Here is a 72,089-nt window from a genome sequence, read left to right on the forward strand (position 1 = left end):
AACATGTCATAAACACAATTCTACAGATTATTTTAAAACATTCCACAGTACATGAACTATGACAAACTATTGAATTAAGGTAACATGTTATTTTTATCCATCAGCACAGCCAAGTCAGTCTGCAGACATCATCCATCAACCTAACAGATACCAATACATAGAGAGGAGTTGGAGTGAGGGGATGAATAGGAGGAGACATGAAGATACACAAGCAAATTAAAGGCCATTTTTTGGCCAGTTGTCATTATTACCATTACATGACATGTACCATAAAGTAAGTGACATAAGGATAGAGAAGGCTTAGGAGATGGACAACAGTCTTATGACAAGCAGAACATACGTTGATAAATATGTGATAGCAGTGGGGATGGATTTCACTAGACATACTAATTTGGGGGCAGAAATCAATATATCTCTATGAAAAATCATAACTTTTGCCAATTTTTATATGTGGGTTATTAAATATACTATACACATATATCATCGCAATAAGCAACGATGAGAGATGCATCGGGAATTGAAACCTTGAAGATATTGTCAACAAAAATCTTCAGCAAAGTAATTTATGTTAAAACACCACAGAGAAATTTGCATTTTGTTTAATTCATAGGATCATAGTATCACAGGAGGCTACCAGACAAACAGCCCCAGGACCCATACAAGCCTAGCTAAGTTCAACATGTGCTCCAAAGGGTATCTTGTTCAAGCAGACCCCAAATTCAGCATCTATTGCCCCTGTCCAACAGGGATGTAGGTGGAACACCCAGGGTGAATTTCTGGTTACCCATCCAGTTGTTCTAATTACGCTTAAATAAGGCCAATGAGGGGCTTTATTTAACATGAATAGGAAGCTTGTTCCAAAGGTAGGGCAACTTCTGTGAGACAAATATGTCTCTCCAGCAAGTGCTGTTGATGTCACATACCAGGTTAAGGTTCTTTAAGCGAGTGATCCGTGTGCCATGTGACTTGAGAATATGCAGCATTTCCATTAAAGTTGGGTCAGAGATTGCTCTATATGCAAGGCACAGGTTGCCTCTGAGTAGTCTATATGACAGAGAGTAAAGTGACAATGATTTCAGTCTGTCCGTATAAGACAGACCTTGAAGACTTGATTTTTTTTTTTGTATGAAACCTTTGTGGTCTCTCTAATTGCTGCAGGTGTTTGGAAAGAACATACCAAAGGAAGCATTGTACTCTATTATTGGACTTATGAGGGAAGAGTAAAGGTGGTAATAATGTCTTTTTTTCTGGAGGTAATGCCCTTACTTATGAGATGAGCAATATAAAATGCCCTTCTTACCGCTATTGGGACATGGTGATTGAAGTTACGGTTGCTGTTCATCTGTGCATCCGGATCTCTCACCACTGACTGTGTGCTTAGGGTATTGCTATTGATGTGGTAGTTTACAGGAACATCACCCTTGCTGAATGGGATGATAATGTATTTCTTTGCATTAAGTTTAAGACCATGGCTTTGGCACCAGTCATTAGTCTGCGTTAAGATCTTCTTGCAGGATGATAACATTGCTAGGGGTTTCAATGATCGGTCTCATCAGTAAATTTTGTCAGCCACAGTCCTTTAGTTTCAGCCTGTACTTTGTAGAAGTAAATTCTGAACAGTAAGGGTCCCAGAACCGATCTCTGTGGAACACCACTGGTTACATGCCTTTTGGAGGAGGTGGAGTCCCCTAAACAGCTCTCTAAGGAACTGTCATAGTAAATGTTTGAAAGTACTGCTTTTACTCTGCTTTAACTATGTGTTCCTTCAGTGCAGCTAATTTAAGAAACATTATTTGGAGATAACTGGACTAATGTGGATGATAGCAAAAACTCACCAGGTTTTGCCACAGGACATGCCACTTGGCATTGGTGTGTGATGCCAAACTCCATGCAAATGCAGAGGGGAAAAAAGTGAAGGCTTTATAATGGGCCATGTCTGACTATATGTGTTTGGTGTATGTGATTCCATTTTTTGACCTGGTTAAAGGTGTGAAAATGGGGTAGACAGGAATTTGGCAAAATGGGGGTGGGTGCAAGCAGGGGGAAGAACAAAGGGGAAGAAATAAAGGAATTTGCAGAAGAGAATTAGATAAGAGCCATAGGCATATACTTCTCTAGTACTGTATTGTTAACATGGATAGAAAATTGGATGAATTTGGACTGTCACCACAACACAGATGTGTGACAACAATGCTATTATGTTGTATAGCCAATTGGACCAACTCAAGTATATCAAGATGACACATATCTGAAGTGGAGAGCAATGTATGGGACAATTTTTTTTTTGTAGGATAGGGGCTCCTTTTTATTTCAAAAGATGGGTATTTTGGGGAAGGAACATAGGAATATTAGGATCAGGCAGGTAGGGTAGGTGAGGATGCAGACGCAAAGATACTGGACAAACAAGACAGACACAGGGATGATGTTGGACACAAAAGTTTGGGGGGTAACCATGATTGGGGATAGGTAGGGGGTATCAGATTTACATGCTTTTGAAGCATAGGAACAGTGGGAATCTAGTCCTTTCCTTCACCTGTCACATAACTGTTCCCTTTCAGGGCTCCCTGTCAGGTTGCTTGACATGGGGGTCTTTTTTACATTCTAAGGAGCAACTTCTTCAGATAGCTAAAGAGGGCAACAGTGCCAGTTTCGAAAACATCATGCACCATTCCTAGCAGCTCCTGGTGGGTGATGTAATCCCTACCTCCACCAATACTCCTGGAGGGTACCAATGCACCAGCAGTTGAGGCAATGCTACCTGAAGTGGATGAGTCAGGTACTAAAGGGGCTGTGGAGGCAGTACTGCCAGGTTGTGTCCAAGACTTCATGGATGCTGGTGCAACAGCCAGTGGAGGGTTGTTACATTGAGCTGTTTGCCTGCCTCCCTGTGCTGAAAATCATTTTTTGTTGGCAGAAAAGTGTGACATCAAAACAGTGTGTTCACATATGTAAAAAAAAGAGAGATAGAGAGAGAAGGGATACTCGGTCAAGCTAACCAAAACAGGAACACAGTGCCTCCCTGTTCAGTGAAATTTCCTGAGCAGCTGTAAAATAAAGGAGAGAAAAAGAGGCATGAAAACATTATGCATACAAGTCTTGGTTATGTACAGTTTTCCATAACATTTAAAGTTGCTTTATCTATATACTTACACAACTGTGGGATGTCAGCAGTCCTAAACTTATCCACCCATTGGTTGACTTGAGCCTGCTTGTGCTGTTTCAGGTCATTATAATAGTGCCTGCATTGCTCACCAGTGTGTGGTATGCTAGTGGATGCTGCCTTGGCTAGACTGTTCCAAGCCTCAGCCTTATACTGAGACCCGGTATAGTCCCCCTGCAGTAACCAACAGCTATAGCACTTTACTAGGAGTGTAATAAATATTTTTTACTTCTCCACACACAACCCTTCAGGCCTGAATTGGGCACAGTCCTTCCCAGCTCCTGCCATATCTGCACAGATCCTCCTGCAGTAGTAAAAGTGTCTCTCATCAGTTTGGGATATTGCATTTTATAGCCAGTTAAATAGAGCAAAACGTTGTCAAACATAGAGGAAGGAAGTTTATGAAATAGGAAGAATGATGTAACATTTGGCATTAATTTATGGCTTGTGTGCTGTTGTTACACCTGATAACAGTTTGTTCAATGGTCAACAGTGAAATGTTAAATGCCTTTGCTTTTAAATGCATGAATTTTGGGGAAACTATTTTATTACTTGACATGCATTGTGGGGGGCCTTACACACTGATTAATGAAATTTGTACAATGTGGGATTCAAACCTAAGTAAAAAAGAGAGTACATATATTTCCACAGAGCTATTTTTTCCTCATTGCCACAGAAGAAATGCTTGTTAAACATGGTTATTACTAATATACACCATAGAGAATGAGTGGTGCTATACTTCAATTACCCACGTATATGTGTGACATGACAAGGTCCTGGCTTATGCATTCTCAGGTGTGATGCAGGAGAAAAGTATGACAGTATACTGAAAATGCATATACTTGTATTACTTTCAGAGTACCTTTTTGAGTTCTAGGTCTGAACACACAATACATTCTGTTTTACATTAATACTTGTGTTATGGAAGGTGTGTAGATGACTGTCAGTAAACTATGAAGTCCACACCAGGTCTGGAAATACATTTATAATATCAGAATCATAACTGTCTTGCTACACCACTTACACATATAATAGCCCACTCAACCTGCTGTACATAGTTATTATTATGTATAATCATCTTTTATATTATAATTTTTACAAAACAATTGCAGTGGGGCACAGGAGTGTGCTGGATAAGAACCTTGGCTCACCTGGGTTTTGGCCATGAACTTACACCTGGTACCACAGAAAGAACTAGGCAGCAGATCTATTTTTACACTCAGTACTCTCCAAAGTGCTGACAACTGTGCATGTCTCTTAGCCAGTTTGTGTGAAAGAAGGAAAAGCAAGTAACATTGTTTAATTTTTTTCTTAAGCAGTGAACCGTGTTTGTGCACAAATGAGCAATGCACAGATGTCACAGATAATAACAAATATACATTCCTTCTGTTAATAATCCTTATTATACCATGATACTAATGGAAAAATGTCTTTTCCATTAGTATAACTCTACGGGTTTAACACAACGGAGATCTCTGTTGCTTATTTTGTTAAATGGGTTTAACATCGCCATGTTAAACTCATTTAACATGCCAGACATCTGCGGAAGGGCAGTAATTTGTTTGGTAACCACTTGCTATATTAACCTTCATTAGTAAAAATAACTACTGTGGAACTTGAACCACGGTCTAGCTATTGCACATATTGTGTACTTCAACATATTTACACCTTGTGCTACACATACATTTGGGTCACAGGTGTACTTTCTGCTGTCAGTATCATCCAAGATGCTGACCTTTGCACAATGCCACTAAGTGTGTTTGTGCTTCCTAAGGTACTTGACATTCATTTTTAAAATGTTATACATTTAACTGTGTTTGCCCTAGATCACATGCTGTGCAAATGTTAAAGACACACACACACACAAAAAAAAAATTAACAAATGTTAAGTGATTACACAGTTTTGAATTTCAATTATCAGAGTAATGAAATTACAAAACACAGTTGAACCATGTTATCTCATTTTGCCACAGACAAAGCTTTGCAACAGCAATCAAATCAAGTGCATACAAGGAATTCACTTTTCTTCTACAGTATTAACATGACATACACTTGTACATTCTCAGTTGGTTGTACATGTATAGCTAACATATTCAGTGCAATGAATGATCACACAGCCATTTATGAATATGTTTGCACAAACACAGCTCTATCTTCTCTTTGTATTGTGTTCATTCTTCCCTTATCTTTGCTATAATCACAGACTTGCAGTCTGTAATACATTTTGTATCATTTTCTTTTAAATGTGTGCTAAAAAATACATCTAAGTGAACAACAGTTTTCAGCAAAGGCAGGAGAGTTTTGCTATTAATGAACTAAAATTATAAATGAGTGGCATTTTTTTTAATTTAAAAGTTCACAGAAGTTAGTTCCACCCTCTGTAAGTGTATCCTCACTGACACACCAAATGCATTAAAGGTTGTCTGAATTGTTATTTTCCTTCTCTCTCACACTAATCATTCACAGTTGCAAGTCATTAGCAACTAACAATGGTGAAGAATCAACACTATATTTAAATCTGTTATACAAAGTCAGGCGTTTGGTATTCAGCAATTCTAATGAGTTCACAATTCATTTGCATCGTCACAGTCCTCAGAGGGTTGAATCTACACTATAAAAATGTAACTGTGTTGCTAGGGAGCTTGAAGGTGAGGGGAACTGTGTATTTTGGCAAAACAGATGATTGGTATTCTTTTGAAGGTGATTTAATCTGCAGAGAAGGCTTATAATTTTGCTAAGGTTTGTTTGTTTCTTGATTGGCAGTAGATTTTTACGTACTGGCTTGCTGGGACTAACGCACAACCTTCAATGAAGGAACGCCCATTCAGGCATGTCGCCACACAGAAGACGCTCTAACTGAGAATCAAACTGGCAACGTCTAAATGTGAGGGAACAACGCTACTGCAGCACCACCACCATGGGTATAATTTTGCTAAGGTATGCTTGTATTATTCAATTACATCCTAGATTTTGTAAAATGCTACAAATGTATTTATATATCCAGGAGAAAATGAAACTTTCATTTGTATGCACATCTTATACGTTAGTGTTGCCATAGGCATTTTTGGCAAGCATTTACATTTCTGAGATAGACAAGTTATATTGTCAGCATAACTATTGTTTTTAAAAATTGATTTTTCAGTTTTCAGTGTTATTGGAGAGAAATGTAATGCACATGCTGCTGACATTGGTGTTATTCTTCTGAGATGGTGCAGGGCAAGCTTCACAGGAGAGGTGAGCACAATGAAAAGTGACTTGCATTCATAAATTAACCTTTCTGATAAAAATGTGTATACTTCCTGATAACTGTGTGGAAAGTATATACACATTACTTCAGTGGTATTTCTCGGTTTGTATCTGCAACAACTGGAGAGGCCTCAAAGGTTCCTCACAAAGAAAATTCAGGATCTTCAGCACATGTCTTACATGGCCAGACTGAAATCACTACCACTATACCCTGTATCAAATTAACTACTCAGTGGCAACCTATACCTTGCATGCAGAGCAACCTCAGGTCCTGCATTAATGGAAATGCACATCTGTAAGTCAAATGGTACACAATTCACTTACTCTAGGGACCTTAACCTAGCATGTGACATCAACAGGACTTGCTGGAGAGACAGATATGTCTTTCAGAATGTGCCAATATTTTGGGATAAACCTCCAATGCAGGTTAAACAGAGACCCTTGTTAACACTTTTAAGAATAACTTGGACAATTAGATGGAAAACTGCAAATTCACCACAGGGGTTTCACCTATGTCCCTCTTGGATAGGGGCAATTGGTGCTAATTTATATCTGCTTATAACATAAACCATATCTCCAGACCCTTAAGGGAACAAAGGTTGACCTTGGCTAGACTCGTAAGGGCCCTAGGGCAATTAGCCTATTAACCTCCTATGAACCTATGATTCCACATTTTACCTCTGACGTGTGGCATATTATGAAATACTGTTGATCTTTCAACTACTATAAAATTTGCCAAATAAATACACTGGAGTGAATCCAGAAGATGGTCACTAGGCAAATGAGAGGACTGAAAGACCTCAGTTATAAGAAGAGAGATTGGAAATTCTTACCTTGTACTCAGTTGACTATAGACTTTTAAGAGATAACTTGATTCTTGTGTGCAAATTACTAAGAAATGAGGCATTAGCAACCTCTGTTGGTATTATATTTTGAGGCATAGCATCAATGCCAGGAATAACAATCTATATTTGAGATTGCCAGATGCTAAAACATCACTTAAAAGCAGGTACATTTAGCATAGAGCAGGAACATTATTGAACTCCCTCCCTAAATATATAAATGAAGTTTGCAGTGTCAAACTTTTCAAGTTCATGATGAATAAATGGTCTTGATATTTTGTTTATATTTCTGGTTTAAATTTTGCAAAACTTATAAATGTCTTCTAGGAGCCCATAGTTTGAATTTCTTCTGCACTGAACATTGAACATTCCCAGGTCCCTATCTACTGGATCACTTTTCAGGGGTGTTTTGCTAATTGTTGTGATAGTGACAAGGAACATCTTGCTTGATGAAGGATGCTGTTGTACATTTCCTGGCACTTGATTTTAGTCCATGATTTTAACAAAAGCTATTAGTTTGGTAAAGCCCCACTTTTAGGCTTTTAGTGTCCTCTGGGGAAATTATGATGGCACTAAGTGTACAGGAATCTGCAAACGTGTTCATCTGTAAATCACTAACAGTAACTTTAACCCCATAGGAGTAAGTGCCAATATAACTTGCTCAAGGAAAGAACCTTGTGGTACACTGCTAGTGCCAGTTCATTCGGAAGAGGTACAACAACCCATCTTAACTTCCTGGGATTTATTTGTGAGCTATCTTGGTATTCAAAGAATTTCATGGAGATTGACAGTTAGTCGGGAGAGTTTAACTCTGATACCTGAGTGTGGCATGTTGTTGAATGCCTTTGAAAGGTCTAAATATTAGATATTTGTTGATTTGCTTTCACCCATTGCTTTAGTAACGCCCTCAACAAATTCAACCAGCATAGGTAGGCAAGATCTGTCTTTGAGAAGTCCGAACTGGCTTGGATCAAGAGTTTGTTGGTTACCCATGTCCTTATTTATTAATTCTATAAGGGTCCTTTTCATAACTTTACAGATGAGATTGGTCAGTCAGAGGCGTGGTTCTATTATTTCCCATGTGCATCAACACCACAACTTTGTGTAAGGGAATTACCGCTACTGTATTCCTCTTGTCCAGTACAAAGCTAGTTTGGAGGCTTGAATTGAATAGCTTTGCAGGGGTCTTACAGGTCTTGTTTCAGGCTGGCCAGTAAGAAGCTTGATATGGTATCTGGCCACAGAAGCAATATTCTTGGCCTCGGATTGTGCCTTAAGGACTTGTTCATGAGAGATTTGAGGTGGATGTATAGAATCAAGAACGAGATCTGGGAATATAAGGGGTAAAGCGGGTGAAATTACAGCTAAGTTCATCTTTTAGTAGATTGGCTATGTCCTCTGGATCCAAAATCTTTGCAGTGCTGGGTGTTGTTTCTAAGGTTTCTAACATAGTTAAAGAAGGCTTTATTGTTCTCCTTACCTGGGTGACTATTTCAATCTCATATCTTACTTTGATTGATTTGATCAGATTCTGGTGTTCTCCTGTTAAGTTAAGCAAGAGCTTTTTTGCATCTTTAGAAATACATTTATTTTGCATGCAATAAGTTTTTTCTTTTATTATTGAGCCTATTTATTTTGGGGTTCCACAACAGGGGGCTGTTTTTGGATTTGGCATTGTATTTACTTCAGAAGGGACCAAGTGCATCAATAAAACTATTCACATTTGCATAGAATTTGGTGGTAAAGGATTCCACATAAGCAGTATGGTCATCAACTTGTAAGGGGATGTTGAATTTATCCAGGTCATCATACAATTTCAGTAGACTAGCCTGGTCATAATTTTTGAATAGAGAAATATTGGAGGATACGTCTGGCTTTAATCTGGGGGCCATTTGCAGCCTATCCAGTTTCCCTTTTTATGCTCAAAATAACCTATTCCATTTGACAATAGATGAAATTTACCCATGCCATGGTCAATAATCATATATTATCCCAAATGAGAATAACTGGGAATCATACCATAGATACTCCCATGCATGGGTTAAAGCATTTAGGAACAGGATCTGTCCATTAGTAGTACAGAGGCAATCCTGGGGTATATTTTCTGTTTCCCTTCCATAGATCTAAAGTTATACTTGAAAATGGGCAGGGATGAACTTTGTTTTATGTGGATAGGGAGTCTGTTCCATACAAGTGGTATTCTGTACAAAATATATCTGTCCTTCCAAACTTTTTTGCTGATGTTGGAAAAGATGTTTAGATCCCCAAATCGAGTATTTCTGATGCCATTTGACATGCTGATGCGCAGTAAATCCATCAGGAATGTATCAGTGCATGCCTTGCATGCCAGGCACAGGTCACCTCTTAAAAGTCTGTAGGATACCAAGTATAGTGACAAGGCTTTGGGTCAGTCCATGTAGGAATGTTGCTTAGGCTTTGTTTCCTTTAAGCAAGGTATCACTGTTGGCATTCCAATTGTTGTATGTGGCTGGACAGATACATCTCAAAGGGGGTATTATATCCAATGATTGGCCTAATAAGAGCCGAGTAAATCGGAACAATGTCTTCCTTAGACCTAGACACAATCCCTTTGTTTATAAGCTGTGCAATATAGAAGGACTTCCTTACGACAATAGACACATGTTAGTCAAAAGATAGGTCACTGTTCACATAAGTTCCTAAATCCTAAACAACTGGGTCAACTCTTAGGGGCATATTGTCCCTGTGTAATTTAATGGAGTTGATTACTACTCAAAGGATACAGTAATGCATTTTTTTGTCATTTAGTTTCAGCCCATGATTTTGACACCAGTGATTTTTTTGTGACAAACCTTCCTGCAGGATTGCTAAGTCATTTGCAGATTCAATGACTGCTCCTTGCTTGCAGTCATCTGCAAACTTAGTCAGCCAGATCCGGTATTGGCTTTTACTTCAGAAAAGTAGTTGCGAAACAGGAGAGGTTCCAGCAAAAAAACATGGGAGACTCCACTTGTGACTGTTCTCTTTGTGGAGGTAACTTCCCCTGTTTTGATTATCTGCATCCTGTGAGCCTGTTGACAATCCAATGGGTAACATAGGGGTTTATTCCCAGTTTATTTGGCTTTTCTACTGTACCTGAGTCGGGAAATGTGTCAAAAGTTTTGCCCAGGTCGATGTATGCACTGTGTACATTTTGCCTTCATCCATTGTTTTGGTGACCTTCTCAAAAAATCCAGCAGGTTGAGTAAGCATGACTTCCACTTGATGAATCCAAAGGTCTAGTGTTTAGAGATTCACTATGTTCTGATTGATTAATTCCTAGATAAGTCTATTCATGGCCATAACTGGTGTTTGTCACCCACTGAACCCATGGCTGTGGGGAGCCCCCAGTTATCTCCCCTCATGCTAGGGGCCCCCACCTGAAACAGCTGCGGATTTCTCCACCTCCTCCACTCCTTGTTCAGTGTTTCCTAGATGTTTGCACAGCTGTGCAGTGTCACCATGCAATTCCATTTTTGTTTAAACTGTTGCCTGTAAGCTGCACTCAATCAGGTCTGCTTCAGTAAAGCAATGGGCCTAAGGGAAGTAAGTTGAATTTTTTATTTTATTTTATTTTATCTTATTTTATTTTATTTTACTTTTGTTTATCAGGATAAGCTGACTGGGGAAGAACCCATTTTCATTTGAGACCAAGGAGAAAAGCTCCAGAGTTACTTACAAAAATTTTATAAAAAATGCAACATACACACACAATAAATGAACATTGAGTCACAGTGATTAGATAATTACAGATTATTATTGGATGAACTTTAAATATCGTATAGGACCCTATCCTTAAATTAGTGTGCAGAGTTTAACTAAATAAACAACTGCAGTATGGATTCATTGTTTCACTGTTGGCTACATAACTAGAGAAGTTCTGAATACTGGGGCATTATCAGAAGAGTACAGAGGGAAAGGGGATGGGTAATGTAGAAGAGGGAAGAGGATAAAGGATGAGAATCATTTGTGAGGAAGAGAAATTTATGAATTTGGGGTAAATAGGTAAGGGGAATAGTTGGAGATAATATAAACTAGAGATAAGTGTAAGGAATTTTGAAGGACAGATGTGAAGAAAAGGGGGGATTAGGAGGTAAAGTATAAAATAATTTTGTTAGAAATACATATGATGGAAAAGGAATGGGAGAAGAGTTGGTAGATTAGTTTGGCGGTGGAAAGGCTTCTTCCTAGTTGACTGAAAGACAAATTGTATTTTGACATTCTCAGAAAACTGCTGATCAGCTCACTCAGTACATGCGCACACACTGCTTGCCCACTTAGACCCTACCAGCCAAATCCCCAAACAATCCCCAAATAATCGCAGTCACTCTCTCATACACTTACATATGTAGATACATACTCAAACTGGAAGCACCTAAAGACATATCACATGCAGCCACAGCACAACCCTCAACCATATTCCTAAGCATGAGCATGCATGCAGACAAATACTCTAGACTACACCTACCAGACTTATGTACTTACAGACATGCCTGCATGTGCATATCAGTCACCAACAGAAATAAATAACACTTGATGTCCTACAATTTTTAATGAGGCATGCATGTTCACAAACAGACAAGCACACACGCACGTGCACACACACACACACACACACACACACACACACACACACACACACACACACACACACACACACACTGAACTTTCACCACAGATGCAGCATGGTTTTGACTCCTACATTACAAACACACACTGCAGGCACTGCTTGATACTTTGCCTCTTGACTACATACACACCCTCTTGTTACCTAAGCACTGATGGATACCACACCTGTTGAACACCCAGCAAACCCACCCTTACAGAAAACAGTCCTCTATACCCTTAAACACTTATTCAAACTGTCTCACAAGCAGACAGAGAGAGAGAGAGAGAGGGGTGTTGTGCTCTCTCATGCAAACACCTGAAACATGTTTTACATAACAAAATAATTGTTTCATCAGTTGGGGATTTGGCTGAACAGTTAACTTGCCTACAAAAATATCCATGCTCATTCATGCAGTATTGACAAACATGAATACTTTATTGTGCCCTTGTTTGACAAGAGGGGAGGTGACCTGAAGGGAATGTGACAAGGAGGACAGCAGCCTGCTTGTAGAATTAATCTGGTTTTGAGGATCTTTAAAGATTGTGCCTTCATCTTGTGGGGGTCTCTGTTCAGTCTTGCTGTAGTTTTGTTCTGATCTTGTGTGTCTCTGTCCTGTGTGAGGTACTCTGTGTGGGTGTTTCTATTCATTCTTGCTGTAGTGCTATCTTTGTCTTGTGTTGTCTGTCTATGTCCTCTGTGTAGGAGTCAGTATGGGTGTCTTTGGGTACTTCTGTCAGACTGGCTACCTTGATGCTGTACAGAGGCTTGTTGTATTGCAACAACATTTCTACTAAATTCCAGTCAGTGTGTGTGTGTGTGTGTGTGTGTGTGTGTGTGTGTGTGTGTGTGTGTGTGTGTGTGTGTGTGTGTGTGTGTGTGTGTGTGTGTGTGTGTGTGTGTGTGTGTGTGTGTGTGTGTGTGTGTGTGTGTGTGTGTGTGTGTGTGTGTGTGTGTGTGTGTGCGCGCCTCTGTGAGTGGCTACCTTGCTGTAGTACAGGGGTTTGTCATAATGTAACATTTGTACTAAATGTCAGTCAGTATGTGTGCATCAGCGCTTCCAAGTCAGTATTTTTAATGGTCTGAATGTAGTAACACTATATAGTGATGGTGAAATGATGCTGTATGAGCTTGATAGGGAAGGGGGCATGACAGCAATGTAGCCGCACTTTATATTCTCCTGGGTAGGGCCCCAACTTGAAACTTACTCTGGCCCCCAAAATGCTAGCACTGGCCCTGTCCATGGTTTGCATATGAGGCTGATGAGACATACAGGTCTGTAATTGCCTGGGTCTGTGGAAGCTTCTCCCTTATGCATGACAATGACTGTAGCTGTTCTCCATTCAATTGCTCTAAAACCTGTATGGAGTCTGAGACTAAACAGTGTTGTTAGGAGTGTAGCTAAAACATGCTTCATGCTATTTAAGATGCATCCAGGGATATCGTCAGGACCCATTGATGCAGTATGTTTTGCTTTTGATAGTGCTTTTAGGACTTGGTCTTATGTGACAGCTGGAGATGGTTTCAAGTCTATCTTGAGGGACAGACAGAAGAGAAAGAGAGAGAGGTAAAGGTAGAGATCAATTTATCTGCTAGTAGGTTAGCTATATCTTCAGTCTCACTGTAGGTAACATCATTCAGAATCCACTCAATGCATTGCTGTGTTGTGCTTTTGAGATTATGAACATAACTAAAAATGCCTTGTGATTGTCTTTGGCTTGGGTAGCTATTTTAGCCTCACATTTGCTTTGGTGGATTTTATTAAGCTCATGAGTTATTTGTTTATTTCAGTGACAAGTCCTCTAACTCTCTCTGAATTGCTCTTCTTACTTCTGGTCAAAATTATTTTCCTTTTGTTGTAAAACTTGTCCTTTAGTCTTAAGGTAAATGTGACTGATTTGTGGTCCAACTTGACTAATGAGGCAGTTACAATTGGTAAGGCTGTCTCATATTTATGAGGACAACATCCAGGATTGAATCATCTTTGGTTGGTTTGCAGACTAACTGGTCCAGAGAGTTTGTACTGATGATATCCAGAAATCTCTGACATACATGTTAGAGGATGTATATATCTCTCAGTTAATGAAGGGGAAAGTTGAAGTTATTTAGGAGACTAATGCTTGGCTTAATGCATATGGACTCCATACTAGTAAGGTAGGAGTTACAGGCTGGAGGGGGTGGGAATAGAGGGAGGCCTATACTTAGCTGTGATGTGATAAAGGTTCCTGCTAATGTTAATTTGGTTGTGGATGAATTCCAATTTATCTTGTCTAACTAGCCTGGAAGTGTAGTTTTTATTTTTATTTTTTTTCAAATATGGAGACAGCCCAGCCTTCAGTGCCTTCATCTAGTATAGGCAGGCCTAAAAGTGTGGTAGGCATTGAAACTCTGCACTGATGGGATGCTGCCAATGGTCTTGTACCAGGTCTCCATGACAGTGCATATATTGAGATTCTCCAGGCTGTGGAGTGTTTATACGAGTGGATTTTTTTTTTGTTAAGGTTCCATGTTTTCAGCAGCAATACATTTAAGTTATCTGGATTTTGTTTTATTATATTCAAAGCCTTTGAAGACTAAAATTGCCTAACAAAGTCACTATGGGGATGGACAAGGCTTTAGCCATTATATAAGAACCTTTGGGGAGGGGGGAGGTGCAGGACATCATTGGCACAGCAGTTAGGACTGTATACCACATCCTCCCAGATTGATATATAATGGATCCACTTTGAGGGACACCAGAAGCTAAGCCAATTGCTGAAGTCAATAATCTTTGTTTGCATTGCTGCATCATTCTTGGTGATGGTAAAAGGATATTCAGGGCTAGGCTCTCACCTGCCACGGGCACATTTTCAAAGTAATCTATCATGCCTCTCTCTTCATATAGTCCAGGGGTGTATGTCTCAAGTCATTTGCACTCATGGGTACTATGATTATGTTATATGTGTAATTATGTGACCATCGTACTATGAACGCCTGTTGGCTCTCTCCTTTCATCCACAGAATACTAACCAAAACAGATAGCCACTTGTGGTAATCACCAGCAATGTGTGGTTAACAAAAGGGGAATAATTAATAGCTATAGTACTGTGTTTCAATTTGCAGCTACAGGCACCCTATACTGACACTGCTCTCTCTAAGAATAAAAAAGAGATTATGTTGTCAGCCATGGATATATGTGTATTCCATCCAGAAATTGTAAAAAATTAGATCTGAAAGATACTTTGCTATTGTCAGTAATATCTAGCTGAATCACTAGTGATTTTCAGGAAAACAAACAGCAACTGATCCTAGTACCATAGAATGCATGATACTACCATACTGAGAGAAGATGAGAATCCATGCTAATGAATAGCATTACAGGGGTGATGAGATAACTTGGAACAAAATATTAAGATGATAAGGAGTAGACATCATGTGATTCCATTACTCAGAGCACCTCAAGTAAATGTATTGAAATTAAAATGATTTTGTCTATCATATGCCTTCATTCTAGGTCATTATTAATTACTTTAATATTAGTATCACATACTGCGCAATACTCACCACTCAAAATGTTCATTTATATTCTTTTAATTTAAGTGCATTCCTTGCATTTGAAGTCATGCAAACATTTAGTATTCTTTCTGCATTCTGATTTCTGTATCATGATCTCAGATTATTTAAGCTTTTGGCTTATGACAGAAAACCCTGTTTTCTTGATCTTACCCCACCACCAATCTGAGGTGATCTAGTGTCATTCTTCAAATATCAGATGATCTCCAATCTAAATGAAGTAATTGATCCTCCAGTATGCAGATCTATATTTAAATCCTGTTTAATATTTAATGTAACATGCCATCAATTTATGGTAACCCCATCTCCCTATTGTAATTTTCAGACACATAATTGTGAGTCCTAGGAAACCACAAAAAGAAAAAACAGTGAAAGTAATGCAGAACAATAAATATCGACAATATTGCACTGCAACAAATATGCATGAGTAGTCTCCAGAAGAATATAGCAAGGCAACAGAACTGTCTGTTGTCCATACTGACCTCCTGAATGTGAAGACGTTTAATGTTTGATTTTAAACTCATGTTTTCCTCTATTACTAAGCATTCTACTTATACAAATAGCAATCAACATTAGTCATTCATGCCCTTCCTATCTCTAATCACCTTTAACATAACATTAAAAAATAAGTTATGGATTATAGCCTTGACCTCTAGACAGGCAAGCTGTTGTGAATCACAAAATTACTCTTGATAGGGAATACAGAATGAGTGTTTACAAGATACCTGATATTTCAGATGTTGAGATTCACAAGAATATTGTGGTCATGACCAGTGCACAACACTTTCAATAGACACAAATGTGTATGAGTGACTAAAATCTCCTGTTCCTCTTTCAATGTACTCAGATGCAATACTGGAACCAACATTTTTTGAATTTTGTAGATATTGAATGAAGAAATATTTTGGTGTACACAGGGCAAGGAACCTCACAACACTCATATCAATACCACAGTCCATCTACATCTGTATGGTACTACACCTTGTGCATGTAGTCCTTGGCATGTCTGCTAAAGATCAATATAATTTTATATATTTTGGTCTGTGACAGCCTTCAGAGTAAAGTGCTACATTTCAAAGCACTGGCTCTCCTGCTTTTTGACTATGTAGATTGGTGGTCAAACTATTTTATTTTAATCCATTTAGTTTGGAAAAGTAATTAGTAGTACAAATGTCTGCTGTTATATAATAAAGAGATCTAGCCCTATGCCCATTTTGGCTGTCTTTAAGGCTTCCACATCTTAATGGTGGACAGAAACTGGATGATTATAAGTTGGAACTTGGTTGCAACAGATGCCTGTTTAGGACCATTGTCATGTGCACATGTTGCATTTAAGTGTGGCCCACACTCTTAGAAGTCAGCAAGAGAAACAAGTTCCCACTGTATTTGAAGACTTGAGAAAATCCTACAGAAGACTGACAGTTCTTTTTTCACTGCCATCCATCTTCATCAGGAATTATTGTGTCTGTCTAATTAAAAAGCCATTCAATTCTTTAATTCTACCACTAAGGCATCAGATCACTTGTTTCAGTTTCACAATTTCCTATCACACTTAAAATATCTTTTACTTCTTGAGACTGAATAAACGTACGTGCCTTAAATTCCAAAAACACTATCATACTGGCTGCATTTCCTAGCTGCTTCAACATCTCAGCAGTAATAAAACCCATCATTTTTGGCAAGGAAAATCTAACAGCCAGTCAATGTTTCAAAATCCTTTTAAAACGTTGTTTCCCCCTACTAGCAGCTCATTGGACTGTTTAAATAGACAGACCAGAATGACATGACAGATAAATGCATTATAACTGCTACTGGGTTTAGCAAACAGGACACTTTTCTGGTTGGAAGTTCATTGTCGCTCACATCCTTAGCTTGTTGTAGTCACCAGAACTCATTATTGTGTTAGTTTATGACATCTAGCATCTGTTGTCAATTTATGTTACAACATAGACAGCAGTCTTTATTCAATGGCACTAGCAACAGGAAATATTAAATATGTATATATGCCTGTCAGTTAATAACTGGGCAAGAAGAAAAGTGTTATGTTATATTACAAATATATATACAAGCTGTTCAGCATATGATGTCCACAAAAATAAATGCTAGCCATTCTTAGACACAATCTGTACTTTTTTTATTTGCGGATTGGAAAATTATGAAAAAAGAAATAAAGTTCCGATATTTTGTACTTGTTATTTTTAAACATATTCCAATACTGTTAGGAAAAAATATTAAGAATTTGCATTTATGTCTGGGGGCCAGTTTTTAGATATATATGCCATATTTTCAGCTATAAACAGGTCACTCAAATTGAATCTGTGGGGTCTGATGTTAAATATGCATAGCATTATGTTCTGTAGAACATTTTACGAGTCTTTGCTTTATCATTTGTCACAAATTCTCTACCCATTTGTTATAAAATCTTTGAATATATTTAAAAAAAAATCAGGGCAGAACAGTGGAGCCATTCCCAAGATGGAATATTACCTTAAAGTTTCCTCATACCCTGCATATAATGAGAAAGAAATTGTGAGAAGGCAGGCCACTGCTGCATAGAACACACCTCATGGACACTGCTCTACACTGTCTTATATCACCAAAGAAAAATTATGCCACAGAAAAATATTCAATTTTTTTTCAAATATATTTTTATTGCATTTTTATTATTATTTTAATACACAAAAAGAATAACACAGAAAAATATAAGAACAGGTACTAGCAATAAAGTTGCAGTAATCCTAATAAAGTATATATAACATGAACCATCGGTGTTAAACTACCAATATGCAAAATTAACTAACAGTCAAGCTGTTCATATTGAGCTATAATAGAGAAAACTATACTGAGATAATATACACCATATTGAAATCTGACATTAAAACACTTGCATCAAGATATTCTAGCCTACCTCACTTACATTATATCTTGTACTGACTATGTACACTATATACATTGATGTCACCTTAAATGTTCATCTTATATGTATTACCGTGCTGTGGTCGCGTTGTCGCCTCACAGCAAGACGTTGTCCCGTTTGATTCTCAGCTAGAGCGTCTTCTGTGTGGAGGCATGCGTGAATGAGTGTGCCTTCATTGAAGGTTGTGCGTCAGGGCTGGTAACTCAGCACATAAAAATCCACTACCAAACATTAGCGGATCGGAGTTCCGCTGTGGCAACCCCTAACCGGGATAAGCCGAAAGACACAACAACAACAACAACAACCGTGACCTGCCCATTGTTGTTGTGGGTAAACATTTTACAATACTAAATATCTTTAGTTTTCCTTATTTACATAGAATAATACTAATGTTTTAGTCCATTGTTCATAAATCAGTTTTGACTATCAGAAACATTGGAGAACGCTTATAGAAATATTCCATTTTAAGGAATTGCATTATGCATTGATAGAGGTATCCAAAAATATAAGGGACATTTTTTCATAGATAACTACAGTGACTCAGATGGTACCTGAGGAAATCAATAGGGGAAAGCTAACCTAGTGAGGCAGAGGAAGCATGTGCATTATTTTTAAGGGTTAAAGGGGAACCTGTGTATGCCACTAGTAATGTATAGTGAAAACAAAAAAACACCCTGCTGTTTTCTAAAATGTCCACTTTAAACAGGTTTGATGCAGCTAGGAGGAAAAGATGTTCTCTGTGCTGCAAATATGTTAATACACTGTGTGGAAGAAAGGGAGCAGGGGACAAACAGTGACTGGCACATCAGACAAGACAAGACACTTTCCAATGGCAAATGACTCATTATAGCTATAGTTTCTTTCTCGGAAGGTGCAGTTTGTTGTGAAATGTAAATCTTGCATTAGGAAGCATGAAAGCCTTCCCTCTGAATCACATATATTTTTAGAGGTAGTATTGGTGTCATGGGCAGTAATTTGCACCAAGGTGAGAAGAATTTACCCCCTTATACTTTATACTTTACTAACAAAAGACCCTATGTAAGCCAGTGGCAACTTAGCTCGATGTGGAGCTGTACTTAATTGAGGTTATGTTTACAATAGGAAAACTATAACTTTTACTGCTCATCTTATCCTGCAAACATTAAGACAAATGATAGCGTTGCTGTGCAAGAAATATATATATATATATATATATATATATATATATATATATATATATATATATATATATATATATATATATATATATATATATATGTATACACATGCATACATAGAAATAAATTGTGCCATGTCCCTTTAAATGTGATAACCTAGAAGATTTGAATAGCATAGTGGTATATGACCACCTTAAGGTGATTAATCCAGTAACAATCAAGCATGTTAGAACTAATGAAGTACAACTGCATAGGGGATGGGTATTTAAAACACATATTTATCACCTTTTGGGTCAGAGAAGGGTCCAAACAGGGCTCTGATTAGGGTTACATAGTCCAGAAGGAAGAAGAAAGGCAGTCTAGAGGGTATTCCTATGAAAGAAGGGAACTGACTCTCAAGAGAATTCAGCTAGTTTATTTCAGTCTTGCTATAGAGTTCATTTGTTGTTCCCTGCCTTTGAAACTGAGAAGAGAGCAACAGTGCTACCTAGATATTTTTTGCCACCTACACAGAGATGTTCAGAAAAAGGACACTGCATTAAGTGTAAACATTTGTTATTCTATGAAAATACCTTCATGAAGGGTGAATTTATTTATGGTGGACTACAGACTTAGTTATAATAATAACTTGATATTTTCTGAATAGCTGTTTGTCATTAAATATGATCTTTATGTCATGAAATTGTTATGATGTTGATTACTGTGAATGTTTTGTCTGAAACCTCTCTACATACTCCATTTGGCACTTTCAGCTAGGAAAATCTGCATTTTTATATACTGTGCATTTTCACAAGAGCTGCGTGCTTCCATGAGCTATATTCCACTCAAGAAGCAGTCTGGAGAATACCAGAAAGAGGTATGGCAGCTGAGGCAGTCTTCAGCACAGAAGTGGAAGTTACAACTGACTAATGCATGGTCACCTTTCAGAAAGAAGTGACACAGTCCTGGCACAGCCACATTAAGAATGTGCTGTAACTGATCAATATCTGGTGAGTTTACAAGTGAAATGTGCTGCCACAGATCAAAGCTGTCTTACTCTCCAACTGTACATTTCTTCCCTGCTTAACCAGTAGTTCACCTCCAAGTAAACCCAGCGTTCCTATACAATCCTGAAGAATTTGGACCTTGACATGATGTGGAAACTTGCTTACTGTGCTGCTAGAGAAAGATAGTGATAGACAGATAGACAGACTAGGTCAGAATGATGTCATCCCACTAACAAAGAGGCTCTGAAAACTTAACATTGATTTGGAAGACTCTGTTGTGCTAGATTACTTGAAATTATTAAAAGAAAGCTCAAAGCAGACTTGCTACATATCTATAAACTGTGGCTAGAATCTCACTTAAGTGATATGTGACATTTTGAAAATGCTGTATAAAGATAAATTTAAAAGGGCAAGAACGTGGGTAACCCAGAGTGACCCTCTGGCTTCTGAACAGCTAGTTGAAGAAATAGACACTTGTTCCTAAGTGAAGTTATAAAGCATGCATTAGATTTGCTGCACAAGGGACTCGTAATAATCCTTGAGCTGAGTGTGCTTCTGTACATGTAACTAAGAATGATATATTGGCATTTCTATCAATTTGCTTTAAATGCCTTACAAAATGACATATAGCTGGATTCTGCATAGTTAATGACAGTAGCACTATACCTATAAAAACTGTTTCCCCCAGATTCACGAAGCTATTCTTGCATGGAAGGGTCCACGTCCATTTAGATCTGTAGAGCATCTTGAATATTAATGAAGGCACGCTGCTCAGCTCTTACACGGATACGGATTTGTGTATGAGCGCAGGGGGGGTGCCTGAGAGCAGTGCTCTCACTATACACACACCCCCTGCACTCCATAATTGCCATACAGCAATGTAATGGTGGTGAGAGTGTCCACAAAAAAACTCTCAACCTCTTAGAGTGTAAGAAATCTGGATAAAGGTAATAAAAGTCTGGTTCACAGACTTAAGTTGATAGAATAACAGGTTATGCATTAGCATGAATGTGCTGAAGGATATGAAATGTAAAATGCAAATGTCTGTCAATATTTTCTAACTGCAATCTTTACTGATTAGCCACTAATCCAACAGAAAGCCACAATCCTATGTAAAATGGACCAAAAATATAAGGCAAATATCTGGGCAGTCTGTGACAATCTGTATAGTTGAGAAGCAAGGCAGACACTGTCCGTGGAGTGTACCTCAAATGCAAAGCCTGCCATGTCATCACCATTGTAAAAGCACATCCCTCACAGATAATGTTGCAGAAATCAATGTGTATACCCTTACAGTACAAAAATAAAACATAACAGTTTAATTTTTTTTCTTCAGTCTGCAATAACGTTTAAGCATAGTTGAGTGGGTGAGTACATCGTGCAGCTCTGTTTACCCTAACTCACACATGACAAGGAGCTAAATAGGTATATACTCCAAAACATAGCAATGCAGAAATAACAAAGTGGTTAGAGCACTAACCTTACAAATTGTCATTCCTGGTTTGATCCCCCAAAGAAGCCCATTAATGCTTTACATGTGAAAGAAGTACATTATTTATTTTTTTAATAATTAGGTAGTAAAGAACACATATTTGTTAACCAGAGTAGTGTAGTAGGTCCAGATGTGAGGTGTGAGTGTAATGAAGTTGTGAAACCCTCATATAAACACAAGTGCCCTATACAGTATAGTCACACAAGAATAAATGTAATGAAAGCAGATTGGGGGATGTCAGGGAAGGTAAACAAATTTATAATGTGTCAGGAATGTTGATTCAATCCCATACAGGTGGTAGTCCATAAAATAAAACATAAGCAATGCTAAGCATTGCACAGATATGCTGACCAGGTGTAAGCATGGTATAAATATGAATGCTAAGCAATGAGTAGCCCAGCTAAGCAGATTTGCCCATTGGTAATCAGTGCTGAACCTGCCTCTGTAAGCACTGCCAACCTTAGCTAAGCAGGTTTGCCTGTAGCTTAGCTTAGCTCAGCATATTCAAAACCGTCCAATCACGGCAAAGGGTGGGAAGTCGGCCGTATTTAAACCTCACAGGCAGGAATATAGCTCATAACTAGTTGTAGCGCCCCACTGTAGGCAGTATGGCAGGTGCTGGAGAGGGCATGCATTTTTGGGTGCAGCGCTGGGGCATACAGGAGTCCAGGGTCATGGTAGGAATCCTTGTAAAAAAACATGATGTGAGACTGCTGCAGGACCAGTAACAGGGCTCTCAATACAAAGCAGATGCCTGGGAAAGTCTCAACCATGATATCACTAGTGCCACTGGTATCCCTTGGACTGCTGAGCAGGTCCGGCACCACTATGCTGACTTGAAGCGGAGGAAGGGGAGCTTTTGGACCAGTGGGTCCAAGAAGCACAACAGAGGGGTGATGTCCCAGCAGTGTGTAAGTATTCATAGCAATAACTGTTTACCAAAGTCCAGCCTGTGTATGTGATGGATAGGTATGCATAAATGTTTCTCAATCTTCATTACAGCTCTAGCTGAGTGGGCTGCAAACCAGGAAGCCCATGCCAGCAGGTTGCAAAAGCTGCATCGCAAGACTGGTGACTAACAATCTAGCTTGTAGTATTCATACCAAATAAATATAAAGGAGTAGAATGTCACCTGGCAGTATTAAAAATGGGTATGGTTTGTACTGAATTAACCGGACAATATTATATTAATAGTCTGATATAGGTCATATATAAATAAAACTGTAACTGCCTGTCAATAAAATTCAAAACACTGGACTGGTTGTGTTTACTTTGGTATGGTATGATTTGAAATGTGTACAGGTTATACATAGCAACTGTAGCTCTGAAAGCATTAAAGAATCAAGTCTCATCTCACAAAGTTAGTGCCTCTATAAGACATGAGATTAACTGATATTAAAAATGTCACAGACCAATATCTGATATCTGAATAGTAATGTTGTGTTAACCACTGTTTTCCATACTGTGCTATGTCAAAAGGTATGTATAGGAATGTATGTATAAGAATGTTGTAATTACAAGCCCAGATAGTGCAACAAAGAGAGAATGAGTAAGAAATTGTTTGAAGAAAATACAGCAGTTTCTCAATAACTCCTTCTGAAACACGCACTTGTTATATTTTTAGCAGAAACAGCCACAGTTCAAATCCCGGAAGTGGTAGTAAGCTATATGCATAATTTCAACTAGGATTTTATGAAAATACGTAGAAACAGTCAGGTAGTGTTAACAAACATCCCCTCCACAGGTTTGCTAAGAGAAGGTATAAAGTAGCTATAAGAAGGATGTAGTTATACTTTGTCCAACACCCATGGTCCAGCCCCAAGGCTGCAAATAATAGCAAGATATTCAAAAGTGTCATGCTGTCACAGCTTCTGGTCCCTGCTAACAACAACCAGGGTGACCAATAGAAATTAAGGCAGAGTGTGTCATTAGCACTCACACATACAGTATGAGTGCACAAATGTAGCCCTGACTATGTGAATATGGGTAGAAACAGTCATGTAGTATTAACAAACATTCTCTTCACAGGTCTTCCAGGTAAGAGAAAGTATAAAGTAGCTATAAGAAGGCTGTAATCATATTATGTGCAGACATAACACTGCCCAATCTAACGCCATAGTTGTAATAATACCTGTAGACTAATGACTAGAGCAATGATCATTAAAGCTGTGACCACTGCAGATAGCTACATTTGCTAACTGATATCTGTCTCTCTCTCCCCCCACCTTATTTTCACCAATAATCTAAACACATAAATGAATGGGTATGCTTTCCACCAAACCTGCTGTTGGGACATGTGTTCTGTTGTTCTACAAATGTTGAAATGTATTCCAATTAATGTTCCCTGTTCATATACTATCATTGCTGTCCAGTTGCTATCAATGTATCCTGCATGCAGGTGTAATGCCCACTGTGGTTCCATATATGCATGTGTTCGGTTTGCTATGTAAATGTTTCATATATGTCATTTTGGGATAATGGGAATATTCATGCATGCTGTTATAACTAATCCTGGAATGTGTTTACCATTGCTAACCAACATATGCTCTAAAACTGCAACACCATAGCACATCAGGGAAGGTCGATCCCAGTGGATCCACCTCTCCTGTCTCAACTGGCCATGGCACTGGGCAACAGCAAATCTGGGACCCACACAGGGACATCCTTGTCTGCTGGTCCTGCACCACCATTTGGGGGCTCATGGACTTCCAATTACCAAACACCCCTCCCTGTCCAAGGTGATTACCCCCAACATGTGTCATATACCACCCCTGTATGCTGTCTTATCTGTCTTCCTACCCAACTTACCTCCCCAAATATACCTACTATCCTTCACCAGCATCCCACTCTCACCTTAAAAAAAAAAAAGGGAAACCCCCCCCACACACAAATTTTACCCCATACATAGCTGTCCATTTCACATGTGTCCACTGGATATATGTAATCTTGTCTAATTGGCTTCACAACACAATATTGTTGTCTTCACCCCTCTCTCTCAGGGGTTGGAGTGTCCAAATGTACCTCCAAATTCAGTATATATGCACAGCTGTTGCTGTAGAAAAAATGCAAAGCTATGGACCTTCCCTGCATCCACCCTGCACATCCCTAGCTATCTTTCATATTCCTTTACCCTCTTTGTGCCCACGTTTTCACCACTTTCCTATCACCCCTTTTTTCTTTTCTTTTAAAGAAATCAGCATGGAGGTAAGCGGGTGTAATCCTGTCTGTGAGGTGCTAAGTGATGCCTACACAGATTAAGCGCTTTTTAAGGCTGTGTGTAGACATAGTTAACCAGAAGTTGGCATTGCTTACCTCTGCGCAAACCAGCTTACAACTGCTTAAAAGTTCCTTACTCACTCTGTATCCAAAAGCCCTTGTTCTGCTCAGCAACAAAGTGAGCAGCCCTGCCAACTCTCGCACCCAGGACCCTCGACATTAGAGTGAGTGAACATACAACTGCACTATCTGAGCTTTAAGAATTATGCTTGCTTTCTCAAACTTATCATACAGTCTGGTCATGTAACACTAATGAAAAAGCTTTCCCAGGTCTCAAACCCAGGACCCTGTACTATTAGTTTGAAAAAGCAAGAACAATTCTTAGAGCTCAGATGGTGCAGTGGTATGTTTACTGACTGTAGTGCCTTAATCACTCCGTATCCAACAACCCTTGTTCTGCTCAAAAACAAAGTAAACAGCACAGTAATGTCTTGAATCCAGGACCTTCTACACCGCAGTCAGTGAATGTACCCGTGCACTATTTGAGCTCTAAGCATTGCTTTTGCTTTCTTAAACTTATCATACAGTATGGCCATGTAACACTAATGAAAAAGCTATCCCTGGTTTCAAATTCAGTACCCTGTACATTAAGTTTGAGAAAGCAAGAGGAATTCTTAGAGCTCAGATGGTGCAGTGGTATGTTTAGTGACGTAGTCACTCTGTATCCAACAGCCCTTGTTCTGCAGCAAGGTAAACAGCCCTATAAAGGCTTGAACCCAGAACCCTCTACCCTACAGTCAGTGGACATACCACTGCACCATCTAAACTGAAAGAATTGCTCTTGCTTTCTCAGTCTTATCATACAGTCTGGTCATGTAACACTAGTGAAAAAGGTATCCCAGGTCTCAAACCCAGGACCCTGCACACAGGAGTCAGAGACAATATCACTATGGCACTGAAGCTGTATTAATAGCACTTGTTTTTTCAAACATATCATTCAGTCAGCTCATTTAAAAATTAATGAAAAAGCTAGCAGTCTCAGGTTTTGGTCTCAAGACCCTGTACACAGCAGTCAGAGAACATACCACTATTCCACCTGAGCTGTATAAAATAAATTTGTCATTAGTGTGATATCTACTAAAAAGGAAAAGTTAGCCATGGTCAGCAATGCACACCTGTGGTTAGCTGGTGTATGGCGTTCTTAAATATAGATGCTAAGTGTGTTTGTGCACTGGTAAGCATTGCTAAGTAAAGCGTACACAGTGCAAGTGCCTATATGTTTAACCATGTTTTAGCTCCATTTATCATCACACAAAACCCACACAAACATGCTTAAAGCCACTTTAAAGTGCCTTAGTCACTCTACCTTCTTCTGCCCAGCAACAAATTAAACAGCCTTCACCAGTTTTGAATCCAGGACCCTATACACCACACTCACAGCAGTTAACCACTAAGCCACAAGATGTGGGGATAATTTCTCTAACATGTCATGCAGAACAGGCAGTTTACCATAGGGAATGCACAATGTGCATACACACACACACACACACACACACACATATATATATATATATATATATATATATATATATATATATATATATATATATATATATATATATATATATATAAAGAGAGTATATATAGGGAGTGCACAGAAAATCAAACAGCCAGTAATCCTAGAGTTGCCACCTTTTCAAATGGCTAGAGTCTGATTCTTTTCTGGAAATGAGAATTATTGCATTAAAACATATACCCACACTCAATGCAAAGGACATACCATCACACTTTCTGCATACATATAAATGTTTATTTGTGTACTATTTAAGTTATGTAATTTCTTATAGCATTTTGTTGTTTGAAATACAAAATAACTGATTTATGCAACTCTCATAGAAAACGTATGATACATTCTTGATCCAACCATCTCAGGACATTTGCCATTTGTCAGTTTTTATCAGCAGGACACAACTGCACAAAGAGGGTTTGTCCCTCAGAAAGAGGGACATATGGTAAACCAAAGTAATCAACAAAAAATAAGATACTCTGCTGTCTTGGCCAAAGCCTTCAAGTAATACAACAGTAAAAAAACACACTTGAAAGAATGCAAGAATCAGTCAACACTTAATTACAGATTTAGTTCAACAGCCCCCAATTACATTCTGAAATTAACCTTCTGTGGCAAAAAGTATCAAATGTGATAATGTAAATGGATCCTTTACATAACAATGCTTCACTTCAAACTGTACTATCACACTGACAAACAAAACTGTGTGCAAAACAGTAAGCTCTAACCCACCACTATCCCCATTGTGAAACATATGAAAATGTACAGCCATATACATTTATGTTTCTTATTAGTAATATCCCTCACATGTTCTAACAGACTGGGTTAAAAACATGTAATACCCTTCCACCATAAAATGTCTTACAAGGGCATAGAACAGTGTTCTCTATACACTGACAGCTTGACTGTACAGGGTCACACATATTCTTCAGCCGTAGCCCTCTTATTTATGGCTCCCTACCCCACAACATGTGTGAGAGTCCACAACATCACTGGAATGATAGCAGGAATGTCAACACTAAATAATGATAGACCATACCTATCATCCTCTTACTGCATGACATCTGGACAAAGCCTGGTATATAAGTGGAGTACAGAGGCCAAACCACAGGGCCATATTTGAAACATTGCTGTTATACACTGTGAAAGTTGCTGGTGTTACAGGATTAGTTGCAACATACCCTTTCTTAGGAATATGACATCAGAAACAAAAATGGATGTTGCCATGTATTGATAGCAATCAACAGAGAGAATGCCACTGATTTGTCAAGGACAACATTTGTCTGGGTAATAGACAAAACATAGCAGCCAAACCTCTGGCCATTATGTGGATAGCCCCACAGTTGAGAGGTATGCAGACAGACTGTAATCCATGCAAATATAGCATGTATACACAAACCCTGTAAAACTAGCAGTATTCAAAGCATATAAGAGCAATACTCACACTCTGTCTCTAGGTCTGGAACCTTATACAAGCATATAGTTGGCCTGTGTCCACAAGTCTTGTTGTAAGAGATATTCCTACCTGCTGTCTGTAACACTGCTGCTCCCACACACAAAGGATGTCTTCCATACAGGCAATGCAAAGGGACAACACCCACATGAAGTAGTCAGTTATAGTAGTGGGTGGCTATGACATTGGCTATTGGAAGAACTACACAACTGCTCTGCATGCAATTATCAAGTGGGGGAACACCAATTGGTGCAGAGGCCATCACCCGCTCATGTGCATCACCTACAAAAGCCATGCTGCAACCTATTCAAACCAGCTCAATCCCTGTAGTGCAAAGAGAGAGAGAGAGAACAAACAAAACAAACAAAACAAGAAAGACATAAACCTAAACTGGAACACGGAAGAGAACATAAAAATAAAACAAGTATGTGAAACATATACGCATGTAACTGAATGTAGTACTTAGTCTGTAATAATGGGATAGATGATTATGAAAGAATTATATGTGCCAACAAAACTTGCTGTTATGATGTCCTGCTGAACAGATGCTATGGACATAGCATCTGGCTCTGTCTGCAGTGGGCCATAACTATCAACTGTACAGATCTTCACAGAATGTAAAGATTTACCCATCATAGTATTTGGTCTGTTCCTCCTAACATCTATATTTTTCTGACAAATAGCTGAGGATGGAAGTCATGAAGTAATGGCAAACACTTGAGTTTCATACTCCACATCCTTCAGAACAGTCATGGTAATGCAAAATGTATTATCCTACAAGCTTCATAGGTTTGCAACAGGTGTATTTAAGATCTGTCCCTATTTATCCCCCCATAAATTTAGGATTTGTCCAGATGTGATGCTCTAAGAGGTGGAGAGGTAGGATCATAGCTGAGTAGCCTGACTCACCCTGGGAAAGGAAAGCTCACATATGGTAACCATTAGAGTGTCTGTCAAACAGTTGTGACTGTGCACTGCTAGCCAGTTAATGGGATGTTGTCCATATCCATATGTTACCTGTGAATATGAGTATTATACATGTTTGTATTGTAAATCTAAGATACCTATATAGGGCATGTGCATAGTAAAGTACTGTTGCAGATGTGTGTGTTAAACTGCATGTGATATATTGAATTAATAACATTCAACTGTACAATGTTCTGCCAGACAACAGTCACAGTTGTGACTGATATCTGTAGTCACATACACATATACTTGTGTTATATCAGATATATTAATACATTAGATCACATCAAATCAGATATATCTGTTGCTCAGGCTGCTGCAGAGAAATTGACCTACTGCCAGCTGTGATGCTGAGAAAAGATAAGAGTTTATTCTCATTTTTTGTCTGCATTTTGATCTAATATCTCTGTAATCTGTACAACTGTACTTATTCTTCTTCTTGTGTGTTATAGCTGTATATCTTAGTGTTGACCTCCTTTGTCTGGAGGCCTTGTCCATTTTCTTAGTGGCAGTAAGATTTCAGAACTGGTTTCATTCGGCCAAAGTATTCCTGCATCTGTATTGTTTGGTTTCTGTCCTGTGTTTTAAATCAGATATACCTGTTGCTCAGACTGCTGCAGAGAAACTGAGCTACTGCCAGCTGTGATATTGAGAAAAGATAAGTGTTTCTTTTCATTTTTTGTCTGCATTTTGGTTTAATATTTGTGTAATCTGTACAACTGTTCTTCTTGTGTGTTATAGCTGTATATCTTAGTGTTGACCTCAGTTGTAGTGAAATCCTTTGTCTGGAGGCATTGTCTGTTTTCGTAGTGGCAGTAAGTTTTCAGAACTGGTTTCATCCAGCCAAAGTATTCCTGCATCTGTATTGTTTGGTTTCTGTCCTGTGTTTTAAATCAGATATATCTGTTGCTCAGGCTGCTGCAGAGAGATTGACCTACTGCCAGCTGTGATATTGAGAAAAGATAAGCATTTATTCTCATTTTTTGTCTCCTTTTTGATTTAATATCTCTGTAATCTTTACAACAGTACTTATTCTTCTTCTTGTTTGTCCCCACCCACCCTTCCTGTTCTTGTTTTGGTGTTAGTATTGGTGGCTCTGGAATTGCCTGCCCCTCCTGTAAGTCTGTATTTGAACACTCCTCCTGAGTCCATCTCATTTGCTCACTTAACCGAATACAGTGAGATCATATTCTGAGTCTAGAGTTCAGTCTACATAATACAGAGATAAGATTTGAGAAGGCTAACCCACTTAGGTTCTTCCTTCCTTTCTCTCCTTGCACTTTACTAACAATAACAAAAAATTCATCTGCTTTTACTGTATTTGTGTTCCTTCCTACTTTATTTTGCTTTTGCCTCTTCTTAAAAGTATTCAATTTTATTTATTCTGCTGCACTTATTGTTGCTTGGTAGTAACCTGATTAATTTGTAACTGTTAGTCTAAGTCTTTTGGTTTAAGCACTTGGGCTTCATATCAGTTGTTTTACATTAAGAAGGTTTGTGGTCTGCATTGTTGTGGCAGGACAGGAAGCTTACATCCTTCTAAGCTAGGAATTGCTGATTGAAAGCTCAGTGTCTGCTATTCTAAAAGTGTATTAGTTCTGGTTTAAGCACTTGGGCTTCAGGCCAGTTATTCTAAATTAAGAAGGTTTGTGGTCTGCACTCTTGTGGGAGGAGAGGCTGGATTCTGCCCTTCTGTGCTGGGAATTTCTGGTCACGGGCTTATTGTCCCTGCTTTTTTTAACTATTTCTTTATGAAATTGATGCGCCTTGTTGCTGTAGCATAGGACCAGATTCAGGCCTGCTGAATCTAGCTTTGTTTGTATAACTTGAGCACTGATCCAGGCCGTCCTTTTTGGAGAAGGTTCCCCTACACCCTAGTAGCAGGAGTGTGCAGTTAGAACTTGTCTGATTGAAGACTGCTGGAACAGGGCTCAGTTTTGAGTTTTTTTCTGGTTACTTGGGTAACTTGTTTAAATCAGATTGTTTGTTTTCTATTGTTTTATATATATATATATATATATATATATATATATATATATATATATATATTGTGCTTTATTCATCTGCTTTTACTGTATTTGTGTTTGTTGCTTCCTACTTTATTACTAGGGGCATTGACTACAACTCTGAACTGGTATATATAACAATAAGCATCTTTTTATGCGAATTTAAAGTGTTCTTTTATTGTATCTGCTTTATTTTCTTATATATATATATATATATATATATATATATATATATACATATATATATATATATATATATATATGTCTATATATGTATGTATATATATATATCTATATATATATATATATATATATACATATATATATATATATATATATATATATATATATAGATATATATAGATAGATATATATATATATATATATATATATATATATATATATATATATATATATAGATATATATACTTGTTTCCCGCCTTTCTAAGCTAGTATAGTCCAGTTGTCAGGTTAGTGTTGAATTCAGGGCTGTGTTACAAATCTCTGTGTTTGCCCGTACCTTACTTGGATAGAAGGAAGTTTATTTGTTCATCTGTGAGAGAGGGGAGTTTTGAGCAGCCTATCTGTCCCTGGAGGAGTGGTTTCAGCCCAGAAAGTAGAAGTTTATTGGGCATTTTGGGCTAATTTCTATCTCTTTCATTTCCCTGCTATAAAAACCACATTTGCCCGGTTTTGCATGCCGGGCAGCACCAGTTAGCTAGGGTATAACTATTCCCGGCTCCTCAAAGTCTCCTCTTCAATTTTCCCTTGGAACTAGACAAACTTTCAACTTAAACACTCAAGACATTCATTTCTCAACTCGGCACTTGCTCAAAACTCATAGCAAGCACTTATAAACCCTAGCAGTAGACCCTCCCAAGGATCTCTATTCGACCTTACCAGCCATTCAGTAAAACAGTTTACTGTACCTATCCAGGCATGTCCAAAGGGCAGTTTCAGGTGTACTCTCCAGTCCAACTGGTGAATCTGGGTATTTTGAGGCAATGTTACAACTACCTCATGTACACAGGCAACCCTCTCCTCCTACCACCAAAGACTAATACATGCGAAAGATGCAATTATACAGCCAAACTGGAGGCTAAGCTCTCTCAACCCAAGACTGGATCAGACAGTCAAGAAGAGAAGGGAAATAATGGCATCACACCACCAGTCTCACATAGACCCATTAAACCAGCACCGGCAAAAAACACACGTAATTACACAAAAACATACTCAGAGGTTCTAAATAAAAATCTGCAAAAGCAACAGAGCCCTCCAAAGCAGACATCCAAGCAACCTCCACTACACAACACATACAATTAAACACATACCTTCCAAAACCAGGGTGCCTTGTAATCACAGCCCTGAAGGCAAAATGACATATCCAACATACAAGTAATAGGTGACTCTATAGTCAGGCACACTGACGTCCCACTCACTAGGCTGAATAAGGAGAAGGTTACAGTTAGCTGCCTTTTGGGTGCCAGAATCCGTCACATAACACAATCACTCAGGTCACTCCAGAACAAGTACAAATACGACTCTGTCATTGTCCATGTTGGTATGAATGACCTGAGCCGTACCTCCCTGGACTACATGAAAAGAGACATGGAAGAGCTCTCTGATCATGTAGCCCAGGCCGGTATGACCATGACCCTGAATAGCATCCTGCCATCACCAAGAATAATACCATGGTATAAAGAAAAAATTATAAATTTCAAAAATTGGATAAGTTTCTGGTGTCATTCAAAGGGGATCCAGTGACTATCTGCCTGGGATGACATGCTTGACAAACCATGCTGCTTCACTAGAGACAGCTTGCAACTGTCACCCTTAGGCTTTTGAATACTGGCCAAGGCTTTTGCCACCCCCATAGTGCCTTTTTTAGGCAAGGCTCAAAAGACAAACCCACCACCGTAAATAGCACAAGTAACAAAAATCTGAGGGTAATACTAGTGAATGCCAGAAGTCTAAACCTCAAAATGCATGCACTCGAGGCACTCCTCAGTATGGAGAAAATCGATATATGTGCAGTAACAGAAACCTGGTTTAACGCTCCAGAGAGCAACCCAGCACTACCAGGCTACAACTCATACCATACATTTCGGCCACAGAACCTGGACCGAAATGCAAAAGGTGGGGTAGTATCCATATTCATCAAGGATACCCACACCTCCAGGTTTGTGGTACAGCACGATGCTTCAGAGATTATCCACGTGCAACTAACAACAGGCAAAACTGCAATTCAAATTGTAGCTTAATATATAGGTTTCCCAGTTCTTGATTATATTTGTTCCATATGTTAGCGTTTTCATGTGTTTGAATAAATAGGTGCTAGTACTTTAATTTCACAATATCAATTTATCAACAATGGAAATGTGTTAATTGTGAATGTATTTAAGATGTGGATTATATGGAGTGTGATTGAAGTCTGAAGAAGCGTTGTAAGGACGTGAAAGCGCTTACTGTTTTTGGTGCCGTTGGTTTTAATAAAGAGCTAAGTTATTAACAGTTGCATTGGATTTTCTACAGCGTTTGGTGCACCCTTGGAATATTTATTTTGCTTACAGTGTGTTGTTATCCAAGGGCGCTTTACTCAACAGGATTATTTGTTTTTTATTATCAAATTGTAGCTTGCTACAGATCACCTACCATGTACCAGGACCCCCATTCCGCATTTCTGGAAACACTGGGTAACATAATGGTCCTACCAAACACCCTAATATTGGGTGATTTCAACTACCCAAACATTAACTGTGAGAACTACTCAAGTGCTAACTCCCTTGCCTAACATTTCCTAGAATTTATAAACTCAAATGCCCTGAAACAACTGGTCAACACTCCCAACAGAGGTGACAAATATTGGACTTGGTCATCACCAACATGGTGACCTGTGTTCCACACTGGAGGTCAACCCCTCGCTGGTTAGATCTGACCATAAACAAATCACTTTGGATATCCACATTCTACCCCCACCCCCGGACAGGGAAACCACCATGAAAAACTTTTCAAAAGCAAACTTCAGATTACTTAAGACGGAGGTGGAAAGTTTCAAAGCCTCCATGCTAAAGGATAATGCTGTCTAAGCTGCAAAATCCTTTACTAATGCATTCTACAGGCACCTACAAGAATGTATGGATCGTGCTATCCCAAGCAAAACCAAGACTCACTCCTCCAAGAAAAGGAAAACATCCTGGTGGACCCCTGCCATAAACAAGCTATACAATGGAAGGAGGAAACTTGTACAGAAAAGAGTAAAATCCCAAGAAGGGAAGACATCCATGATCAGTATCAGCAAGAGACTACAATCCCTCATAAAATTGTCCAAGGCAAGCTTTGAAAGAAAACTTGCCAAGGACTCCAAAGATAACCACAAGGCATTCTGTAGCTATGTCAAGAATCTAAGTGGCAATGCTCAGATCTGCTCAGAGTTAGTGCAGAATGGCACAAAATACACTGAACCAATTGATATTGCCAACATCCTGGCAGACAGGTTTAGTGCAAACTTCACCCCCCTCTCACCCCCAAAATGGCCCATAAACGTACCAGAAGAATGTAGAGCCCCTGAAATCACAGGCACTCAGGTTAAAATAGCCCACTCCAAAGCCAAAAACACAGCATCAATGGGACCGGATGTTGTCCCAGGCTACGTCCTACACGAGCTCAAAGATGAACTAACCCCTCACATAAACACACTGTTCAAACTCAGCCTCTCCACAGGCTACATACCCATGGAGTGGTGCACAGCAACAGTTATTCTGCTCCACAAAGGTGGAGCCACAACAGATCCTGGAAACTATTGCCCTATAAGCCTGACTAGCTTAGTCTGCAAGGCTATGGAACTCATCATTATGGAACTCATTAACAGAGACATTGGGAACCTCCAAACACTGGACCCTACATAGTTCAGATTTGTTAAGGGCAGATTATGCCTCCTAAACCCGGTGGACGTCTTTGAGACAGTTACTAAGGCTATAGATGAGGGAAAGATGGTACACACAGCCTACCTAGACCTTGCAAAGGCCTTTGACACCATTCCCCATTCTGGTATTATAGACAAGCTCACCAGCCTGTACATAAACCCCTATGTCACAAGATGGGTTGCCAATTGGCTCATGGACAAAACCCACATGGTGAGAGTTGCAGGAGCTAGGTCTGACTCTAAACCGGTTACAAGTGGCATTCCCCAGGGCTCAGTCCTAGGATCCCTCCTGTATGGCATATACTTCTCAGAGGTACACACAAGCACAGTAGGACTATGGCTGACCATGTTCACAGACAACTGCAAACTAGGGGCTATAATTGACTCACCAGCTGACACAGACATCCAACAAAAGGGTCTCACTGAGATGGATACCTGGTGTCAAAATCATGGCCTCAAGCTAAATGCCAAAAAGTGCATAGTTATTCCCTTTGGTAATTACAAAGTACCCACAAACTACCACATAGGTGGTAGTTCCCTAAATACGGAAAACGTAATAAGGGATCTGGGGACCAAAGTAGATAGTAATCTCTCCTTTGATAATCACATTGCCAAAGTGGTTAGAAAATCCTTCTATGTGGCCAACCTAATCACAAAATGGTTTGCATCCAGATCAAAAGAGGTCATTGTGCCCCTGTACTCATCTCTCATCTGACTCATCATTGAGTACAACACCCCATTTGGGATGTACCTTACAAGACACCTGCAACAGCTGGAAAGACCACAGAAGTACCTCACCAAGAGGATCACTGGTTTCAAACAGATGCCCTAGGCAGCTCAACTGAAGAAACATCAGCTGTACTTGGTTGCATACCACCTGCTCATAGGTGATCTCTGCCTGACATGCAAGGCCATGTCCAACCCAGAATTGATGGACATGCGCCACCTAAAGAAAACCTAATCCCCTCGAGCCACATGCTCTAGGGATCTAAACCTCACCACAACAATAAATAGGACATGCTGGAGGGACAGATTCCTGTCCCAGATACTTCCCATGCTTTGGAACAAGATTACAATCTAGATTAGGCGGAGCTCCTCGCTAGCACTCTTCAAGAGAAACCTTGATGAGTGGATGGGAAACAGAAAGTTTACCCCAGGGATCACTTCAATGGCTCTGCTGGACAGAGGCACAGGGAACTAATCTAAGGGGGTGGCGAAAGCCAACACATTCTGGCTAGGCTTACAAATGTCTTCGGGCAGATAGATAGCCTAGCACCTATCTATGAACCTATTATCAATATTGATTTCCCTGTTGTCACCCATTGATGTGGGAAATTGTGCAGAAGTCCTGGTATAACAAGTTAAGAAGTATGATTGAGCTGCAAGACTGTAAATACAATGTGCCATACTGACATAGAACACAAATGTATACTAGGTATCCCCTGAGCACATGTATGTATATGTATGTTCAGCTGAAAGGCACAAAAGTAATAACATGGGTTACAAGCAGTCTGGAAAATATGTTGTGCATGTTGCACATGTGTGTAATATCAGTGTCACTGCATACAACAGAAATAAATGTGTACAGCTACTGGTTGTTGCATTGCCATGATAATGATATGGGTACTACAGTAGGCATGACTATCAGGTAGTAATCAGAGAAGTGTACAACTGTGTTATGAGCCACTGTCCATGCCTACCACTAACAGTTATATCAACACCCATATACACTGGCTATCCAAAGTGTACACCCTCCTGTTGTAACATGTTTTTGTGCTGTTTGCAATGAGACCACAGAAAATCATTTCAAAATGTTTCTCACCTCAAATGTGACCCATAACCTGTACAATTCTATCAAAAAGAAACAAAGTTGTTTCAAGGAAGGTGAGCAACCATTGCCAAGTGAATATGCTTCATGATGTTAGAGTACAAACCAAGACAAATGGATGTTGTAATCATCTCAGCAGGTGTTTACGCAACATATCAATTTAAGGGTATGCACTCACATTCAACTGGCTTATTGTACTGAGCATTATTTCCCACATGTTTTCAGAGAACAGATTATGTTTTCAATTGAACTGAGCAGGCTGTAGGTCACATTATAGGTGGGGATTATGTTGAAATTAGTTGTTGTGGGGGTCATGTTTCAATTGCACAAATACCAGGCATTGTAACAGGGGTGTGTACGCATCATATCCACTGTAGCTATATGGAATCAGCAGTACCTGACCTGTAAAACCAGCTTTCACCAAGGATAGAGTAATCCCCCTTGGTGGGCAGCAGCAATACACAAAGCACATAATGGGTTGCTATAGTGGCTGTACAGGGACACATAGGTGCAGACCACAATTTGGAAGCAAGTCCACCTCTATCTGAGTAAGCATGTAGGTTTACAGGTGACTTCCTACAAGGCTGACTATGACTATAAAGCAGACATATCCACACCACCAAGGCCAATTGCCACAACGTCTCCACATATGTAGTCAGTCTCAGAGGCAGTAACACAATTCAACCTATACTGGGGGTAAAGCACACCTCATACACACATGTTATGGATACAGGCAACCTGCATCAGTCAGGTTAGGTGGGAACAGTGTAATCCTGTCCACACCATATGTACAGGGGGATATGCACATCAACCACACTCCTGCCCTCATCAATGGTGGGCATGTACATAATGTCTACTGATGGCAGCAACAGCAAGTTTCCATGGGGCATGAGAACATCACAGTGTGTCTCCTACATGAACTCAGGCATGTGCTCACAGTTCTATCATACACTACAGTCAAACACAGGCTTGCCACCATTCACACACCATCCACATGGAAGATGATCATTGTCATCCCTCTACACAGAAATGAATGGAGAAAAGAGGATTATGCTATTAACATAGGGGGAACTAGACAGGTCAGGGCCAGAAATGTAATGCAAGATGCCAAAGCCATTATAGCTACAGTGTTATGGTATAGTCTGGATTATTTGCAAGTAATATCCACTGTTGATGTGCAATTAGACAACTGTATGAGGTCCTGTGACATTTTTTCCTGTTTATGTCTTCCAGGTAATATGCAATGGTTGCGGCTGCCAGCATACAGCAACACAGAGAATGACATCATAATACATGAGATACAGAATTATGCCATGTTATTCAGCTGCAGAGCCCAGGATCTGCAGGAGAGGGCCACCCTGTTGAATGAGCTCATCCAAAGGGTAAATGATGTCGGCCTGCACAGCCGAAATTATGAACAGGTACGGCATCATTGCACTGACCTCATTCACCACTCCTGTCAGCAGGCTGCTGCCATTGCGAGGGACCAGCAAGCCACAGGTGGGGGTCAGGCCATCCAGCCCCGACTGACACATGCTGTGGAGCTCCTTGCCAGCCTTGGGACACCTGCCTGCCAGACAAGCCATAAAGCTGAAGACAGCATTGTGGAGGTGGGTGCCACCCACACAATGGATGAGGAGTATGCAGGTAATGCTCCAATGCACATTACTATAACACGGTTGCTTATCCATTTTTATCTGTATAGTATCTACATACATATGTCAGATAAGATTGTATGTAGCTGGAGTTTAGTAAGTCACAGATGTGCACATCTATGTTGATGGCTTGCATAATCCTTAGTATTGGTGTTTGTAGTGTTGATGTGCTGAAATACTGCTTCCACCCTGTACAAATGCCACAGGAGCGGCTACTAACATTAATTCTCTCCCACAACTATTTAGGTCCCTCTGGTATACAACTGGGACAGCAGCCTGTAGCTGGTGAGTATGGAGTTGTTTTGTTCAGGTTTACCAATACACTGGCCATGTTAAGGCCATGCTATTTGCCATGCACACATGTAACACACCTACCCATAATGCATGCAGTACATGTTCAGTTTTGTTGGTATTAACTGCACTGCATCTCAGTGGTTACCATGGTGGCATATCTGAATGGTATGTAAGATTCCTGCAGTATACCTCACAACCTTTCAATGCAAAATGTGTGGACAGAGATACACAAAATGGTGAGACAAGAAAAATAATCTGGTTCCACACAGCAGAGAAGATCAATATGTCCTTTATTGTAGTAAGGTAAGCACTTTCTCAGAATAACATCCGCTTCATCAGACCAACAAATCTAAAATAACAGTTACATTTTTAAACACTAAAACATCCAATCAAAAATCAGATAAAATGTGCATCATAGCTAAAAAGTCATGTGATAAAATACATCTGTAGAATATATAGATCTTTAAAAAATGAATAAAAAGACTAAATAAACAATATGTACATAAAAATGGTAACAAATACAATAGTAAAAAAGGTGGTCTATTGAAATATATATGCTTGCTTCGCAAGGGACGGCTTGCACCTGTCACCCCTGGGCTTCCGGATATTGGCAAAGGCTCTTGCCACCCCCATAGTGCCTTTTTTAGGCAAGGCTCAAATTCTAAACCTACCACCCTAGAACACCAAAAAGGAAAAAAACTAAGGGTAATGCTGCTCAATGCCAGAAGTCTCAATCTCAAGATGCACGCACTCGAGGCCCTTCTCAATATGGAGAACATCGATGTCTGTGCTGTGACAGAAACCTGGTTCAAGGCTCCTGAGAGCACCCCAGCACTAACAGGTTTCACCTCATATCATGCGTTCCAGCCCCAAAATCCAGACAACACCAAGAAAGGAGGGGGGGTGTCCTTATTCATGAAGGACACCCACACCTCAAGGTCAGTGGCAACGCACGATGCATCGGAGACCATCCAGGTGCAATTAACCATAGGCAAGACTGCTCTGCAATTTGTAGCATGTTACAGGCCACCCTCTCAAACTCAGGAACCTCACATGGCCTTCCTGAAAACATTGGAGGGGATAAATGTATCTCCAAACACCATCATACTAGGTGACTTCAACTACCCTAATATAGACTGGGAACACTACTCAAGCCCGAACACTCTAACCCAAAGATTCCTGGAGTTCATAAACTCAAATGCCATGGAACAACTAGTCACCATCCCACAAGAGGTGAAAACATACTTGATCTCATCATCACGAACATGGGATCAAAATGTTCAACACCGAAGTATACCCCTCACTGGTGAGATCAGATCATAAGCTAATCTCGCTGGAGGTCCTCATCCCGCCCCACCTGAAACAAAAAGACCACAGTGAAAAACTTCTCAAAAGCCAATTTCACACTTCTAAAAACTAGTGTGGTCTCCTTTAAGGCCCCTGAGCCAGTGGTAAACATTACTCAAACCGCTGAATCACTTACAAATGCCTTCTACCAGCACCTACAGGACTGCATGGATCAGGCAATCCCAAACAAAACTAAGACTCTCTGTACCAAAGGCAAGCGTCCAGTCTGGTGGACCCCAGCCATAAACAAGCTCTACAACAAAGGAGGAAGCTACTACAAGATAGAGCAAAATCCTTGAAAGGTAAGACACCTTTGCTCATTATAAGTAAAAAAACTAAGAGCTCTCATAAAATCATCAAAGGCAAATTTTGAGAGAAAAATCGCCAAGGACTCTAAAGACAATCATAAGGCCTTCTTTAGCTATGTTAGAAACCTAGGAGGAAACTCCCAGATATGCTCAGAATTAGTTCAAAATGATGTGAAAATTACTGAACCTACACACATTGCTAACATACTGGCTGACAGATTCAGTGCAAACTTCTCCCCCCTCCCCAAAGGAGATATCTATTTCAGAGGATTGTAGCCCCCAAACATCTCCAACGCCCAGGTGAGAACTGGCCTCACTAAGGCAAAAACACAGCATCCATGGGACCGGATGGTGTCCCCGGCTGTGTGCTTCATGAACTCAACGAGGAATTAAACCCACAGTTAGGACAGCTGTTTAATCTTAGCCTCACCTCAGGATACGTACCCAAGGAGTGGCGCCGGCGACTGTGGTCCCACTTCATAAGGCGGTGCCTCCACAGACCCTGGAAATTACCGCCCATTAGCTTGACAAGCCTTATCTGCAAAGCCATGGAGAGGATCATAATGGAACTCATAAATAAAGACATAGGAACTTGCAGACTTTGGATCCAACCCAGTTTGGCTTTGTCAAAGGCAGATCCTGCCTCTTAAACTTGGTTGACTTTTTGAGACAGTCACCAAGGCCATTGATGAGGAAAGGCAGTCCATACAGCCTACCTCGACCTGGCAAAGGCCTTGACACAATACCCCACTCAGGTATCATCGAAAAACTCATCAGCTTGAATGTAAACCCATACATCACAAGATGGGTTGCAAACTGGCTAAGCGACAGAACCCACAGGGTCAGAGTTGCTGGAGCCATGTCAGACTCAAAGCCTGTCACAAGTGGTGTCCCACAGGGCTCAGTCCTGGGTCCACTCTTGTTCGGCATCTACTTTTCTGAAGTACAAGCAAACACAGGAGGGTTATGGCTGACAAAGTTTGCAGATGACTGCAAACTGGGCGCCATAGTCGAAAACACATCTGACACAGATATCCTCCAGAAGGGCCTCACAGAAGCGGATAACTGGTGCCAGAGCCATGGCCTGAAGTTAAACGCCAAAAATTGCATAGTCATACCCTTCGGGAAAAACAAGGTTACCCCTAGCTACCATATAGGTGACAATCCACTGAGCACAGAAAAAGTCATCAGGGATCTGGGGACCCAAGTTAACAGTAGTCTTTCGTTTGACACTCATGTTGCTAAAGTAGTTAGGAAAACCTTCTATATCACCCACCTGATCATGAAGGGATTCACATCTAGATCAAGGGAGGTCATCGTCCCCCTGTACTCATCACTTATTAGACCTATGATTGAGTACAATGCCCCGTTCGGAATGTATCTGACCAGACACCTGATGCAGCTTGAAAGGCCCCAAAATTTCCTCACCAAAAGGATAAAGGGTCTCAAAAATATGTCTTATGCTGCCCGACTGAAAGAACTCCAGCTTTATTCAGTCTCATACCGCTTGCTCAGAGGTGACCTGTGCCTGACATATAAGGCCATGTCAAACCCAGATTTGATGAATATGCTTCACCTCAAAAAATCTAGATCCCTCAGAACCACAAGGGCGGGAGACTTAAACCTTGACACGGTTATAAATAGAACGTGCTGAAGGGACAGATTCATCACCCAGAGACTCCCTATGCTGTGGAACAAAATCCCGGTACATGTGAGGCAGAGCACCTCGCTGGCCTTGTTCAAGAGGAATCTTGACCAATGGATGGGAGATCGCAGATATACCCCAGGGATTACTTCAGTGTCACTGCTTGACAGAGGCACAGAAAAATGATAGGCATAGTTTTTATTCAAACTAAAGGGGTGGCGAAAGCCACATAACTATGGGCTAGGCTTATAAATGCCCTTGGGCAGATAGCCTAGTATGAACCTATGAACCTATGAACCTATGAACCTATAAAATATTAAAAGAGAAATCAATGCTTTAATGGCCGTGCTTTAAGGAAGGGTTTCAGGGAAACTCTATTGTTTAAACCAGGAGGTTTATCAGCTTGAAAACGCAAAATCAATTTCTGTTCACTGGATTCTGTTCTATTATTTATGTCACCTCTTCTCTTGGTACTATGCAGAATCTCTAATACCATAAAGCTAAATGTTGTCTGTTTTTGCTATTGTACTACCTGCTTCTCATTTTACATAAGGAAAACAAATAGGGTGTTTAAGGATAGAATACTTGAACACTTTAGGGATATTAGGAATGTAAAAGAAATCAGCGCACTATCACTACATGTAGCTAAAGAGGGTAAAGAACATAAATTTAGCTTTATGGTACTAGAGATTCTGCATAGTACCAAGAGAGGAGGTGACATAAATGACATGCTAATATAGTTCTGATGCACAGAGTGAATGTACTACAGTTTAGCAATTCAGTCCTGGAGTTGGAATAAATAGTTGTGCTGGTGTGGGGAGCACATCCCCCCACATTGGAGGGTGTGGGATGGTGTAGATCCACACATAGTGTGATTGACAACTACTTAACCTCTTAACATAAACTGGACAGCATAACAGCACACTAAGTGGGGGGATACGCACAATACCCACAATGTGGGTGGCTGTGCCCACAACAACCACCCCCAAGTATATATAGTAACTACAGTATGGCTGTATAGTTGTAGAGTGGGGAAAAGGGCATGTACACATCCACTACTAGTTTTGATGGAATGAATTTCCACAAGATGATTGCTTTGCAATGTTAGCTTTTACCAGCTAGTTCTTGGACAAATAATCTCCTGGGAAATTTTTTTTCTGCAAACTGAAGTAGATCCCTTCACATACACACACTCTTACTTGGCAACACTGAGATTAGAACCCCTTCCTAGGTACTTATTGCTACTAATGTGTTTGGCCTTAATTGCACACACTACAGAACTTGTAGGGTGAGGTGTGTCCCGAGCTTCCTGTAAAGTGAACATCACCAGGCCTTGTACAGTATGGTAATGGGGGATGCACTGGGTGTTAATGGACACTACATAGTATAACATGCTGGCATATACACATTGACAAACACATACAGTCATAGACACATTTGACAGACCTGGGTTTTGCAGTGCTGACTACCTTGTCAGTAAGTCTATACTGTTAAAGAGATTTTGCATATAGCACATGCATTATTGGGCTAAAGAGTGTCATCAGTTACCTGTATGTTTGATGGTGACAGCGGTCCTCATACAGTGGCCCTTGGGACATGTACTGGGGGTATCATGGTGTAAAGTCACTATACCCAACACCCCCACCCCACATTGGATATAGTACTCATTGAAACCCATGATCATGGTCTGACATACCCACAATCACACATTTATCAGGATTGCAATACAAACCCTTGTCTAGCTAATTATTGCTACTACAGGGATATGCATTTATTGCACATGCCACAGGGATAGTAGGGTGATGGTTTTGTCATGGCTCTCCTAATGTGAGCAACATCACCATCCCTTATAATATATGGCAATGTTTAGTGTATCTGGAGAATGAGGCTTCAGAATGCTGTCTCCTACAGATATGCACACTCAAACACACTTGTACACACACACACACACACACACACACACACACACACACACACACACACACACACACACACACACACACACACACACACTCTCATTTGCCAGGGCTCAGAGGTAACCCATGCCTATCTACCCATTTGTAGAACAGTATTACGCTGGTACTGTAAGCACCAGGTAGTCCATAGTGTGAAGAGTGTCACAAGGTAAATTTAATGTGAATTAATGCAGCAGCCCTTTCTAACTATAGCAATGGGGGGTGTAGTGGGTCAGAAGGCCCTGAGAGTATTTTCAACTACAAGTTTACAAACACACAAACACTGTTATATTCAGTAATGCACACAGACACATTTGTCAGTACTGAGGTCCATAGGTGCAGGCATTCCTAGGTGTGTACCAGGCTAATGTCCATGGAGAGATGTGAAGAATAGGGCATGTGTGTACACTGGTATCATGCTACCTGACATTTGTCAGCAGGCTATCTATCAACTACTGCCAATTGAGTTATCCCCAGGGTGACAGTTAAATTCAACATCCACTGATCTGGTTTTCTCTTGAAGAGGGCCAGTGAGGTGCTCCAACTGACATGCATGCAGCATATATTGCATAACATTGCCAGTATCGGGGTTAGGGACCTGTCCCCAAACATGTTCTGTTAACTGTGGTAGTCTGGTTGAGGGTATCCATGGCATGGAGTTTATACAGAGTGGGGTTTCCTAGCTCTGGCATTCATAACACAGCTGGGCAGACATGTCAGTGTCAGTCAATCAGAGAATGCTTGTAAGCAGCCAAGATGTGACCAGGAACACTTGGAAATTCAGGTCTCTGTCCATATAGGACAGTTGTGTGATGGTGAGGGTCCTACAAATGCAGTACACTTGCAGCCTACACAGTTGTTGTAGGTGTCCAGTGAGTTACATGGCAAATGGAACATTGTACCCACTGATTGGCCTACTGAGCAGGGTGTAGAGGGGGACATTGACCTCTCCATTCCTCAATGACACACCCTTACTTATGCAATGTGCCAAATGGAAGGACTTTCTGTCCACAGTTGCAATATGATGGTCAGAAGAGAGGTTGCTGTCAAGCTGTGTTCACAGACCTCCTATAAGGAGATCTGTGCCCGTTGGACTACCACCAATGTGGTCATTTATGGACAACACATTGTTTCAACAGGGGATTGGGACATGGTTCTTGACAATGAGTCTAAGGCCAATGTTCTGACAATATTTGGAGGTGTCAGTGGCAACCTTATACAGGATGTGTACATATTCTGGGGACGTGGACATAGCCCTCAATTAGCATTGTCTACAAACATTGCTAACCACAGTTTATTCATGTTTGGCTGGATGTCAGAGCCACACATAAGAAACAAGAGTTGACCCAGGGCAAGAACCTATGGTACTCCAGTCATGACTGGTAGGCTGTCACCACTCATCACTGTTTGGCAGTCTGACATGGGGTCTGCTGCTTTCACACTGTGGGTGCCATTCCTGAGCTGGGTTGTGGACCACTTAGTTACATAGGAATTAATGAATAGATGAGTGAGTTTGCCTATGATTCCTGAGTGTGGAATTGTACCCCAGGACTACAAGGGCCACATATGTTGTTTTGTATTCCATACTGTTCTATAGTTATTTCACATGATGAATGGATTGTAGGACTGCAGACTGTCTACAGCTACCACAAAAGTGGGCCCTATAATCTATACATTTAGTACTGTACTATGTGGACCACAAAAAAGTGTAGCAGAACACCCCCAAAGTATATGGACCACAATGTTAATGACACAACCACAGAAACACTTGCAAGGAGTGAGATTAAAACACCTACCTATCTAGTTATTGTTACTACAGTATTATGCATTTATCAGATGTGTCACAGAGCTTACATACTTGACAGCTCTCCAAAGGTATCTTTAAAGGTATGTGACATCAGTAGCAGTGCTATAGGTGGGGAAAGTGAAATGTAGTAAGTGGGAATGGCCTCAAAATCATGCCTCTACAAACACAGACATTCATACAAACAGACACACTTTTACATTTGCCTGGACTGAGATTAGAATTCCTACCTAACTAGTATACTGCACTACAGTATTAAGCAGTTATCAGACATGCCACAGACCTTTCATCTTTAAGAGCTCTCCAAAGGTATCTTTAAAGGTGACATCAGCAGCAGTGCAAAAGGAGGGGATAGGGAAATGTACTAAGTGGGAATGACCTCAAAATCATATCTCTACAAACACAGACATTCTCATACAAACAGACACAATTGTACATTTGCCTGGACTGACATTAGAACTGATACATAAATAGTTATTGGTACTCTAGTGTTACACAGTTATCACAAACATCACACAACATATAGGGCTGTTGGCTAACAATAGCAATCTGCACAGTAACTGAATGCGGCACATGTTGTGATATTGGTCAATGGGATGTGTACTAGGTGGGGATGGAGTACAACAGTGATTTCTACATACACGCACACACACTCACACACACACACACACACACACACACACACACACACACACACACACACACACACACACACACACACACTTGCCAGGACTGAGATTCAAACCCCTACCTATCTAATTTGTTCTGGTAAGTTATACATTTATCACACACACTATTGAGCTTACAGATCTGAGGTTCATCCAAAGGTACATCTTAGGTGACATACATTAGCAGATACTGCAGAGTGAGACTATGGGATATGTAATCATTGGGAAAGGCTTCATAATGGGACTGTCTGTCTCACTGTCTGTCCCTCTCTTACCCATGTCTATGTGTGTGTATGTTTGAATAATTGTAGTATGTTGGGCTTAGATATGTGTGTGTATCACACAAACCAGATGAATATTTATCACATATCTGCCACCTACAACTGTCTGTGGGTTTCCCTGTCCAGTGTGTGTGTGTGTGTGTGTGTGTGTGTGTGTGTGTGTGTGTGTGTGTGTGTGTGTGTGTATATAATGTGTGTGTGTGTGCGTGTGTGTGTGCGTGTGTGTGCGTGTGTGTGCGTGTGTGTGTGTGTGTGTGTGTGTGTGTGTGCGTGTGTGTGTGTGTGTGTGTGTGTGTGTGTGTAGTTTACATTTTGGTGTGTGTGCACAGACATCTGCAGATAGCAGATATCCATAGCCCATTGTGTTGTCAGACATGGGCTTTATTTCTCTAGGTGTAGGAGCATGCCCAGTATGTCCTTCGATATTGAGTTTGGGAATCCATTCTCTAAGTGTGGGAGGATGCCCAGTATGACCTTCTATACAGAGTGCATGGATCCAATCTCTAAGTGTAGGAGCATGCCGAATATGATCTTTTGTATTGATTGTGGGAATCCAGTCCAGGTAGAGTTTTAATCCAGTTTAGGGTTTTGTGTGCTACAGCTACACATAGCAACCTGGTTTTGCAGGATATCTGTAGATAGGTTGCCAATATGGACACACAATGGGCCAAACATGGGGGATACTGTGTGCAACTATGTTTGCTATTACTGTCTGTATTGCATGTGTGACATGTTCTGTTTAGCATAGATGTTTGGCCATATGTACTGTTTTACACTGCAATGTATTGTGTCATCACCTACTGACAGATATCTTATTGGTTGCTCACAGTTGTTTACCAGGGAAATATAAGAGGAATGCAGCAGAGGCTAATATTGTGAGGCAAAGGCTAGACATTCTGGCAGATTCCTGCCATTTTGGAGGGGTGGCTACAGACAACTGAGTGATGGGTCTGTGTAAATGGAACAGCACCTTGGTGGTATGCTGGCTGGGTATCCCCTTCTGGTGTATTTCTCAACTTAACTGAATGGCCATATCCTGCTGTGGGCATACCTCTCAACTGTACAGATTTACCCAGGTTACCTCTCAACTGTACAGATTTACTCAGGTTATACAAAACCAGGAATCATATATCTGGTCAGTTTCCCTTCACATTGTGGATTACAAGCAGGTTTGTGGTTATTCATTCACGGGCTTGCAGTCAGGGGTAAGTATGAGCAGACATTAGAGTTTCAGACATCACACACTCCATGGCATCCAATATTCTAGGCCCCCCTCTGTTATTCTATCCTCTTCTCAACATTATTTCAGGAGTATCTCTATAGTTGGACCTTTATCACTGCAGTATTTATGTCTTGATCCACAATTCTTGTACTACAACATGGAGAGGCATGCTACTGACATTTGGCAGCATGGAGTTGCATTAATTTTTTGTTTACTGTGTTAGGTTGTTAGTTAGGACCCCATGACATCCCCTATGATGGCAGTATGAGTGAGGTATTGGGGTTTGCCTGAGGCCTGTAGGCTATGTGAGAGTAATGCAGGCCATCTGTATCAGACCAAGGCATTCTGTCACTCATACACTCCAGGCTGCAAGCTGGTGGATTCCCATGAAGTGACAGTGGTAAGTGGGTGAGGTGTTCCTGGCAATCTTTCCTGTTCATAGTGATCCATCAGTCTGGATGTTGGCAGGGTGCTGCTTATGGCTAGAGACACACCTGCATGGGAAACTTTTTCAGCACACTGAGTCATGTGTGTTTTGCCATAGTCAGTGGGGTCATTCTGTAATCATTCCAACAGCAAGGATCTCACCTGTGAGATACCTGTGGGTATTGGGGGGTGACCTGAGTGCTGTGTGATATGTAAGCTTAGGGCACCTGCCCCACAGGTATAGGTGGAACTTTATCCATACCCCACCTTGTGTATGGCCATTGGCAGTCTGGCATTAGTGTGTAACAGTGCTTCAGTGGTGTGGCAGTGACTGGGCAAACAACCAGTATTCCATAATGGAGGGACTACTAATGTTATGCTAACCTCTAGATATATGATTCCACAGTTGTGTGCAGCTGAGAGTTATTGTAGGCACTGCATAGTGTACTTCCACCTGTATAGTGTTTCCATATAGGGCCCCTGTTCATGGCCTGGCCGGTTTCCACCATTGACTGCTACTGAGATCTGGACAGTGTACAACCATTAACATGGGTGTCAGTGAGAAGCCCATTGGTTGGCACTGCAGTTATTGGAACATAGCCCTGTCAAGCACAGTACTGTACCTAGGCCACTGAGACACAACATGCAGACCTACATGCTGACCACTTCCACACAACATTAAACACACAGAAACATAGGACACTGATCCCTGCATATTATAGACATGCACCAATTTATCATGTTGAGTGGGACATCTCTGGCAGTCTGTGCTCCACTGATATTACTCCACAAACTTATATGTTACTGCATTTGTACATGGGTTGTGGGGGAGCACACCTGATGACTTTACACATTTGCAATGACTGTAGTGGTATTTCACTTACTCTGTTTACTTCTGTTTAGTATTGTATTGTGACATATCTTGCACAAAGGAGGCATCTCAGTAGAATACACATGTTAGACTGTATTTGCATACATTTCAGTTTCAGACTTCTTGCCATTCAGAACTATGATGCAACTTCCAGACCTGTTGTACTATGTCTGTGTTGGTCTGTAGGGGGGCTTTTCACTATTGCCAGCATTTGGGGGCCTTAGCCCATCCTTTCTCTATGGTTGTCTACACCTGTCCTGCTGGGTAAAGCTGGGGGTGGGTATGTGAACCCTCACTGACAGCCATGTGTGTGGTCTACGGACACCCAGTTATTTGGGCCACCACAAGTACTGCGGTGGGAATTGTCACCTTTTATACTACTGCCTAGCATGTTGATACCAGTATTTGTTATGGATTTCATGCTGTTCCTTATAGCTGTCAGCTGCCTGATGCTATCCCATTCGGCCATCCAATTCACTTGCATGCTTGCATGCTTGCATCCATACCATAGATATCAGTATCAGAACATACTACTACATTTACTAATTGATAGGAGGAGTGACTTACCTTGTGCCTGGGCCATAATGCAGATGGTGCTGGAGGGCTGACTATTTTGGATGCATGCAGTACACTGCCTATACATGGTTAGGCACAAGTAGTATCATGTTTGGCATCACTTTTACTGTATGTGCGAGTCAGAGAGAGGTGTCATTCCCTGGGTCCCTGTCGTGTCAGAGTGTGTGCTATGTGTTGGCTCTTTGCCAAGGTCTGGGCATTCTGGGCATGCCTCCTCCTGCATACAGGGGCAGGCTTGGGTAGTTCCTCCTCCGAGTCACTCTGTGCCTGCGATGGCCTTGGCAATGGTGGGGAGCTGTGTGGCCCTGCCCCGTGCTTTTCCTGTTGCAGCTGTTTCCGCAGAATATATGTTTTTATATATACGTGTACATCTATACAAATATCTACTAATTTTTTTAATTTCTCCAGACATTTTGGCTTTTCTAATACCATGACAGGAATGGACCCCATTCCTAAGTCAAAGTATGATTAAAGTTCATGAAATTAGTATTGCTTCAGTCTTTAATGTCAGCCAGAAGTGCTCTTCGCAGCACCAGCAATGTGCCCAGTAATGACTCCTCCTGCAATTTGTATGGAATTACATGTATTGGTAACATATCTAAATATTATTGTAGATTCTTTTTTATAAGACTCATTGCTCCTACTACTATTGGAACTGTCTGGGTATCTTTCTTCCACATTGCTCTCGTTTCTGCCTGCAAATAATGATATTTTATGACTTTGTGTCTCTCTACACAAAACACTATAGTCACTGGGTGTGGTGAATTTCAATGACCAATGCTACTTTTGTCTTCTTTTCTTGGATCACGTCAGTCGCCCTGCTAGTCAAGGGTCCAGGGAAGTAAATACTGTGAGAAGAAATAGCCAGGTAATTGTTATGGCCAGGCTTGTACAGGCCCTAGGGCCAATAGCCTAGTACCAACCTATGAACCTATGAACCTATGGCACATACTATGAACATTTGTGTACATGTAGCTGGACAGTACTGCAAGGCTCCACCAAATGTGTCAAGGCAGCGGAACCATGATTTGAGCATCCCAAACACATGCTCTATAATAATTCTGGTTTGTGCGTGTGCCTCATTATGGAGTTCTTGTTCAGGTGTGTGTGCATTTCTGAGGGGTGTCATCAGCCACGGCTCCAGTGTGTAGCCAGCATCCCCCACTAGGTGGCCATATGGGATGTCCCCACTGGCAAATGACTGGTAAAGCTGTGTCATATGCCATATGTGGGAGTTGTAATATCCTCCAGGGCTGCCAGCACACACATTTGTGATAATGCCCTGGGTATCGCACATGACCTGGCAGTTAATGGAGGGGAAGGCCTTGCGGTTTATGTAGACCCTACCCTGCTCACTGGGTGGTGCTTTGATGTGTATGTGCATGCAGTCTACAGCACCCACCACCTCAGCGTATTCTGCTATGCGGTGTAAGAAACGCATATTTCTGGTCAATGCCTCACAGGTTTTGAGGAAATATATGTGCTCATTGACAAGTGCTGACATGGCATCCAGGAACTGGTTTAGTAGCCTGGATGCTTATACCTGTGAGATCCCCATGATATCACCAGTTCACCTTTGAAAGGTACCTGTGGCTAGTACTCTTAAGCCTACACATACCTTGGTATCCACTGGGATGGTTCCCCTCTGTTGGTTCTGTGTGTGAGGCAGGGCCAGCACAGGTCAACAATTTGATGTAGAATGTCACTGTCCACCCATTAATGTTCCACAATCTCCAGCTCATGTAGCCACTGGTAGATTACCCTGGGTCTGTACACTCTTCTCCTCCTCCTCACTGTGGGATGGTGATCAGCATTCACATCCTCACAACCCTCAGCCTCTTGCACATATTGATGGATGAGAGTGACAACAGCCCCTAACATTTTGTTAGTTTTGTCAGGTAAACTTTCCCCATCTGTGTACACCGGTGGTGTAGAGTTTGTGGGAAAAAACAGACTGAAAGGTGTTTGCATAATTTGTAGTGTTGTGCTGGGCTACTGCCTGTGTAATTGGCTGATTTTGATACATTCCACCTGCCAGCTATGCTATTTCTCCATGATTGCCTTCCTACTGCTGTTTCCCCTTATCATTTCCTCCCCGTTTAAGCTCTGAGGTGTGCCGTACATACCCAGTGCTCAGATGTGAACAGTGCTGCTATTTCCTGCTTTTTTTTTTTTTTTTTATGTTTAAAACCCACACAGTGCGCACATCCGTTTAAGCAAGGAAAACAGTGCTCACCAATGTAAGACTCACCCCCTTCCTTAGCTGTGTTTAGTTAAGGGCAAACATGGGCCACAGAGCTCCAATAAGCTTACAGCATGCATGACACACCCCATTATGAGGTCATCCACCTCTTCTACTTATACAATGGTGTTGCTGCACCTACACAGTTGGGTGCAAGCCAACACTGAGAGGAAATCTGTGATTCAGTATCAAGCCCTTTATTTTCATAAACCAGACTGCTAATTCGTAGTTACCACACTCACACTGTACCTTCAACCTTAGCAACCACTATTCCCTGGTATTGTTCTCTTATGCATGCCATTGTCTATTATGACAAAATTCAGATTTGAGTATAAAAGCTTATTTCCCTCCTTTTTTTCATGATGATTCATGTTTGCGCACAGCTGCCCTACATTTAAACAGCTGAGATTGGCCAAAAAAAATAAAACTTGTGGCCATATATTTGGCCATTAGCATGCCTACTACATAGAATGCATGCTTTCTTTCAAGCTGTCATGCCTCCTTTTGTAATTTGCAGAAATGTATTCGGTTAGTAACTGAATACATTTCTGCAGGTTACACTATTCCTGCACAGACACCTGCCTGTTTCCTGGATCACTAATTCACCTCATTTGTAATGTTTTCACCAGCAAATGAGGTAATTAGCATATGGCAAGGGTGTCCATGCGGGAATAGTGTAGGGGCACTTGTTCACATCTCAGGGACTCAATCCTGGATCGCCCGTCGGTCATATTGCATGCAGCAGTTCTGCCACTATTCAGGCACTCCATGCAGAGCTTGCTGAATCCTGCTGTCAATCCAGTTTGGCAGACTACAGCTAGATACTGTAGTTTTGACAGCAATATTATACCTGTAAAATCTGCTGAACTATGCAGCAGTATTTTAAATAAAGTGTGCACTTAAGTTTATGAATACAGGTGACAATGTTCAACGGTTAACCAACAGAAAGTAGAATCTGATTTCTGTCATTGTGCTGGCCCCAAAGTAATATAATGCATCGTTGCAGATGTAGAAGAAAGAGTTAATAGGATTATTGGACCCAGGAAGCACACTAGGCTAGTAAAATCACAATATATTTGCAAACATAAACAACACACATCACTTTAACTTTTTACTTACTAGTTAGTAAGTAAAACATTGAAGTGATGTTGCATACTTGGAAACAAGAGGGAATACTTGGGTAATGTTTTTCATCCTGTGTTTAGTCTGCCTCATGACATAATCATAAGAACTTTAGACGTTATGGTGGAAGGATCAGTTAGGTAGATACACTACCAGAAATGCATGACCTTTGCAAAGAGAAGAATGCAGGCATAGAAGGCAAAAGGGAAGTCAACATTCAACTCTGAGCTGAGTCATTAGATAAATCAACAATTGAATCTTGCCAAAACCTATTAAAATACTGAAGGAAGTAAGAATAGATGTGTTTTTTTTTTCAAAGCAGTTAACATAGTGAAAGACGTAAGCAAAGAGACTGATAAAGAGAATCCCCTACTAATGAATACCTGGAAAATGGAACAAAAACTGAGGAAGGAATGGATGTGTCTCACACTGAACAAAAGGAAACAGAATAACTCGAACAGAGAACCGGATTCGTTAACAGCTCCATGACAACATGCTAGTTGGTATTCATTAAACATCTCTACATGATGTGTAGAGCTGCTAAGCAAACGCAAACAGCAGAATATGCTAATAACAGCATAAAGAGCTGAAGGACATGCTAATTAACTAATCTAACATGACGGAACTATTCAAGAAGCTATAACGCAACCATATACATTCAGTGTGGCCTTATATGCTGTACACCAAAGCTTTTTGCAATACAGGCACAATTCCACTTAAAATGTTAGAAGTTGCTGCTATTATTATACTGTATGTACAACAAGCTTTAAATCAGGGTGCTGCTGCTGAAAGACCTCGTTTGACTTATCATGGACCGCAAAACACAGAAATTGCTGAGAAATATGGGGTTGACAGGGAAACACTGGAGGAAATATGAACTTCTGCCTCTCACGCCTCAGGTTCTAGGGAAATAAAGGTCAACCCATCCCAGATTAAATAAAGGTATATGGAGCATTATACATACTAGCTACTGGTATTTCCAGAGATGCACAGGGGATATATTAGGTATGCTACAGGCATCAGCCTGTAGAATATTACATCAGTTTTTAAATGTCATTTTACTACATGCAAGGGATCACATCTGTTCTTCTTGCACCCCACAGGACAAAGCAAGAACCATGCAGGAATTCTAGGCAGTAGTGAAGTTGGGGGGACATAAATTGCACAAACATAGAAATAAACCTCCCCTTCCTTGGGAAGGAGGTACATCATCAGAAAAGGTTACCACTCTATAAACAGTCAGGTTGCCTGCAATACTGAAGGGATCATCTACAATGTGTGTGCTGATTTCCACAGCTCACACATATGGCAACTTGTGAGATGTACTCCAGGTTTGGTAGGGGTGACATTTCTCGAAGGCATATACTGGGGAATGCAAGTTATGGATTGGAGCCCTGGTTCATGACACCCATGTGAAGCCCAAACAACCCTACTGAGCAAGGATACAATGAGGCCTGTGATCAAACTAGGGATATCTTAGAACATGTGTTTGGATTACTCAAATCAAGGTTGCAGTGTCTAGATACATTAGGATGTGCACTGCAGTATAACACAGGCACTTCCGCCAAAATTATTATACTCTATACCATGTTACATGATATAATTGTTAGGAAACAGCTTCAAAAAAAGAAAGAAATGGACAGGACCACAGATTCAGGTACCAAAGGCAGGGCTAGCAGCAACAGATACAGCTACAGAGTCTGAAGGAGAGCCACCAGTTGCAGATGGTGCTAGCAGATGGAAGTGTGCACAGTATGCTCTGCTTCTGGCTAAAAGGCAAAGGATAGCACACATACTCATTGCCAAGGTCAAAGCCTAGGATCCCATGCACAAGAAAACTGTTGCCTGTCAATCTCTACAGCTTTTACTTAACCATGTAATGGATGTGTTCTGATAGCATCAGACAGGGACATCCTCAAGAACACAATTCTTATCTGCAGTAATGGCAAGATAAGTGTGGAGCCTATAACGGAAATAAGAAGGTTACATAACAGAATACTCGCATAGGAAATATGTATATGCCCCTAAGAAGAGCATTTCTCTGAGGTTTACATTTATGTCAGTAATATCTCCTATGTCTGATGTTTGGTATTCATAGTTATGTATTCTACCCATGACTGCGCATCAAGCATTTCAACTGAGCACTGTCTATAAAACATGGAATTGGTCAATAATACCCTCATTTGCACAACTATATCAAGAAGCAAGACTGAAGTACCTGCAACTTCCACTGCTTTACTTACAGTGCCAATCAAAATACAATGAGGTTCAGCAATTATATAAGCAATCATTCACAAATAAGTAGGAACAAGAAATCAAAAACATTTCTTCTATAACACATTAATAAATGCAAAGGTATGAGCACTTACTCAGGTTGCACTGCTTCATCAGATACTGCCTAGGGTATCGGATTAATAAATGCAAGCTTATGAGTAAGCAGGCATTAGCTATCCACCATGTGCATCAGACATGTATGCAACCCTAAGGCACATAGACGTGCAAATAGCAATGCACAGTCATCATCATTTGTATAAGGCGGTATGTTGGTGGCAAGAGGGTGAGATTAACACAAAAGAAGTTAGCATGTGTGAGTAAGAAACATAAGTATCTATCAGCATATACAGTGTTCAAGATCAGCAACAACAGATGTATAGCACTTAACAGTAGTGTTGAGATAGCGTACCTGTATGTGAGATGGTATGGGCAAGTGATTTTTTTCAGTTTGTGTGTCTGCATGAACACAATCAAACAGTGTGCTAGCACTATGTCCTGGCATCTCAGACTTGTGTGAGCTGTGCATAGTGGAGTAGTCAGTTCAGTGTTTTCACCCCTGAACACAAGAACCACACCTGGCAAGAGTTTCATTGCTACTTCCATTGGCCCTGGCTAGAAGTTTGTTTGCTTCCTGAACATGAGTGATATCGCTTGGATGAGCTCTTCTTATGACTCTGTCCAGGACCTCAACCATGTGGCTACCATTTTTGGGTGTGGATACCACAGTCACTGATGGAGCAGTAGAAGTAGTGTCACTATGGGAGTGGGATCATTCATAGCCACATCAGCTAACACAAGAAGATCTAGTGGCTCTCCAGCCACAGAGATTCCCACCCTCCCTCAACAGACAATCCATCACAGACAATGCCCAATCCAGTGTGACATTCATCCTGTCCAAGAAGTCAAGCACATAGTTAAGGGAGTCAAGCATGTCAGAATGCACAATGTTTAGTACTCACACTATTTCTTCTGAAACCCTGCTGGAACCTGACTGTGCCTCCACTATGGCCCTAAACATACATCTGGCATCACCTAATGATACACTAGTATCAGGGGAAGGGCGGACAGTAGGCCTCCTCCGAGCACCTCTACCAACCCTTCTGTGTGGCACCTCATCCTCATGATAACTATGGGAAGAAGCAACTAACTCTGCAATGGAAGTAACCACAATACCCTGATCAAATATATCGTCCTCAAACTGCTGTCCTATATAAGAGGTCCCTGTGTCATGGGTATGAGTAGGCATAGTGATTGTGTCTGAAATATTGCCAGAGGCTTTCAGAGCCAGATGCCTGGTTTGAATACACTGAAGTGATCATTTTAAAGAAGGAGGTTTGAATATATTTTTACATTTGTGATATTATTGTGTGACTGTCTAAAAATAAACTATTCTCAGTCCTGCTAACAACATGTGAGTTTTTGGGTCTATATTAGATCAGCGAACGCTTAAAAAAGCGAACGCTGATTGATCGACCTTATGTAAGTGAAAGCTTACAATCTTGAACTGTCAGATCAGCAATTTTTTTCCTAGGAAAAAAATCGCTGATCCAAAACACATACACTCAACACAAGAACACCAAACAAACAGAAATCCACACACATACACCTAAAATCTGACACCTAACCCTACACTAAACTATGCACACACCACTAACTATCCACTTACCTTAACCCAAACCCTAATCCTAAGGTCCGTCACTATCGCACACTCACCTCACCCGCTCCCTAACCCTAGCTCACCTAAATCCGCCCTAACCCTCATGTCCACACAATTGCACACATACCTAACCCGAGCCCTAACCCTAACTCACCTAACCCACCCTAACACTCACAGCCACACAATCGCACCCTTACCTGAATCCGACCCGTAACTTTCCACCACAGCACCGAAAATACCGAAGCAACAGCAATGGACAACTGAACTCTTTCCCTAGGAAAAATTTCAGTTTCTGTTGCTTCGATATTTCTAACTTTCGCTAGAATAAGGTCGATCAATCAGCATTCGCTGATCTAATATAGTCCCGAGCTTTTGGATTCACCTATAATATTATTCTGCACTACATGCAATCCTAATAATGTGTGCCAGAAATTATAGTTCAGATGTGTCAAGGAGGTATGAGAAGCATGAATGTGTCACTATAATGCACTTCTTCCTCTGTTCAGTGCTAGGAAACCCTATGCTTGCATTAAGTTTATCTTTCAGGTTATTGTCTCTGTCTTATTTTTCTCTAATGCCTTTTGCATTTGTTCTCCAACTGGCAACAGGCAAACACTATTCACTGCCTAAGGAAAAACTGAATTTGTTTTAGGCTGCCTTCTGCAACACAAACACCCCTAGCAATGGTGACCATTCATTAAGTCTCTTGAGAGTAATGAATGGAGAAATTTCTGTGTCACAAGCTGTTAAGTGCAGTGACTTTAGATAATGAACCAAGGAGGTTAATGGTTTGAATCCAGCTAAAAGATACTTTTACAAATGGTATCAGATCTCGATTCTCACCAAATTTTAATTAGGACTATAAAACTAAAGACACATGATAACTTTAAACATGTTTATTGTAAACACATTTATTTCAAATAATGTATCAGAAATGCTTTCAAAAATAAACTTTACTATTTAGCATATATCATTTATGCTTCACATATAACCTCAAGCTAATGTGTGTACAGTTTCGTAAACATGATAATTGTTTAATTTAAAATTCACTGGCAAATGTATGATGGGCACATAATGTTTGTTTTAATCATCATGAATCATCACATAGCCTAACTATGTGTTTAGAACAACTGCATCTTAAGTATGTATGTACTATACCCCCAACCTGTATTACTCAGCTGATGCAACTGCATCCATCTGAAATACATTTATAAGCAGAAATATTATCTTTTACATAGGAAAGCATTCCCAGGACTAATTAAAGTGACACATACATGCCTCTCTGAAGTGTATCTCCACTTGTTATCGGTGGTACAGTGGTGCAGAGGTTAGCATTGTCACCTCACAGCAAGAGGTTCTGCAGTCAAATTCTCAGCTGGGGTGCCTTTTGTGTGGAGTATCCATGTCCTCACTGCATTTGCATGGGTTTCCTTCAGGTGCTCTGTTTTCCTCCCATATTCCAAAGACATGCATATGGAGCGCTTCTCCCCAAGCCTCCATTGAAAATGGACTCTGTCCCAGTCAGACCTTTCCAGTAGACAAATATTAAATAAATAAATAAATTCTGAAATAAGGACATCTCTAATTAACAAGCTTAAAAGGTAGTTCTCCTGTGGCAATGTCAAGTAAAAAGCTAAGTTTCATTTTTTGCATGCATTATCCAATGATTTCAATTTCAGGCTGAAATTTTAAAAAATGAACATTGTGTAAGCCCCAACATCACAGTATATCACAATTCATCCTCTTTATCCTTCTAAACTGCAAGAATTAAAAGCTGTGCCATTAAGAATTTCATTGCTGCACATTGGAACATTGGAACCTGTGTCATTTGGCTGAGTGCCCCACATGGCAAAGCTCAATGTCATGTTTCACAACTTTATTGCTATATAATGTAAGTAGTGCTAATGTGTCTTCCATAGAATCCATATGCTTTCATTTGTACAAATGCTGTTGGCAAGGCTGTGCATCTTTGTGCACATTCAGTTGCATGCATGATCTGGGCACCAATGAATTTTGCAGATTTGTCTGGCTAAGTAGAGAGTTGTGATAAATTTAGAGCACAAAGGTGTTGTGCTGAGGAGTCCTGGATATCCATGGCAGTCCTTGTGAAGTGCTACAGCCACAAGCTGCTGCATGGGGAATATACCAATTCTCAGTATAAGGCCGAGGCTTGGAAAGCTTAGCCAATGCTGTCTCCAGTGCAACTGGCATTCCACACACTGGGGAACAATGTTGACACCATTACAATGAACTTAAAAAGCACAAGCAGTGCATCTAAATCCAATGGGAGGCTAATCTTAGGACTAGAAACACCCCTCAGACTTCTATATTTTATAACACATTCATTCCTTAACATCATCTATGGATGTAGCAAGGGTGTACAATACTAAATTATCATAATTGTTGATGCATTGTCCCATAATTTGCATTGAATAAATTAATGTGATAATCCATGGATTTAATTAGCACTTTTGACCCCCACTCTGTCTTTTTTGGGGGCTATAAGTTATTAATATTCTTCTGTTTTTATACCTTACTGCTGAAAACAAAATGAACACAGCACAGAGAGGTAAACTGACCACTGCAGCTCGGCCTACCATACCTCCACTGATGGTGGCACAGGCACCCAGCAATTTGAGTTTACAACCTGTCAGCACTGTCTCCATATCACCTGCCCTACCTGCTCCACCTGTATCAGGTAGCACTGCCATGGCTGCTGGTGCAGTGGTACCGACTGGGAAAAGTACCAGTGCAGTTGGTCATTTTGCCACCCTGCAGGAGCTGACAGGGTTGGTGAAGATATCATGGACAGGAGTGTCAGTGCACATATTAGCAGGGTTGAAAAGGTCCTGTGTTGGATTGCTAAAACAATGGCACATCTGGCATTGACCCAGGTAGCTGATATAGGACACAGTGATGACAGTTCTGTGGATGAGGACTAGATTTTCACTGTTCTCAAGCTGGATGTGGGTGCACCTCTGATGTCTCCTACCTATATCCAGTCATGATGTCCCACAGCCTTTTATCTCCATCACCATCCCTGCCTGTCTTGTATGTCCTAGATGCTTCTTAACTTACCCTACTTACCCAGCCCTCTTATTCATAAACACCTTCTACAATATTCCCTCCCCACAAAAAATGGGCACCTGTCCCTCAAAAAATATGTCCCTCTTCACCTATGTGTCATGTCATTTTGACACATTTGATTTAGTCCAATTGGGCAACATTATTCTGTTGTTGTCATCCATCAGTGGTGTGGTGACACTTCAAAGTCATGATTTTGTGTGTACAACTGTACATTTATGTTGTGAAGAAGTTGGTAGCTACAGTACTCTCCCAACACCCTTGTTCAGATTCTTGTATTCTTTCTCCTGTGCCCTACTTTCTGCTTGCCAACTCCATTTTCACCACTGTCCTATCCATCCCGTTTTCACACATTTAATTTGGTAAAACAAAGATAGATTTAGACACAACACACATCGCCAGAAATGCACCATGGAAAAGGCTTCAATTAATACCCTTGGCATTTGCCAGGGGATTGGTCTAGAGCAACAATGCTGAGTGATGGTAAAAGCTGTTTAACTGCAAAAGCCGACTATTTCAGTTTAATCCACAGTGGTTTGGTTAAATTTGTCCAATTTTCTTATGTCTGCTGTGTTGTAGGAATACAGAGTAAAAGGCAATACAAAATAAAGACATAGTAAAGGAAGTACTGTGAAACAGTTAATGTAACAGTTCTTAGCCTGCTGGATGTAATAAAGTAGGAATGCCTATGTGGCATGTTGAGATAACTATTCTGTGTTTAGACTGATTTTTTTTTTTGCATAGTGTTATGGGTTCTTTTACAGCTGTAGGTCAATTTATTAATTCAGGACATTTCATATTCCTATCATATATTTGACTACAAATGTCTGTATTTCTCTCCTTATACAACATTTCATTAACATAACATTTGATGAGCGCAACAAGACATCATGTGCAAAAACACTGCAGGCCGAACAGGAAGTCTTATTAACCCACCTTTATCCTGCTTATGTCGTCATGTTAGTTGCACTCTCCTATCCCTTATTTCTCTCTAAAACATGTAACAATGTTTTGTACAGTGCATGACTTATTAACACACCATACAGGTGTTCCTACATGTCCCCTAAGATATATTGTCGTTATTCCTCTCTGCATTGGTCTCTGCCTCTCTCTGTTCACTACTTCTGCTTCACTAGGTTGTCAATGTAGCAAACAGTAGAGAATGAAAAGTTCCACAACCACGGCTTAAAACAACTTCACTTTTATTTGCAGCAAAAAAAAAAAAAAACACAGTAAGCGCTTTCAAACTCACAGTTCTTCTTCAGACTGAAATAACTATAGAGTAACCACAACCATTATAAATTATCTATGCAAATCCCTAGATCTAAGAACCAGTCTTAAAGAAACCTTGTTATTTATACAATACTTTCTATCAGAGAGAAACTTGCAATTCCAGTATAGTTCCATTTCCTCTGTAGAATTCACCAAATCACCACCTCTGAGTTGTCTGATGTTTTATTAAATTTGCGATTGTTTGCTCACGTTTCACTTAAGATATGTTTTGCAGACAATCATTGCAATGATGTGTGTTTTTTTTAGAAACCTAGCATTTTTCAACATAATATTGATCCAGTAGTTGAAGTATTTGTAAAGAAATGTGAAGATGAATTATTTGCTTGCCTTTCTTGCTCCCAGGGTGATAATTCTAAGGGGAATGGGCATGATTTTTGTAATTTGACCAAGGAAGAGTGGTCTGCATTGCAGGTACTTCAGTCTGATTACTGTATAGTTATTAAAAAGGCAGACAAAGGTGGAGTCACTGTTCTAATGAATCGAGATTTTTATGTAGAATCTATTCATAGAATGTTAGCAGATTTAAATGTTTATGATAAAGTGGATGAAGATTTTATATGGGATGTGCAATGTTCTATTTTCATTACAATACCTGACTGTTTAGATAATTTTTATATCACTGAGCAATTTGCTGATTATTTGAATGTGCAACATCATGTGATACCAGTGATTCTGGGACTCCCTAAAGTGCATAAAAACTTGGTTCCACCACCTCTGAGACCCATAGTTTTGGTTAGGAAGTGGCTCACTGAGCCATTTTCTATATATATAGACAAGCAGCTATGACCCGTTCTTAATAAAATATCTACTGTACTCAGTGACATTAACAATTTTTGATGGACCTCAGCCAGTTTGTGAATGGAAATACAATTAATTTAGATAGTGTTCTCTTAGTAACTCTAGATGTAGAGTCGCTTTTCACTTGTATTCTGAATCTGGAAGGTTTGAGTATGATTAAGTCTTTTCTCACTCTACACAGTAGCTATGATGTCAAACAAATAGATCTTATTTGTCAATTCTTGGAATTGGTGCTCACTAACAATGTGTTCCTGTTTCAAAGAGAATACTATTTACAAAACGTCGGCGTAGCTATGGGCACTTCATGTGTCAATAGCTATGCCAATATGGTGTTAGCACAATGGGAAGGAAAGTTTGTGTCTGATTGTCAGTTTACTTCTAAGGTGCTGTTCTACAGAAGGTTTGTTGATGACATGGTTTTACTATGGGGGGGGGACTGAGAATGAACTAGGAGATTTCATTGACCATTTGAATAGTACTATGAGTTTCCAAAAGTTCACTAGTACTGTGTCCTCCTCTGAGATGATTTTTCTTGATGTACGTATAATTAAAGATGAGATGGCTAATTTGTCTACCACTCTCTATAGGAAGCCATGTAGGAAGAACAATATACTGAAATGGGATAGTATGCATCCCTCACATGTGTTCAAGAATATTATGAAAACTCAAGGGGTGAGGGTATCCTGACTTAATAGTACATTAGATGGTTTCACTTCTGACTTGGAAATGATAGCACAAGATTTTGAATGTAGAGGTTATAGTAAAAAAGAGACAAGAAGGATGAGAGAAGGTGCAATGTCACAGAGGTCTACAATAGCACACCCTTATTTTTCGGATGTCCCCCATGTGGAACAGCATGGTGAGAATATGAGTCCACAGAGTCTCCCATTAGTGCTATCTTATGCTATTGATTTTAGGAAAATTAAACAGACAATAGATGCTAATTGGAATATTCTGACCATGGATGACAAGATTAAGAATATCATGGGCACAAAACCACATTATACCTACAAAGACAAAAAAATCTCTTAAGCGATGTCTTTGCTACAGAGACAATGAGCCCACTGAGGTTGCCTTGGATGTGCCTTCAAGATTGAATGGCACTTGTCCATGTGCATCCTGTAGGCATTGTTCCTCTATTGATGCTGCAAATGAATTTATACATCCGATCTCAAAGCAGAGATTTGTATTTAAGGTGTCAGCTAGTTGTAAGACTCTAAATAATATCTATTTAGCTACGTGTGTGGCATGTGACAGTTTATATGTTGGTAAGTCCAACAGAATGCTCTATGAGCGGATTCGTGAGCATAAATATGCCATGAGTTGAGCTGATTTAACAAATGCTCTTGCTAAACATGTATATGAGTCAGGCCCATCACATTTTTTATGTTTAAAGTTATTGAGACCGTTAATAAGGCCCCAGAGGTGGTGACTTGGTGAATTTACAGAGGAAAGGGAGCTATACTGGATTTGCAAGTTTCTCTCTGATAAGAAGCCTGGTATAAATAACAAGGTTTCTTTAAGACTGGTTATTAGATCTAGGGATTTGCATAGATAATTTATAATGGTTGTGGATTGGTTAATGTGCATTTTAAATTTCTGAGTAAAAGCCTGAATATTTCAGTCTGAAGAAGAACTGTGAGTTTGAAAGCACTTACTGTGTTTTTTTTCTTTTTGCTGCAAATAAAAGTGAAGTTATTTTAAGCTGTGGTTGTGGAACTTTTCATTCTCTACTGTTTGCAATTTTGGAATCAATGGAAACTTCCAGCTTCATCCTGGTGAGAGTTCACTTCTTACTTGAAGTTGTTAATGTACTTCAACTGCATTATTTAAATGTTGTGCAGTAGCAATTCTTTTGTGGTGTGATGAGATGATGCCCACATGTATAAATAGATTTTTTTGACAATAGATAGATTTTATTGACTACTTTCAAGGGTTCTAATCTAGCCATCAGCTAAGTGTTACTGATTGTTTTTGGTACACTATTTGTATGTGCACCTGTTGTTTACAAACTGTTATGAGGAATCATTATACATCTGCCAAAATCTACTTTGCCCCTGCCTCCATCTCACCCTGTTGATGTATCTTCTCCCTTCTGTGCCATTTTTCTTCCACCTCTGCATTTCAACAATGTCTGGTGCGGGGCAAGAAATGCAAGTAAGGCTAAAAGGAAATACACAGCTTATGGCAGTATCTTTACATTGTTTGTGCTGTGTGCTGCTGTGCTTAGCTATGTTTATTCAGTTTAATGTATTCTTCAACAAGCTGAAGAAGAGGTGGATCTACATATTACAGTGGTGAATAAGCTAAAGAACATGAATGCATACATTTTCATTTGTGAAATCTGATGGCAAGTGTTAACAATCAGAAGTATGACTTCCTACATGGTGGTCTGAGATAATACTCAGGTATAACTTTTTCTCTTGTAATGCTCTAAAGGTTTGAATCTGGATGGATGAAAAACATTTTTAGAATGCTATGTATTACTCCTGTGGCTGTAAATGTTGGCTACATCTTTCCTTGCACATCATTATCCTGCATGCCTGCTTCCTTTTGTGAAGCCTGTATTGTACAGATCTTCTATGAATAATAATGTTGATAAATCAGAAAGTAAAACAATACAAATATGTGCATAAATAACACATGTACTGTTGTGTTATCATGTCTGTATTGTGAATTCCGGTCACCAACTGTTTAACTCTTCCCACCAATACTGTACCATCCAATAAACCTCTGTGATTCAAAACTGTTTCCATAACCCATGTTTCCACAAGCAATGACATGCCTGGACTTGTGTGTGTTTCATACTACACCTGTAGCATACACATAAGGGTGTAATAAATACAAGTCTCATGACAAATGTGTGAATCATCACAAATGACACATGACCATAACACATGATGCTTCTGTAATCCATCAGATCAGAACATGGTTAGATGTGTATAATCCTTCTTTATGCATAAGATGGCACAAAAAAACATATACTATTGCTAATTCCCATTCTAAGTTTAACACTTCAAGGTGATGATTACTCGTGCTAATACTTTACCATCAGCAATGGAATTTAGCTTGGCACCTCTGCACTTCTGGCAGAGAGTAAAATAAAAAAAAAAGAAAATTAAATAATTATTGGTCTAGGTTAACAAGATCTTTATGTCTATATTAATTTTGTCAAAAGGGTATCTTGATTTCAGAGTGATGTTGACTCAGTTAATTCAGATGGTTAATGTCAGCTCTCCAATGGTTACCTTGCAACTGAGTTACAATTTTGGTTAACCTGTCACACATAATCAGTCACTGTTATTCTGCAGTGCGCTCTCCTGTGGAGGAGTTGTCTGTTTTTCTTGTCAATGTACATTGTACAAGCATAAGGAAAAGACAAGTGTGCAGTCATCCTGGAATTAAGTAGGAAAGTCTGATTGGAAATCCAGTGCTTTACAACTGTGAATTTCTTTGGCATCCCATACTGTGAAACAGGGTATGTTTCCCTCATAAACGCAAAATGTACATGAAGGATACTATCTAAACCTTAGTAGAGAAGATGCAATTACATGGGGCAATCACAATGCTGTTAGGTTGTCTTGTGCTCATATATGCATTTGTTCTGAAGCCTGTGATGCGCAGCACCCCAGTGGATTTTTACCAAGTACAGATGTGCTTTTTCACATCCATATATTGAGACTTTTCTTCTTCTTGTTGCACTTGGAACTAATTCTATACTCTCTAGATTTTGCATCTAGATAGGTAGGAGGTTCAATGCTCAACTTGTGAAATCTGTACCCATGTGTGTTTGTGTGTGTATAAGGCTTGGTACTGTATCCACTTCCAATGAGAATAATACATTTAACTTTGCACACAGCTCCATTATCATACTTTAAACAGAAACATCCTCTCTGCAATACACTAAGGTCATCCTGTCAAAAGTGCATTCTCCTGTGGTGCTTGCAACTAATACTGTACTATCTAGATTGTTGTAACAAAATAGGTGGGAGGTTCAATATGGGAATCTCGTGTATGAGTATAACACTTGATGCTGTATCAATTTTCTTGATGAGAATACATATAACTTTGTTTACAGCTGCTTTATCCCACTATTAACAGAAACATCCTCTCTGCAACATACTGATGGGTTATCTTGTCAAAAGTGCACTGTCACTCCTTAAAAGTGAGACTTTTCCTGTGGCTCTTGCAACTAATACTGTACTCTCTAGATTTTGTAACTAGCTAAGTAGGGGAGTCTGTGCTCTACATGATAAATATCTGGGTGGATATGTGTAACACTTGGTGCTGTATCCATTTTAGGTAAGGAGAACACATTTAACTTTGCACACAACTACCTTATTCCACTATTAACAGAAACATCCTCTCAGCAACACACTGATGATTTAATTCTGTCAAAAGTGTACTCTCTGCTCTTAAGAATCAGTCTTCTCCTGTAGAGACTATGAGTAATAGTGCAGCCTCTGGACTGTGTAACTAGATTGATAGGAGGTTCAATGCTCAGTGTGGGAAATTGTGCTTATGTATGTGTGTAGCACTTTGTGCTGCATCCACTTCCCCTGAGGGGAATTAATTTCACTTTACATACAGCTTTCTTACTCTACATTTTACAGAAACATCACCCTGCACACAATGGTAAGGTCATCCTGACAAAAGTGCACTTTCTTCCCTTAAGAACCAGACTTCTCTAGTGGCACTTGTAACTAATACCGTCCTCTAATGCTCATTGTGTGATAATTTTGTATGTGTGTGTGTGTGTGTGTGTGTGTGTGTGTGTGTGTGTGTGTGTGTGTGTGTGTGTGTTTGTGTTTGTGTATGAGGTGGTATAGAGTCAGGTGAGTATGTCCTCCAACACAGCTAAGATCAATTAACATCTACTATGGAGAAACATTTTAAACTCCTCCATCCCTTTACCCTACCTTTCATAAACACATCTTCTGTGCAGGACACTGATGAGATCATTCTTTCTACACTGTCATACTTTAAATGTCAGACTTCTCCTGTGTCACATGCATTTCTTACACTACTCTCTTAAGTTTTCAAATACAGAAGTGTTTAACTTCTATGACTCTGTGGGTGATTGAAAATGAATTCAGGATTGGTTTACACATATTTGCAATGGCAGCATATACCACCCACTCCAATTCCTTTAAAAGTAATTTTGCTACATATACATCTCCTCGGCAATACACTGCTGATGTATTTCATTCATAGATGCTGTATGTCTCACTTGTACGCAGGATTTTTCTGTGCTGCTGGCTGCTGCTGGCATGCTGTATTCATCACGTAACTAGATAAGTAGGTGATATGAGTACATATTTGCTTAAACAGTGTGACTGTGGTTGATGTTCTATACAGATGGCTACCTCACAACCACCTTTATGTAATCTTCCCCATATCAGTTGTACTTACAGTGGCAAAGTGCTATGCTAGCAAATCCTAGCATTCACAGTGGAAATAACTTTTTGGTAACACAATCATTACATGATGCTACCCTAACTGCAGTTGTAGTGCATCTTCTGCTGTTGTGTGTGACTTTGATACTGTGCTTTGTACTTTGTGTAACTTCATATGTAGGATGTTTGAGGCCCTCTGTGAGTGTCTTTCACCCTCATACTGTGCATACTGCTCTTCAAATACATTATGAGTACCTGTACAGTGTTTTGTGTCGATTGACCACTTTCTGTCATAAATATCCAGTTAATGCACACTAGTGATTATCCATTCAACTGTGCATTACCACACAAGTAACAGAACATGTGTGGCACTTGTAATTCAGGCCATAATCTGTACCTTGCGATTTCTCACATAACAATGCTTTTATTCAGAGTAATGATATCATGAGATTACATTTTCCTTACATATATGTAGTAAACATTGTCCTGTAACACAATGGAATTTGATGACATTCTATATGCTGTCATTTTAGTTCAGCAATACAGGCACACATATTCCTTGCAGCAATAACATGGTGTAATGCCTTGAAATAACAATGTATCTCACAATTGTAGTGACACTTCTACTGTGGTGCATTCATTCTCTACAATAGCATGCATTTCCTGTAATGAATGCTCAGGTGTTCAACATCTACATTCACTGACTGTTACTATTGAGTAGCCTTATACTGCAATACATGAATGGCATCCATCCCCATCCCATTTATCTCAAAGTGATCATTTGTGAAACATACATATGATGTAATAAGTTAGCATAGGTGGAGTGTTACACTTGTGTTAAGACTTCTGCTGTGACACTTGTGTTCCATTCACATGTCATTAGTTGGTAGGATTGCATAGTTTGCTGTTCAATTTCCAAAAAGAGCAATGTTACATTAATGTACTGCCATTATGCAAACACCACTTAGTTTAGTTATTTGTATCCATTTTTGTGGTGGACAATGATATCACAGGTTATGATTGGATGGCAGTGAAAAGGTTATTCGGAGCAGGTCATGCTGTGTGTGCTCCTGTGGTACATGAAGTAATGGCTTGTATAGCATACATACATAAATAGAATGTGGTTCAATTCTGGAAAAGTATATGTACTACAAGGTGAAAACAGGTTCCTTTTCAAAAAAGTGTAGATATTGAACTGCTCACTGTTGTATGGATAGTGGCACGTGTATCTCCTTTTCAGCATTCTAAATCAGACTTTTCAAATTGTATTTGTAACTCCTTTCTTACAGCATACATTGATTTCAGTTATTTGTTGTGGCCTCCATTTCTATCGCCTGTGGCACATGAAGTCAATATAGAGGTCCATAGTTAGTATCATAGGCAGGGGTTTGGGGCTGATAACATCTATCTGTCAGACAACTGTGTTGGACAGCAGTGGCTTACACACACACATACAATAGTTACGGCACAGTCAGAGGGACATGTTTTTCAGGCTATTGCCCTACAAGGTAAGGCATCTATAACCCTTATGACATGAAAGTGCTGTAAGCTCTTTAAGGGTGTTCTTCACAACACAACCGATAATGCATATTTTATGATGTTCATGATTGATAAGCATCTCTCTAATATCTTTTCTGGCATGTGTACAAAAATGACATGATGGAACTGTGTTCTATGTCATTCATTGCTCACATTCATTAACTATTTCTAAAATAATTATGCTCTGTATTGCATGTCTTCATCCAATCATTTTTTACTGCAACTATTTTGTCACAGCTTAATGGGAGAGGAGAGCTTCCATAAAACATTTCTTAATGTATGTCACGCTGACAGACAATCAGAAAGTATGACTGGTTCTCTGTTATAACACTTTATTCTGTGCTGGTGCTGTTCAACTGCTGTTATGTTACTGTTCCCTGCATTTCCATGTGAGGGTGCCCAGTATAGCAATGTATGAGATTTTTGCCATCTACCAATGGAAAACCTGTAATCATGAAATGTCATCTGATCTGTGTTCAATTATATATGTTTAGTGTTGTTATATTACCATTTAGCATTTGCATGACTATACAACACTTGCTCTTCTATTATATGTTTATAGGTGATAAACCCCTTTCCTATGGATGCCACTGACATTAATTTGTAAAAACATGTCTATTTCTGATGTGCATGGCACAACAACTGTAAGGGTCATTTGTTTTTGTGCATGCATGCTGAGGTGAAGAATAACCAATGGTGTCAGTTTGCATACATATATTCTTTGTATACACATTTCACGTGCAATGACTGCAGTCTATGCATTTATCCCATAATGTATTTTCTTCCTTGCTAAGTGATATCGCAACTCAGCATTTTACTAGCATGTATATCACATTATCTACTCTTTGATACACTTCAGCTTTATATCCCTCTCACATCCTTTGTGAGCATGAATATTTTTAGTTATCCGCATAAGTCATCTATTGTCATAGATATTATTATTACATCAACATGGCAGGATTTATGTTAGAAATGTTTCTTTGACACTTCAGCACATTTGCCTGCAGTGAAAACACTTTTCCCATTTCACCTCCCCTCTTAATTACTTATGCAATACAACCAATGTGTACAATTCTCCCATTTCACTTCCCCTCCTTCAGAATTCTTTCACTGTACTAGATTTGCCCTTAATATTTCTTTGCTACAGCTGTTACCTGTATATTAGTTTTACCTACAGGCAAGCTGTTTTGTTGGTATTCTATGAAGGTGCTGGCAAGCCCTTTTTCATGGCCATGCAAAGGTGCTTGCAATACTATAAGTGTAATGAGCTACATGTGCATTGTTTGTAGGCTGCTGCTCATCGAGCTACCATGCTTAAATGGTGTAGGGTCAGTGTGAAGTTAATGAATCCCAGGGAAATGCTTACGATTCTCTCCACTTAACCAAAGTATTAATCCAGCAAGTGCCACAAGTATGGCTCTAAGGATCAAACAGGTAAAGCCATGCCTGTGGAAGAAAAAAGGGTAACAGACAGTACCTCTGATGAAAAAAATATTTTTAAGAGTTGCCCTTCACTGGTGATGAACTGGATGAAGGGGAAAGGCTTGGTGTCAAGAAGCCAAGAGAAAATTGATTTGCTTCACCTTTACTATAAAAGCGCTTTATTAAAAAGGCGGAGCTCGCACATCACCAGGTTTCTCAGACGCATCATCAAACATGGTGTACTAACTTTAATAAATAATAGAAGAAATCTCCCAAAACAACAAAACAACATCACATATGCACATTTGCACCGTAAACCTGATGAAAATGCAACAGAAAAATGCATATAAAACATCAACAATACATATATATATTATATAAACAAAACAATACAAACAAAAAGAACAGTAAAACCATGACTACAAAATATCAATACTTATGTATATGTATAAATGGTATACATATACATAATATAACAATACTAGAGGAATGAAAAATGGAAAATAAAAAAAACTACCAAACCATAAAAACATATAGTTGTAACATGCATATCCATATACACTAATGATGATATCATATGGGTGATGATCCTAATAGCTGGCAAAATACTGAAACACTAGAACTGGTAAACATCCAGAAATCACAAAACTCAATCAACCTAACAAGGCCCTTTGGGGCCTTCTTGGGTGCTTTCTTCTTCTTTTTACTTTTTACATTTACCACTATTTCAGTCAGGCAGGTGGTGTTCTAGGCAAGTGGTCGGCTCTATAATCACTCTTAATCTATGTTAATTCCAGTGTCATTATACTCTATACTAGAAAAAACCTCCATGACCGCCAAAAACAAAAACTATGTTCAAACCAAACCATATGTAACATGCTGCACACAACACAATTGTTCCATAAATAAATTTTATTGATTGCTACTTTTTGGTTTTTTGAATTTATTCTGTGCTGCATGCTTGAATAAATGAGATTGTTCTTTGCCAAGAAGTGTGACATTCAACCAAAACTACCAGATGTGTACCTAATTGTAAAACCTAAAAACATGATTGTTATGAGGATTAACAAAGTCCATTCTACTGTCTATCAAACTACATTGTCACATTCTACTCCAACAACCACATATGAAAGCCTTCTATTACCACAATCTCCAGGTGATGTCCCTCCCCTAAAATTTAACTAACTTGAAATACTGGTTGGTTGAATATATTATCAACTGGTCCAGACTTAACTAACTCACTCATATGTTGGTCCAGACCTAAAACCTAAAATTG

This window comes from Protopterus annectens, chromosome 6.part0, assembly GCF_019279795.1.
Source record: "Protopterus annectens isolate FY-2018-M chromosome 6.part0, PAN1.0, whole genome shotgun sequence".
NCBI classification, from domain to species: domain Eukaryota; kingdom Metazoa; phylum Chordata; order Ceratodontiformes; family Protopteridae; genus Protopterus; species Protopterus annectens.